Source organism: Ranitomeya variabilis, chromosome 5 (genome assembly GCF_051348905.1).
Source record: "Ranitomeya variabilis isolate aRanVar5 chromosome 5, aRanVar5.hap1, whole genome shotgun sequence".
Taxonomy (NCBI): domain Eukaryota; kingdom Metazoa; phylum Chordata; class Amphibia; order Anura; family Dendrobatidae; genus Ranitomeya; species Ranitomeya variabilis.
In genome coordinates, this window is record NC_135236.1 from 57,100,406 (window position 1) to 57,172,494 (window position 72,089).

The window sequence follows — 72,089 nt, forward strand, 5'->3', positions numbered from 1 at the left end:
CATACTGCTGAAAAAAAAGTGGAATAGAACGTGATAAAAAATCCGAATGTAAATAAAAATTGTATCGCTGAGAACTTTGTCTTCTGCCATACAGCTCAATTAGCGGAAAAATAAAAAAAGTCATAGCTCTCAGAATAAAGCGATGCAAAAATAATTATTTTTTTCTATAAAAGGTTTGTCTTTTTAGGCAAGCATAAAAGCGAGGTCTGCCATTGTTTTGTGCACCTCTGAAAAGAAGGGAACGACTGAACAGAGGTCAGACGGAGTCCAGAGTAACTCTGCTGCCTCATAATAGTAAATGGATCCCTCAGAGGTTCCATCTGAATCACGTCACTCGGAGATTTAGATGGAAATCCCGATGTAAGGGCTCAGCGCAGAGCGCAGCATAACTGTGATAAAAAAAGTTATATAAAAAAAAAGCAAGTCCCCACTCAGGTCCGTCATCTGTTAGTGCAAATATAGGGGGCTTCCACGTTACTGGTAGCACAAAGGCTCTGGAAAAGCTAAATGGCTCCTCGCCTCCGAAAAGGAATCTGAGCTCCCAAATCCAAATGCCCCCCTCCTTTCTGAGCCTCAGTGTGTCTAAACCACATTTAGCACCCACATGTTTGTCATTTCTGTAGTGATGAGAGCCCGCCTAATTTACAGGTGCGTGTCTCCAGAAATGTGAGCTGGACATAATGCACTGGTCACTACAACGTACTGGTCACTACAATGTCAGTTTGTAATTTTCACTCTGCACCATCCACTATTGCTTGTTTCTGGAAAACACCCACAGAGTCAAAATCATCACTATATCTGTAGATAAATTCTCAAAGAGGTATAATTTCCAAAATTGAATAACTTGAGAGGGGATTCTGCTTTTCTAGCACTTATGGGCTCTGAATATGGAGTTCTCAAACTATTCTAGGAAAATCTGCGCTCCAGGAGGCAAATAGCGCTCCGTCCCTCCCAAGTCTCAGTACTGTACTGCTGCATATGTCGTTTTCCACATTCTGCAGAAATTGTGAGACAAATTTTGGTGTCTTTTTACCAATTTCCACGTGTGAAAATGTAAAATCTGAGGCTAAAACAAAATTTTGGTGGTAAAACTGTAGTTATTTTTTCTTCACAGCCCAATGGTAAAAAAATCTGTGACACAACTGTGGTGCCAATATGATCACTGCATCCCTAGACTAATTCATTGGGGGGTGTAGTTTTGTAAAATGGGGTATCTTATGGAGGGATTCTTCTGTTCTGGCCCCTCAGGGGCTCTCCCAGTGGGTCATGGCACCAGCCAACCATAACAATAAAATCTGCACTGTAATATGGTGCTCCTATCCTTCTGAGCTTTTCACTGTGCCTGAATAGTATTTCCCGATTATATGCGGGATATTGGCGCACTCAGGAGAAATTGCACAACACACTGAGGTTCATTTTTTCTTAGTAGCCCTTTGAAACATTAAAAACTTTTAGTGGTAAATAAATGCAATTCTTTGTTCACCGCATCTACTATATAATTGTCTAAGGGTCACTTCCGTCTTTCTGTCTGTCACGGATATTTATTGTTCGCGGCCTCTGTCTGTCATGGAAATCCAAGTCACTGATTGGTCGCGGCAAAACAGCCACGACCAATCAGCGACGGGCACAGTCTGGCGGAAAATGGCCGCTCCTTCCTCCCCACAGTCAGTGCCCGCTCCATAATCCCCTCCAGTCAGCGCTCACACAGGGTTAATGGCAGCGGTAACGGACCGCGTTATGCCATGGGTAACGCACTCTGTCACCGCTGCTATAAACCCTGTGTGACCAACTTTTTACTATTGATGCTGCCTATGCGGCATCAATAGAAAAAAGATCTAATGTTTAAAATAATTAAAAAAAATAAAAAATTGTTATATACTCACCGTCCGTCAGCCCCTCGGATCCAGAACCGGCCTTTCCCACTCCTCACGACGCTCCGGTGACCGCTCCATGCATTGCGGTCTCACGAGATGATGACGTAGCGGTCTCGTGAGACCGCTACGTCATCATCTCGGGAGACCGCAATGCACTCTTGGGACCGGAGCGCACGAGGAGCGTCGGTAACTGCTTCGCCTGCATCCGGGGCCAACGGAAGGTTAGTATATAACTATTTTTTATTTTCATTCTTTTTTTTAACAGGGATATGATGCCCACATTGCTATATACTGTGTGGGCTGTGCAATATACTACGTGGGCTGTGCAATATAATATGTGGCTGTGCAATATACTACGTGGGCTGTGCAATATACTACGTGGCTGTGCAATATACTACGTGGGCTGTGATATATACTGTGTGGCTCTGCAATATACTACGTGGGCTGGGCAATATATTACGTGGCTGTGCAATATACTACGTGGGCTGTGCAATATACTACGTGGGCTGTGCAATATACTACGTGGCTGTGCAATATACTACGTGGGCTGTGCAATATACTGCGTGGGCTGTGCAATATACTACGTGGGCTGTGCAATGTACTACGTGGGCTGTGCAATATACTGCGTGGGCTGTGCAATATACTACGTGGGCTGTGCAATATACTACATGGGCTGTGCAATATACTGCATGGGCTGTGCAATATACTACGTGGGCTGTGCAATGTACTATGTGGGCTGTGCAATATACTGCGTGGGCTCTGAAATATACTACGTGGGCTGTGCAATATACTACGTGGGCTGTGCAATGTACTACGTGGGCTGTGCAATGTACTATGTGGGCTGTGCAATATACTGCATGGGCTGTGCAATATACTACGTGGGCTGTGCAATATACTACGTGGGCTGTGCAGTGTACTACATGGGCTGTGCAATGTACTACGTGGGCTGTGCAATACACTGCATAGGCTCTGCTATATACTACGTGGGCTGTGCAATATACTACATGGGCTGTGTTATACACTGCGTGGCCTGTGCTATACACTACGTGGCCTGTGTTATACACTACGTGGGCTGTGTTATACACTAAGTGGCCTGTGTTATACACTACATGGCCTGTGTTATACACTACATAGGCTGTGTTATAAACTACGTTGTCTGTGTTATACACTACGTGGCCTGTGTTATACACTACGTGGCCTGTGTTATACCCTACGTGGGCTGTGTTATACACTACGTGGCCTGCCTTATACACTACGTGAGCTGTGTTATATACTACGTGGCCTGTGTTATACACTACGTGGGCTCTGTTATACACTACGTGGGCTGTGTTATATACTGCGTACCTTGGCTGTTATATACTACGTGAGCTGTGTTATATGCTACGTGGGCTGTTATAAACTATGTGGCTGTGTTATATGCTATGCGGGCTGTTATACACTCCGTGGGCTGTGCTATATACTACGTGGCTGTGCTATATACTCCGTGGGCTGTGTTATAAACTACGTGGCTGTGCTATATACTCCGTGGGCTGTGCTATATACTCCGTGGACTGTTCTATATATTACGTGGCTGTGCTATATACTACGTGGCTGTGCTATATACTACGTGGCTGTGCAATATACTACGTGGCTGTGCTATTTACTACGTGGGCTCTTATATACTACGTGGCCGGCCGCGAACAATCAGCGACAGGCGCAGTCCGGCTGCGAATTGGCGCGTGATTTGAACCACGCTTCACTAATTGGTCGCGGCCAGCCGAATCCTGTGTATTCAATGTATTATTCTAAAATCTTCATAAATAAACTACATACATATTCTAGAATACCCGATGCATTAGAATCGGGCTACCATCTAGTAATGGTATAAAATTCTGTGAGGCACATGTGGTCTCAATATGCTAACTGTACCCCTAAAATAACTCGACTGTGTAGCTTGTGAACTGATGTCACTTATGAGGGTGTTTCTGCTGTTCTGGCACCTCAGGCGCTCTGCCAATGTGACATGACACCCTTAAACCATTCCAACCAAATCTGAACTCCAATATGATGCCTCTTCCCTTCTGAGCTTTGCACTGTGCTTCAAAAGTAGTTTTCAATCACATACAGTGGGGAAAAAAAGTATTTAGTCAGCCACCTATTGTGCAAGTTCTCCCACTTACAGAGATGAGAGAGGCCTGTAATTGACATCATAGGTAGACCACAACTATGAGAGTCAAAATGAGAAATCAAATCCAGAAAATCACCTTGTCTGATTTGGCAAGATTTATTTTGCAAATTATGGTGGAAAATAAGTATTTGGTCACCTAAAAACATGCAAGATTTCTGGCTGTCACAGACCTGTAACTTCTTCTTTAAGAGTCTCCTCTTTCCTCCACTCATTACCTGTAGTAATGGCACCTGTTTATTATTGGTATAAAAGACACCTGTCCTCAACCTCAAACAGTCACACTCCAAACTCCACCATGGTGAAAAACAAAGAGCTGTCGAAGGACATCAGAAACAAAGTTGTAGCCCTGCACCAGGCTGGGAAGACTGAATCTGCAATAGGCAAGCAGCTTGGTGTGATTAAATCAACTGTGGGAACAATAATAAGAAAATAGAAGACATACAAGACCACTGATAATCTCCCTCGATATGGGGCTCCATGCAAGATCTCACCCCGTGGGGTCAAAATGATCACAAGAACAGTGAGCAAAAATCCCAGAACCACACAGGGGGAGCTAGTGAATGACTTGCATAGAGTTGGGACCACTGAAACAAAGGGTACCATCAGTAACACACTACGCCGCCAGGGACTCAGATCCTGCAGTGCCAGATGTGCCCCCTGCTTAAGCCAGTAAATGTACAGGCCTGTCTGAAGTTTGCTAGAGAGAATTTGGATTTTCCAGAAGACTATTGGGAGAATGTCATATGGTCTGATGAAACCAAAGTAGAACTGTTAGGTAGAATCAAAACTTGTCGTGTTTGGAAGAGACAGATTTCTGAGTTGCATCTAAAGAACACCATACCTACTGTGAAGTATGGGGGTGGCAACATCATGCTTTGGGGCTGTTTCTCTGCAAAGGACCAGGACGAGTGATCGGTGTACATGAAAGAATTAATGGAGCCATGTATTGTGAGATTTTGAGCACAAACCTCCTTCCATCAGCAAGGGCATTGTCACCTACCCCTGGGGATGCAAGGTCCTCGGGGGGGGGGGGGGACTGGCCCACAGTCTGGAGATGAGGAAGGTAGAGTCAAAAAGCATGTTGCAATCGACACCTCTTTGTCATTACTGAGCGTGAAGAATTCCTCCCCTGAGGCGGAGGATAAGTAGGGGAGTGGGAAGAAGAAAGCTGTCTAACTCAATCGCTAATTATGGCGGTATCTCCTCTGTTGACTCTGGTGACCATTAATGTCATCACTATTATGTCAACTACAGCTAGATTTGTGGCCTTTGATTTTTTCAGCTGGGTTGAAGCTGACTTTTTTCCTTTTATAAGAGACCAGGATGCCAAACATGGCAGACGTGTTTAAAGCTAAGAGGGAGTGGAGACTCAGGCCCTCCTATTGGTCTATTGCGGCCAAGTCGTATAGCGGAGTGGCAGTCCTTTTTACCACACCAGTAGAATGATGTTGGGTTATTGGGTTAGAAATGGGGCAGTGCCTGATCTTAGATGTCTTCATGAAGGAAAAAGAGCGCCAGCTAATTAGCATCTATAGTCCCCAATCTAAGTGGGATCGGAAGTGTCTCTATGTGGATCGAGCTCTATCTTTTTACAAGTCGGCAGGTTGTCTTGGGAGGGGACATCAACACGGTCATGAGGCCCGAAGATATAGGCAGTTCCAGAGATAAGCTGACTTGTGATAGCATCACCCTTAATAGCATAGCTAGTGAGACTCGCCTGGTGGATGTCCACATTTGGCACACCCCAGGCCACGAGGGGTTAAGGTACCGTCACAATCAGCAACTTTGCAACGAGAACGACAACGATCCGTGACGTTGCAGCGTCCTGGATAGCGATCTCGTTGTGTTTGACACGCAGCAGCGATCTGGATCCCGCTGTGCCATCGCTGGTCGGAGCTAGAAGTCCAGAACTTTATTTCGTCGTCAGGTCGGCGTGTATCGTCATGTTTGACATCAAAAGCAACGGTGTCAGAAATGTTTTACATGGAGCTAACAACCAGCGAGAACGATAAGTGAGTTGCCGTCATGTCACTGGATCGCTCCTGCATCGTTCTGGAGCTGCTGTGTTTGACGTCTCTACAGCGACCTAAACAGCGACGCTCCAGCGATCGGCTCGTTGTCTATATCACTGCACCATCGCTGAGTGTGACGGTACCTTTACCTATCATAGAGGTAAATGTAAGTCCAGAATAGATAGGTTTTATTTAAAGGAGGAAGCCATCTCTTCAGCAATGCCTGTTGTCGAAGTGGAGTTCTCCAACCACTGTTTAATTTTGATTTGTCTGAATGTTACAGAGACCCCAAGATGGGAAGAAGCTTTTGAAAGTTCAATTTGTTTTTCTTGGAAGAAGCAGAGATAAGACAGTCCTTTGAAGATTTTCTTCAGAGCCAACTACCCTAACTTGATCTTTGTAGCAGTAAGTCAGAGTGGTGGGAGATGGTCAAGAAAAGGGTGGCGAGATTCTTCCGCCAGCTCTTGAGCATCAGGAGTCTGGACAGGTACCACCTGTATCAGGTCCTGAGGAGGAAACTCGAGCAACTTGTCTCAACTGGAGGAAGCCGCCAGGAGATCTCCAAAGTGAAATTTTTGCTTATGAAGTGTCAGTATGATAGACACAAATCTTTGGTTTTTGAAAGTTATTATGGGAACTACTTCTGGCCCGACCACTACAGAAACTTCAAGATGTCAGTGAATAGTAAACTTGTTACAGGACTGGTCTAAATTGCGGGGTCCTGAAACCATCCAGATCAGGAATCCTGGAGGTTGTAAGATCCTTCTTTTAGCACCTCTAGGGGAAGGGGGATCTTGATTCAAATGAGATGTCGGCCTTTCTGCTGAGGCCATTCCCGAAACAGAGGTAGACCCCCTCTTGAAGACTTGACAAAGATGATCAGGGAGAAGGAAATTAAGTTGGCGATTGAAGGGCTTGCCGTAAAATGATTGCCCGAACCAGATGGTTTAATATCTGAATTCTAGAAGACCTTTAAGGACGCTTTGGTTACCCTCTTGACTGAGGTATTCAATGTCTTTCCTCGTGCACTCTGCCAAAGTCAATGAGGAGGTCTCCCTTGATCATCTTGTCAAAGGGTTAGGACCCATCTTGCATTTAGAATTGGTGTCCCGTAGCGCTTCTTAATCCAGACAGAAAGGTTTTGTCAAAAGTGCTGTTTAATCAACTGGTGAAATTGGCTCGCTGCTTTTCGTATTTGTGATGGACCCACTGCTCAAGAGGGGGGAATGTGGACCGTTGGCTGTGGTTGGTATGGATCAGGCAGCACCCTTAGGGTGGTAGCATATGCCAATGATGTCATTATTTTTGTTTACTCTGTGGGTAGGCAGAGTTGCTGCTGTCAGAGGTAGATCGCTACCCTGAGGCATCGGGGTCCAAGATCAACTGGGATAAGTGTACGAATCTCTGCTAGGGAGGAGATCCTGGTTTTGATCTCCCGGACACCCATTCAGGACCCAAAGTCTCTGCAAATATCCTTATCATCGAATTCGGCCAGGGGGATTACCCAAAACAAAATTGAGACAGCAGGCTAGAGATCGCCACCTAGAGACGGTGAATCAATGGAAAGGTTTGTCTTTGACACTAAAGAAAAGGGTTAATTCATTCAAAACTTACCTGCTCCCTTTACTAATCTATCTGGGCAGTGTGTACATCTTGCCGGAGCCTCTCTGGACTCAGGTCTACAGTTTGTTCTTCCAACTGGGGGAATAGACTGGACCTGGTCAAGGGGAAGGTTACTTACCATACGAGGAGACTAGGAGGGTTGGGTATGGTCAACCCTGTGGTATTCCTTGTGACTACCTTTATTAAGATCAATATTGCAAAGATCCAGAAAGAGAGAGCTCCTCTTTGGGTATTCTCCTGTAGAGGATGGTTTTGGCCTTTGTTTCAGGAATCGGAGACAGGAGGGCAAGTGATGGATCTTCGCACACTGCATAGACATCTTCCGGCTTATGCTACCCTGGTTCGGAAAATAATTCGCAGATGGGATCTGGGAATGTGGGAGATTAGGGCTCTTTGAAGAGAAGTAATATAAACCAGCTCACCCGTGATGCATAAACTGAGTTTCGGGAGCACGGACCCGCTGTGTCCAGGCGTGTAGAATCCAAAAGAAAAAAATGTCCAGCTTCACCGAATCCGTGAAAAAAAGTTTTCTTTATTCACAAACTTAAACATGGAGGTTACAAACTTCAGCACAAACCATATGGGTAAGAATCTCAATGAGTTTCTGGAGACTAATCATGATGTCATGATTAAGGGAGCTTAGTCTCCAGAAACGCGTTGAGATTCGTACCCATATGGTTTGTGCTGAAGTTTGTATCCTCCATGTTTAAGTTTGTGAATAAAGAAAACTTTTTTTCACGGATTATGTGAAGCTGGACATTTTTTTCTTTTAGATTAGGACTCTGCCAAGGAAACTCCTTGACAATAGGGTTCTGTTGACCCATTTCCAGAGGCCTCTGGCGCTCCGGGATAGCCAAAGTTAAGATCTTGGGGTGGGTCTGCATCGTTTGAATTCTATCAGGATACTAACGAAGTTTTGGGACTTGGCTTGGCACAGCTTCCATGGGAAACTGTGTGTGAGGGACAATCTCAAGTGAAGGAGCTCTGAGGACAGGAACTGTCCTTGGGAGCAATGTGGTGCAATGCTGGAAAGCATGGACCATTTCTTGCTTCTTTGTCCCTTCAACACAGAGATGTACAACAGGGTGGGGGCCCCCATTGACTGGCGTCAGCTGGCTGGTCTCTCTTATGTGGAATAGGCCTATGGAGCATTCGGAGTCCTTGGTGTTTGGGGCCACTGCACCTTATTTCTAGCTAGCGCAGTAGTTAGGTATCAAAAGTGGAAGCAGGATGCTTAGCATCAAAGCAACAGAAAATCCTTCCAGTGGACAATGTGTTTAGGGCCATACTCGGTGACCTGGTGAAGGTGCGCTCTCTGGAGTATGGGAGACTGGGTACACGTAGGGCTGCTGTCCACTGGAGGGGCTTTTTTCTTTTCGAGTGCCCTAGTCTGGTCATCTGCTTTCCTGGTGGTGGGCTGCTGCTGACACCGTAGAGTTTTGTTTGCTAAGTATACAGTGATGTAGGGCTGCAGCCCTGACCTTGGGCTTTGCTGTTTGTGGCTATCGTGTTGTGTTTTGATATATTGTATAGTATATAGCTTGTATATAGGGATATAGATTTGGGTGTAGGTGTTAGGTTGGGTGGTGGGAAAAGGGGGGAGGTGGGGTCATCTTGTGGGACTTTGGGTAAGTGGGGTGTTAGGGCAAAACACTGGCACTGCCTGATCTGGCCTATGGATGTTGGACATGGACTGTGGCATGAGACTCCAGACCAGCTCTCAGGTCAGTGCGGGGGTTGGGAATGATGGGCTCAAGTGTGGGGTTGTTAGTGTTTACTCTATAGTTTAGTCTTGTACATATGTATATATTTAATTTTTATTTCGTTTATATAAAAAAAGATTGTATATATCTTCACCCGCTATTGTTTATCTTACATAATGTTTAGGGTTATTATTTTCTTTGGCAACTGAACCAGAAGTCGGAGTTAATTGTTATGATTCTGTACATATGAATATATTAGGGTTAGGTGTTGTGTTTTAGTATAATAATACTATGTGTGTGAGGACAGAGCGAGTGGCTGGACCATTTTTTTCATTAGATTGATTATTATTTTTCTGGTTGATATATTTGTTATGTTTCTGTTATTATTATTGCTATGTTTTTCACTCTTATTGTAAAAGAAATAGAGGATGTAACTCAGGATCAGTAATGTAATGTATGTACACAGTGACTGCACCTGCAGAATAGTGAGTGCAGCTCTGGAGTATAGTACAGGATGTAACTCAGGATCAGTAATGTAATGTATGTACACAGTGACTGCACCAGCAGAATAGTGAGTGCAGCTCTGGAGTATAATACAGGATGTAACTCAGGATCAGTAATGTAATGTATGTACACAGTGACTGCACCAGCAGTATAGTGAGTGCAGCTCTGGGGTATAATACAGGATGTAACTCAGGATCAGTAATGTAATGTATGTACACAGTGACTGCACCTGCAGAATAGTGAGTGCAGCTCTGGAGTATAATACAGGATGTAACTCAGGATCAGTAATGTAATGTATGTACACAGTGACTGCACCAGCAGAATAGTGAGTGCAGCTCTGGGGTATAATACAGGAGGTAACTCAGGATCAGTAATGTAATGTATGTACACAGTGACTGCACCAGCAGAATAGTGAGTGCAGCTCTGGAGTATAGTACAGGATGTAACTCAGGATCAGTAATGTAATGTATGTACACAGTGACTGCACCAGCAGAATAGTGAGTGCAGCTCTGGAGTATAATACAGGATGTAACTCAGGATCAGTAATGTAATGTATGTACACAGTGACTGCACCAGCAGAATAGTGAGTGCAGCTCTGGAGTACAATACAGGATGTAACTCAGGATCAGTAATGTAATGTATGTACACAGTGACTGCACCAGCAGAATAGTGAGTGCAGCTCTGGAGTATAGTACAGGATGTAACTCAGGATCAGTAATGTAATGTATGTACATAGTGACTGCACCAGCAGAATAGTGAGTGCAGCTCTGGAGTACAATACAGGATGTAACTCAGGATCAGTAATGTAATGTATGTACACAGTGACTGCACCAGCAGAATAGTGAGTGCAGCTCTGGGGTATAATACAGGATGTAACTCAGGATCAGTAATGTAATGTATGTACACAGTGACTGCACCAGCAGAATAGTGAGTGCAGCTCTGGAGGATAATACAGGATGTACAGTAAATTAATTAGTACAACAAAAGTAAGGTAATATGTTGCAAGTAGATTTACCCTTTTAAATATCCTGAGTAGTTATAGAAACATTGTTTAGCTTTTTTACAACCATGATACAAAACAATCACGTTACAAATTAACAAGATATATTAAAAACCAAATGTATCCGTGGATGTACCCGAGATGGGCATAGTAGACACATCAGAAGGAGTTTTTACTGCACATTTCTTACATAGATTTTCATCAAGTTAATATGAGACCTTTCCTTGTTTGCCCTTTAAATGGGATTTTCTATCCGCCTAGGGCTACGTTCACAAGTTGCATTTTTGCAGCATTTTTTGCAGTTTTTTTCTGCAAAAAAAGAAGTTGTGTTTTACAGTAGCAGGAAAAACGGAGACGCTTTGCCTCTCATGCACAGACGGTGCTTTTGTTCCTGGCTGAATTTGAGCAGTGCAGTATTTTTGATAATTTGCACCGTGTCAATTCTTTCAGTATTTTTGCAGGTTTTTTTACCTATTGAAAGAATTGAGAAACTGAAATAATGCAGCAAACATTGTGCGGCCTTTTGACAGCGTGTTTTGCAGCATTTTTGGTGAGTACTAACATACTGTAGAAAAATTACACGGTATCCGCACCAAAAAAACTGACAGTACATAAAAAGCACCAAAAAAAAAAAAAATGCAGCAAATAGTGAAAGATCTGACTGCAGATAAAAAGTAAAAATGCCGCGTGTGAGCACAGTCTAAGGCCGCGTTCAGACATTAGTGATATATCTCGTATGTATAACCAGGCTCCGAGTTCATCAGTGTTCGGTCACATTGTCAGTTTTTAACCTCTTGTGTTTCATCAGTGATTTTTCAGAAACTAAAAAAAAATTCCCAATCTTTTCCAGACCATTAAAATGTTAATCATATATCGCACACGGACTGAACACTGCCGCCATCCGTGTGCTGTCTGTGATTTTCACGAGCCTACATACGGGTAATTTTAATCTGTGATTCAGATAAAAAACGGACATGTGAACAGCCGCATAGACTATACTGGGCATGAGATCTATCTGTGAAAACGCAGAACATGTACGTGACTCGCGGACATCTGAATAAGGAAAGACTAAATGACGGCAATGGAGGTCATTAAATAAAGCGATTTTGTCCAGGAAGCTGCAATACGGCCGCCCCAGTCACTTGTACAGTGCGAGCTGCTGCTCAGGAGAAAACCCCATAGATTAGAGAGGGGCAGAGGTAAGACTCCTACAGGGCAGGATGCTATGGCATATGCTAGCGATACAGCATTCAATTACAACTGTTTTCTGAAAATACGTGGAAGATAAATAAAATATTTTCTATTTACATCTGTACAACTGTATACATATGTATATCTGGACACATCCATCTGTCCGTCTGTTTATCCACCCATTCGCTATCTATCCATGTATCTATCCATCCAATATCCATCCATCTGCTATCTATCCACGTATTCATCCATTATCCGCTATCCATCCATCCGCTGTCCATCAGATATCCATCCACCCATCTATCCATCTATCCATCCGCTATCCATCCATCCATCCACTATCCATCCGCTATCCATCCATCCACTATCCATCTATCCGCTATCCATCCATCCACTATCCATCCGCTATCCATCTATCCGCTATCCTTCCATCCACTATCCATCCGCTATCCATCTATTCGCTATCCATCCATCTGCTATCCATCTATCCATCCGCTATCCATCCACCCGCTATCCATCTATCCGCTATCCATCTATCCGCTATCCATCCATCCACTATCCATCCGCTATCCATCTATCTGCTATCCATCCATCCACTATCCATCCGCTATCCATCTATCTGCTATCTATCCATCCACTATCCATCCGCTATCCATCTATCTGCCATCTATCCATCCACTATCCATCCGCTATCCATCTATCTGCCATCTATCCATCCACTATCCATCCGCTATCCATCTATCCGCTATCCATCCATCCACTATCCATCCGCTATCCATCTATCTGCTATCCATCAGCTCGATATCCATCCATCCGCTATCCATCTATCTGTCCGCTATCAATCTATCCATCCGCGGTCCATCCATCCGCTATCCATTCACTATCCATCCGCTATCCATCTATCCGCTATCCATCTATCCGCTATCCATCCATCCACTATCCGTCCGCTATCCATCTATCTGCTATCCATCCATCCACTATCCATCCGCTATCCATCTATCTGCTATCCATCCATCCACTATCCATCCGCTATCCATCTATCTGCTATCCATCCATCCACTATCCATCCGCTATCCATCTATCTGCTATCTATCCATCCACTATCCATCCGCTATCCATCTATCTGCTATCTATCCATCCGCTATCCATCTATCCGTCCGCTATCAATCTATCCATCCGCGGTCCATCCATCCGCTATCCATCCACTATCCATCCGTTATCTCTCCATCTGTCTATCCGACCAATTATCTATCTATCCATCTTTTTTGACGTACATCTTGCTATCGTCCACCACCTTTATGTACCAAATACTTTTTTCCTTTCCATCTTTGGTAAATTCTAAAATTACTTGACAACAATCTTCAGGATGACCTATTAACATTGAACACAAAAAATTACAGTAAAGAAAACATAAAAAATACAAAAATATCTCTCTGAGAAGGTTAGGGAGAGAGGAGTCCATATACAGCCATGTGCGAAGTGGGAATAGTTCTGTTACCCCGGCAACAGAACCTTTCTGACATTCTATTTTAAACTGTCAGCAGGATTCTAGTTGCTGTGGATAACTCTGTCCTTATTCCTAGTGTCAGATAATAGCAGAAATCTGATTGGCTACAGCAGACAACACCTCGTTTTCCTATTGGCCAGCATTCCCCTCTGTGCTCAATATAAATTAAGATGACTGTGTTTTCCATGGTGGATGTCAGAAGTCGTCCTCACTGGCCGCAGTGTCCTCAATATGGCGGATCATGTTGTAGTCCATTTTCACATTGCTCAAGATCCTTGGGTTCCAATGGGAATTTCAGTCACTGTCTCAATGTTAGACACCCGTTGTTTTATTATTTGGGGAACCTGTTGGGATGTTATGATCTTGTCGGTGGCGCGGGTTCAGCAGTTGATAAAATCCCTTTCGTCCATTTTTCCAACAAGTATGCCATATTATGGCTGCAATGGCTAAAAGGACAACTATACCGACGACTACTCCCACAATCAATACAATACTGAGTTCAACTGTGAAAGAAAGAAAAAATACAGATCAGTTATTAAAAATGTTAATATTACTTCTATATGACTGATGTAAATATCTAGAATTAATCATTCTGAACTCATGGGTTCACAACTAGAATGCCAGAATGACAGTGAATACTGACAACTAAAAGGGTCCCAAAAATAACAAAGTCTATAACAAGATTTGCATTGCCCTGGTCTGGTGCCTAGCCTCATCCCTCATGGCAGCCAGTCATTACTTCCGTAACCTGTATTCTGGAAGCCTTTGGTGTTTACTAGGTCCCATGACGTATATCCTGATATTGGGAGCCAAGTAATCAACAGAGGAACCAATCATGCTGGCCAAAGGATGCCCGCTACACAGATGTGAAGACTATTCTAGTCTGGCTACCCTGGAGGACCGGATTGGAGGCCAGAACGGGGCAGCACAATAGTCTTTGCTCAACTCTAAAATATATATATATATATACATACTCAGTACAGACCAAAAGTTTGGACACACCTTCTCATTTAAAGATTTCTCTTTATTTTCATGACTATGAAAATTGTAAATTCACACTGAAGGCATCAAAACTATGAATTAACACATGTGGAATTATATACTTTACAAAAAAGTGTGAAACAACTGAAAATATGTCTTATATTCTAGGTTCTTCAAATTAGTCACCTTTTGCTTTGATGACTGCTTTGCACACTCTTGGCATTCTCTTGATGAGCTTCAAGAGGTAGTCACCGGAAATGGCTTTCACTTCAGAGGTGTGCCCTGTCAGGTTTAATAAGTGGGATTTCTTGCCTTATAAATGGGGTTGGGACCATCAGTTGTGTTGTGCAGAAGTCTGGTGGATACACAGCTGAGAGTCCTACTGAATAGACTGTTGGAATTTGTATTATGGCAAGAAAAAAGCAGCTAAGTAAAGAAAAATGAGTGGCCATCATTACTTTAAGAAATGAAAGTCAGTCAGTCCGAAAAATTGGGAAAACTTTGAAAGTGTCCCCAAGTGCAGTTGCAAAAACCATCAAGCGCTACAAAGAAACTGGCTCACATGAGGAGCGCCCCAGGAATGGAAGACCAAGAGTCACTTCTGCTTCTGAGGATAAGTTTATCCGAGTCACCAGCCTCAGAAATCACAGATTAACAGCAGCTCAGATTAGAGACCAGGTCAATGCCACACAGAGTTCTAGCAGCAGACACATCTCTACAACAACTGTTCAGAGGAGACTTTGTGCAGCAGGACTTCATGGTAAAATAGCTGCTAGGAAACCACTGCTAAGGACAGGCAACAAGCAGAAGAGACTTGTTTGGGATAAAGAACACAAGGAATGGACATTAGACCAGTGGAAATCTGTGCTTTGGTCTGATGAGTCCAAATTTGAGATCTTTGGTTCCAACCACTGTGTCTTTGTGCGACGCAGAAAAGGTGAACGGATGGACTCTACATGCCTGGTTCCCACCGTGAAGCATGGAGGAGGAGGTGTGATGGTGTGGGGGTGCTTTGCTGGTGACACTGTTGGGGATTTATTCAAAATTGAAGGCATAAAGAACCAGCATGGCTACCACAGCATCTTGCAGCGGCATGCTATTCCATCCATGTTTGCGTTTAGTTGGACCATCATTTATTTTTCAACTGGACAATGACCCCAAACACACCTCCAGGCTGTGTAAGGGCTATTTGACCAAGAAGGAGAATGATGGGGTGCTACGCCAGATGACCTGGCCTCCACAGTCACCAGACCTGAACCCAATCGAGATGGTTTGGGGTGAGCTGGACCTCAGAGTGAAGGCAAAAGGGCCAACAAGTGCTAAGCATCTCTGGGATCTCCTTCAAGATTATTGGAAGACTATTCCCAGTGACTACCTCTTGAAGCTCATCAAGAGAATGCCAAGAGTGTGCAAAGCAGTCATCAAAGCAAAAGGTGGCTACTTTGAAGAACCTAGAATATAAGACATATTTTCAGTTGTTTCACACTTTTTTGTTAAGTATATAATTCCACATGTGTTAATTCATAGTTTTGATGCCTTCAGTGTGAATGTACAATTTTCATAGTCATGAAAATACAGAAAAATCCTTAAATGAGAAGGCGTGTCCAAACTTTTGGTCTGTACTGTATATATATATATTGTGTGTGTATATATATATATATATATATATATATATATATATATATATATATATATATATATATATATATATATATATATATATATATATATATATATATATACATACATATGCACACTGCTCAAAAAAATAAAGGGAACATTTAAACAACAGAATATAACTCCAAGTAAATCAAACTTCTGTGAAATCAGACTGTCCACTTAAGGCCCCGTCACACTTAGCGACGCTGCAGCGATACAGACAACGATCCTAATCGCTGCAGCGTCGCTGTTTGATCGCTGGAGAGCTGTCACACAGACCGCTCTCCAGCGACCAACGATGCCAAGGTCCCCGGGTAACCAGGGTAAACATCGGGTTGCTAAGCGCAGGGCCGCGCTTAGTAACCCGATGTTTACCCTGGTTACCAGTGTAAAATGTAAAATAACAAACACTACATACTCACCTTCGCGTCCCCCGGCGTCCGCTTCCTGCACTGACTGAGCGCCGGCCCTAACAGCAGAGCAGTGACATCACCGCTGTGCTGTGGTTTCACTTTACGGCCGGCAGTCAGTCAGTGCGGGAAGCGGACGGCAAGGGACCTGACGGACACCGGAATGTGAGTATGTAGTGTTTTTTTTTTTTTTACAATTACGATGGTAACCAGGGTAAACATCGGGTTACTAAGCGCGGCCCTGCGCTTAGTAACCCAATGTTTACCCTGGTTACCAGTGAAGACTTCGCTGAATCCGTGTCACACATACCGATTCAGCGATGTCAGCGGGACCTCAACGACCAAAAAACGGTCCAGGCCATTCCGACACGACCAGCGATCTCACAGCAGGGGCCTGGTCGCTGGTACGTGTCACACATAGCGAGATCGCTACTGAGGTCGCTGTTGCGTCACAAAACTTGTGACTCAGCAGCGATCTCGCTAGCGATCTCGCTAAGTGTGACGGGGCCTTTAGGAAGCAACACTGTTTGACAATCAAGGCTGGAGATGCTACCAGGAGACATGGGGGGGGGGAAGGGGCTGTAGGAGGGCAACAACCCAGCAGCAGGACCGCTACCTCCGCCTTTGTGCAAGGAGGAACAGGATGAGCACTGCCGGAGCCCTGCAAAATGACCTCCAACAGGCCACAAATGTGCATGTGTCTGTACAAACGTTTAGAAACTGACTCCATGAGGATGGTCTGAGTGCCCGACGTCCACAGATGAGGGTTGTGCTCACAGCCCAACACCGTGCAGGACACTTGGCATTTGCCACAGAACACCAGGATTGGCAAATTCGCCACTGGCACCCTGTGCTCTTCACAGATGAAAGCAGGTTCACACTGAGCACATGTGACAGACGTGACAGAGTCTGGAGACACCATGGAGAGTGAACTGCTGCCTGCAACATCCTTCAGCATGACCGGTTTGGCAGTGGGTCAGTAATGGCGTGGGGTGACATTTCTTTGGAGGGCCGCACAGCCCTCCATGTGCTCACCAGAGGTAGCCTGACTGCCATCAGGTACCGAGATGAGATCCTCAGACCCCTTGTGAGACCATATGCTGGTGCGGTTGGCCCTGGGTTCCTCCTAATGCAGGACAATGCCAGACCTCATGTGGATGGCGTGTGTCAGCAGTTCCTGCAAGATGAAAGTGCAGCGCCCCAGAGTCCTGGTCGTTGCAGTACTGTGGCTCCGCCACTAAGGGGAGCCATGGTGCGTTCGATGGCACTGAAGGAGTTCCTCCAATCAGGTATCACAGACACCAATATGTTTCACAGCTGGGCCTCCGGGGGGAGCTAAGGGTGCTATTCATTAGGCCACTCCCCACCATAGTGGGTAAACTGGGGGTCAGGCAGGAAGTTAGGGAGAACGCTGACTGGATTGAACGAAGCAACACCTAGTGAGAGAGGGTGTTGTGGAGGAAGAGACAGTAGGGTCTCTGCCAGGGGTGGGACCCTGGCAGAGGCTTGGCATTGGAAAGAACGTAACGGGACCGTGCCTGCTCAGCATAGCGGCGGTGCCCAAGAAAGGACTAGAAGCGAGATAGATTGTGCTGAGTGAGAAACGAGATCAAGCAGACGGAGAATACCAGCAGGGGTTTTGTTGAAAGAGGCAGCACCTTGCTGAGGCGCATTACCGGTGGCCGGAACGCCGAGGGAGTGGAATAATATACAGCTTTAAGCCATACTCCAAACAGCGGCAGGACAGTCAGTCTCAGGCGGGCTGTCTACCACATATCACCTATGAAGTCTTGGGGGGCAATTGCGGGAGAGGGGCGTCACTAGGGTCCCGGAAGAACTCCAGGCCTACCTGACAAACGGGTGCCGTTCCAACCTGAATACCAGGGAGGGACGGAATAAGAGAGGAACATCTAATCGAGTTGTGAGGGAACTTAAGAAACAGACACAACAGTTGTGGGGTACTTTCCGTGAGCACAGCAGGGAAGGACTACAACACACAGCGCTAAGAAGGAAGGCACTGATTTCCACCTGTGAGGAGAACTCTGGAGGTGCCATTGGACCGGCCGGACTTGCGCAGCCTGGTGGTCCAGATTCCGGACTGAGGACCAAGAGATCTCCAGTAAAGAGGTAAAGAGACTGCAACCTGGTGTCCTCGTTATTTACCGCGACCTGCACCCCACAACTGCACCGCTACACCACCGTTAACAGCACCTACTTCACCGGACGTCCCCCCACTGACGGACAGGGCCACGGACCGGGTCTAGCCACCGTGACAACCCCAGGACTGAGACCTAGAGGCCCGGCTCCGGGTACCCCTCGGCCCTGCGGCGGTGTGGGGGGGGGCGCTCCAACTTGGCGTCACGAACAGGATCTACTTAAGCCTGAAGAATCAGGTCATGTGTGCCTAGAGACTGTGATTTACTGTACTTGAACCGTACTTTATTGAAAAGACTGTGTTGTGCCATTTGCCGCCAAAATCCGCCGCCATTGCAGCGCTGAGGAGAGCGCAGGAAGAGAAGAGGGGCGTGGAGTGGGCGTAGACAAGCTGGAGAGCGCGAACAGCAATGGCCGCCCAGTCTAAATATTTCTGCACGGTGAGGACGTGTCCGTCAGCAGCAGAGATCCGCCTCCTAATCCTTAATGGGAGGCAGAGAAAACGAAACCGCTCCCGAAGGAGAGAGCGGGAAAAGGACCAGGAAGTGACCCACGTGGAGGACGCTATGGCCAGCAGCTCCGAACCCGACAGTGGGGTTGAAGTGGAAGTCTCCCCCGACTACCCGGATGAGCCCAGCAGCCCGTCCTCCGTGGATAACACCAGATTCCTGAGAGCCGAGATGGAGGACTTATATAACCAGCTCCTCCAACTGAATGTGAGAGTCCAGGCTCCGCACCCGGTGGAGCCGGTAGAGGGTTCCCGGACGTCGGAGTCCTCACCGGAAGAACCAGCGGGACCTGCTGCGGAAAGTGAACTTGCACCAGTTGGTGAGTCCGCCGATCCTGCCCCGCCAGCCGAGGGTGTGTTAGTGGGTCCCGTAGCGGCACCACCTCTCCCGGGAACCCATAAACTCCAGCGCCTGCTACCATGGGAGGAAGCCACGGGCATGGAACACCGCATGCGAGCCCCGATCACCCCTACTCCCTTGTTGGGTGAGGTCCACGCGGAGCGCACGGTGTGCCGCTGGGTGAACCCCGGATCCAATCTTATGGGGTTCCCCGGGGTGGAGACCCAGAAGGGGGAGATGGTACAGGCCCTAAGCTGGGAAGAATACCGAATCCAGCTAGAGCACCGGTGGCGAGAGGAGGAGAAAATACATCAGGCTGGGCGGGAGGCCCATCATCAGAAAGATCTGGCGGTCAAGGACCGGGCCCGCAAGGACCCCACCACTCACCAGGCCCCGCGCAGGCAGGGCATCGTCACCATTTTTAAGCTCCGAGGAGGCTGGGGCTTTATTAAAGAACCGGGGCTATACGCGGAGGTCTTTGTTAACCGGCGGGATGTCGAGTCGCACCTCAGAGAGGGCCACCCCGACCGAGACCTCTACCCGGGAGACAGCGTCATCTATACCAGGCATCTTGGGGAGAAGGGGTGGTTCGCTCTGAACGTCTACAAGCAAGAGAAACCAGCCCCTGTAGCCAAAGTGCCACCGTGTGACCGATCTGTGACCACTTCGGTCGCCCCACCCTGTCTGATCACAGAACCTGCGATCTGCCGCCTGACCACCGTAGCGGCCAAGGAGGTGCCTCTTCGAGTGATTGATGTTCCTGATGTACCCGCGCAGAGAGAAGTGGGAACGCAGACCCTCATCACCGCGCACGATCTGGTTGTGCAACAGACCCGCACCCATGGGGTGTACCTGGCCGCGGGAGTGAACCTGGAACCTGAACTGCCTGTATTGCAGGGGTTCCCCCGCCAGGTGGCGCCTCGTGGGGGATTCTAAGATTTTATTGCTTTATGAAAATGTAAATAGTTACTGTTTGTTCTTTTGTTCCTGTTGCTGCTAAACCCGTCCAGGGTAAACTTTAAAAGGTGACCCCTTTGTTGACCCGGGGTCACTATTGTTGTTTTCCAGAAGTTTTGCGCAAAGTTACACAAACTGCAGTAATCATGGACTGTGCATGATTCAAACTTTCCTGTAAATAGTTTGCACCTTCTTAAAGGTGCTTCCTACTGGTTTTAGTTAAAGACACTTTGCGAAGATGCCATTCCGGAGCTCTGGTATGGACTGGTAGGCTGAGAAGAAGAGCTACCTCAGAGAGACTTGATCTCCTCTTAAAGGGGAGGTTAGAATTGAACTTGGAAAGTGATACTGTTTCCGAACAGTAATGTCATGATGATGCTTTGCAAGAAATGTAACCGTTTTACATGAAAAGTTATATGTGTTTAATATGTTTGAAATGTGAAGTTTGAATAATGTTCTTCAAAAGGAAAGATGCAGAAAGCCTGTTGAGGTGGACTAGAGTTCTGCATGGATAGAAACGTAAGAAAGTAATAATGAAGGTGAGGATAGAAGGTAAACCCTGCGTCCCCATAGAAAGTTAGTTCGTTACTAAGGACAGAAAGTAGACCCGTAGGGGTTAGTGAGTGAGTCCTTATAGGAGCCAGGCAGAGTGGGCTCCATGTTCTCAAACTGAAAGGAATGTTATGTCTATACTATGTATAGTAGAGAAAGGCAGTAGGCCCTGGCTGAACGGGGCGGTCCTGTAAAAGAAAGGAGAGGCAGTAGGTCTGGTGCCATAGGGACAGGCGGTCCTGCAGGTTCAAAAGTAGGAGAATGAAGAGTTACCTTGCCCTGTAATGTGATTATAGGAAGGCCTTTGATAAACTAAGAGTGTATGTTTCTTAAAGGCAATGTTAATTTATTGTTCCAGCATTTGCACTTAGTAGAATACCCGGTTGGGTAATGAGAGTAAATTGTAGCCTGTTGCTATGATATTTGATTATGTTTTGTAACGTTAAAGTGTCCTCACCTCCCATAAAGGGAAGCCTGTTCAAGTATGCTTATTGTTTTGCACTCAACAAATTTGTATGTCTTTTTGCTAACCTTTATTGTTGTTTTCTTCCCAGTCCCGGAGTACTGTGTTTAACCAGGGGGGAGTGCAGCGCCCCAGAGTCCTGGTCGTTGCAGTACTGTGGCTCCGCCACTAAGGGGAGCCATGGTGCGTTCGATGGCACTGAAGGAGTTCCTCCAATCAGGTATCACAGACACCAATATGTTTCACAGCTGGGCCTCCGGGGGGAGCTAAGGGTGCTATTCATTAGGCCACTCCCCACCATAGTGGGTAAACTGGGGGTCAGGCAGGAAGTTAGGGAGAACGCTGACTGGATTGAACGAAGCAACACCTAGTGAGAGAGGGTGTTGTGGAGGAAGAGACAGTAGGGTCTCTGCCAGGGGTGGGACCCTGGCAGAGGCTTGGCATTGGAAAGAACGTAACGGGACCGTGCCTGCTCAGCATAGCGGCGGTGCCCAAGAAAGGACTAGAAGCGAGATAGATTGTGCTGAGTGAGAAACGAGATCAAGCAGACGGAGAATACCAGCAGGGGTTTTGTTGAAAGAGGCAGCACCTTGCTGAGGCGCATTACCGGTGGCCGGAACGCCGAGGGAGTGGAATAATATACAGCTTTAAGCCATACTCCAAACAGCGGCAGGACAGTCAGTCTCAGGCGGGCTGTCTACCACATATCACCTATGAAGTCTTGGGGGGCAATTGCGGGAGAGGGGCGTCTCTAGGGTCCCGGAAGAACTCCAGGCCTACCTGACAAACGGGTGCCGTTCCAACCTGAATACCAGGGAGGGACGGAATAAGAGAGGAACATCTAATCGAGTTGTGAGGGAACTTAAGAAACAGACACAACAGTTGTGGGGTACTTTCCGTGAGCACAGCAGGGAAGGACTACAACACACAGCGCTAAGAAGGAAGGCACTGATTTCCACCTGTGAGGAGAACTCTGGAGGTGCCATTGGACCGGCCGGACTTGCGCAGCCTGGTGGGCCAGATTCCGGACTGAGGACCAAGAGATCTCCAGTAAAGAGGTAAAGAGACTGCAACCTGGTGTCCTCGTTATTTACCGCGACCTGCACCCCACAACTGCACCGCTACACCACCGTTAACAGCACCTACTTCACCGGATGTCCCCCCACTGACGGACAGGGCCACGGACCGGGTCTAGCCACCGTGACAACCCCAGGACTGAGACCTAGAGGCCCGGCTCCGGGTACCCCTCGGCCCTGCGGCGGTGTGGGGGGGGGGGCGCTCCAAAGGCATTGAAGCTATGGACTGGCCCACTCGTTCCCCAGATCTGAATCCGATTGAACACATCTGGAACATCATGTCTCGCTCCATCCACCAATGTCACGTTGCACCACAGACTGTCCAGGAGTTGGCGGATGCTTTAGTCCAAGTCTGGGAGGAGATCTCTCAGGAGACCATCCGCCGCCTCATCAGGAGCATGCCCAGGTGTTGTAGGGAGGTCATACAGGCACATGGAGGCCACACACACTACTGAGCATCATTTTCTTGCCTTGAGGCATTTCTACTGAAGTTGGATCAGCCTGTAACTTCATTTTCCACTTTGATTTTGAGCATCATTCCAACTCCAGACCTCCGTGAGATATTAGTTGTGATTTATGTTGATAATTGTTAGGTTTTATTGTTCTCAACACATTCCACTATGTAATGAATAAAGATTTACAACTGGAATATTTCATTCAGTGATATCTAGGGTGTGGGATTCTACTGTTCCCTTTATTCTTTTGAGCATTGTGTGTATATATATATAATAACTGTATGATTTTTAGAGGACCAGCTGATTAAACTCTCATGGAACCAAAAAGTGGGATATATGATTGGAGCTGTAGTGAGCACTCACTCATATAAACAGTGAATGAAGCAGTGGCCGCACATGCTCACTACCACTCCCCACCCTTGTGATTATGAATGGGGCTGGAATGGAACTGAACTGAAGCTCCAGAAATGATATATAAACAAAAGTAGTTTAAATATGATATTACTCTTTTAAAGAGGACCGGTCACTGGATTTTTCTTTATTTAAAACTTTGTACCTCTTGCTTCACGGATTCTGGAAGAGTTTTTCTTTTTCTTCGTTCCATAGTTATACCCCCTCCCCCAGTAATAATGGTGCTCAGGGGTGTTTGCTTTTTCTCCTCTGATGTTGGCCAATGAAACCACAGCCACGCCCACGAAGATCAGGGATAAGTCCAGTGAAAATTTGCACAATTATTTCCGAGGGCCATAACTTTGGAACTGAGGGGCACAGAATAAAAGGAACAACTGTTCCAGAATCAGTGGAACAGAAGCAATTAGAGGGAGGACTCCAGTGAAAGGTTTTCTTTGACTCCTTGACATTGTTACTCACCAGGTTTGATTGTCACCTCCTGTTGTGACTGGGCTTCCCCGTGTGTGTTTCTGGCCACGCAGGTGTATGTTCCATTATGGGTGAATGCTGCTGTGAGGATGATGATTGAGCTTCTTTCTGGGGAGTATGTGACCTCTGCATTTTCGGGGATCTGCCAGCTGTATGTCGGAGCCGGGAACCCATCCGCCTCGCATGTGATGTTTAGTGGATTTCCTGCTTGAATCGTTGCATTGGGTGAAACATACACAATTGGACCCGATGGTGCATCTGAATAAAGAAAAACATAATATTTCCAAAATTTTTATGAAAAATGCAGAAAATACATCCCCGGAGAACGAGGGAGAAAGTATTAGGAGAAGAAGACATAGAGCAGATATTATAACCCCAATAAGAGACATTGCCCGAGTTATAAATATGACAAGAATTTGTAGAAAACAAGAGTACTGTATAAATTAGGGAGACTATAGGCAATGCTTGCTGGGAAAAAAAATGCAAAACAGTTCTTCTCGACTCTACATCGCCACCTATGGGAAGGAGAAAGCTGTTTATCTGTGAATTTATAATTTTTTATATTTTTTTGGCTTTTATCCGCTATAGGTCAACCTGGGTAATAATGCTACTAAATGTATACCCAATTATCTATTAGGCAGAGTCGACAGCGGGCACAAAAACATGTCATAGCCTTGAGGACCCAGCGTACCCATGCATTATATTGCATCATGTAAAGCGTCATTTCCTATTTGGTGGCTGCAGAAAATAAACTTGTCAGTGATCAGATTACAGATATTTGTTGGCAGTCTCGGAATTAAGATGACCTTATTTTTGCGCGAGATAGCTGCACGTTTTTCCTACAGCTCCAACTAGTGGAGAAATGAGGTATTACATGGCATCCATTGAAAAGAAGCTTTTCAGAAGCTTCTCTCCGTCCTGCAGCTGATGACTCATGAAAAAGGTAATTACTGTACATATTGGTAACCTTGTATGTTCCAGCTGTCGTGAAACTACAAGTATCAGCACATTGTTCTATGCCCTATAGTCATGGTCATAGCAGCAGACTTACATTGCACTGTGACGTCGACAGCTTTCCACCTGTCTCCTTTGATGTTTGCTGCCTGACAGTTATAAAGCCCGGACATGTCTCTCGTCACCGTACCCGAGTCACTGATATTGTGTTCACCACTATAGCATTTTACTGTCGGCTCTGGGTTTCCGTCAGCCCGACATGAAAAAGGTCTGTTTCCTTCTACCAGAAGTAAAGTTGAGGGACATAATGTTTCAGTGAAATCTGGGGGGTCTAAAATGAAAAAGAAAGAAATATATAGCAAATTATTTATGGCCGACACACCATATGACCTTCTTAGTATGTCTGGAATCTTGTTGTTATGTCGTAATGTCAAACAATCACACATACTCATGAAATCTCCACAGACGAAAAATATCTATCTCCTATATCTATTGTAAGGGAAAACTCTTATTAGGGCTTCCATGGACAGATTTTGCTCAAGCCCTCTGTGCAGGGATCTGGACTTACAACAGGGTCCCCAAGGTTGCACCCAGGAGTGGCTGCCGGCTCCTGGGTTACATCCACAGAGTGGCTGCCGGCTCCTGGGTTACATCCACAGAGTGGCTGCTGGAGTGAGCTTGCAAAAGAGAGTTGACAAGTCTTGTTAAAACCAGAGATGGAAGATACCGAACAAAGTCAAGGACGAGATCAGGAGATAGCTGAGGTCAGAGCCGGAAGGACAGGGGCAGAAGCAGAATCATCAGAAAAATGGAAGGTTAAACTAGTGCAGGGTCAGCAATGGGTATCAGACAAGCCAGGCCGAGTAGCAGGGTATCACAATAAAACATATCGGAGTCAGTGCTAGAGATGAGCGAATATGTTTGGAAAACGATTGCCATTTGCCATAATCGTGCCATATTAGTACTATATGCAGGGACGTATTTATGGTTCATGATCGTTTCCGAACATATCCAATGGCGAATATTACAAATGCGGCGATGGTAATCCGAACCGAATATTGAAATATTCCCTCATCTCTAGTCAGTACCTATAACTGGCAAATCCTAGCAAACTGCTGGGAGTTTAAATAAGGTGTGGCTCTTCCCAAATCTCACAGCGGAAAGCCACTTATACCTGCCCTGTAGCAGCGCAAGTCCCAACCACACTAATATGTTTGGTGCCACCTAATGATCGATGCAAAGGTTGTAGGAGCAGGTTCAGATAAGGATGTAACATCGATCTACTATCAGGGGTCTACATTTACACCTTTAAAATGATTTCTATAAACTCCAGGATTTGGTAAAGTCTTCACGCTCGTCTTTTGTGGTTGAAACCTCAAATATGGCTACAAACCACTTACAGTGTACTTCTAGGCTCTGTGTAGAGGATTGGGATATGCTTGGATTTCCAGTAATATGTGCCATGCAGGTGATGGATACTCTCGGAGTCCTCCGACTTGCAGTGAAAGTGTAGATGACCGTAGAGTTCTCAACCGACAGCTCTTCTCTACCATCCACAATGATGGATAGAACATAACCCACTGGATATTCATTAGTTATATTACAGGAAGCAGTCACCTTCTGATCCAGGTCTACAATGTTGCTGGATAGATCAAAAATAATGGCAGGATACTCTGAAAGGAAGATTGAAAAAGTGTTACTATGAGTACAGGCAGCATCGGACACCTACTGCCATTCTAATGGCACCATAATTAGGCTAGAGTGTATCCAAAGAGGGCAAGTACTACTACCATTTTTCACCATGACACCATGGCCACATTGTAATATGGGGTTGGTTGGACACCAGTGTAATCCGTCTCACAATATTGTCAGTAGATTGTCTTTGCCTTATGGGCTTCTCCCATCCGGGACATTTATGGTGGATCGTTCAGATCTATCTATATATATAATTGTCTAAGAGTCTGTTTGTCTGTAACCGAAATCCCGTGTCACTGATTGGTCGCGCCCGGCCGGCCTCGACCAATCGGCGTTCATAAATAAACTACATACATATACTAGAACAAGAATAACATGGAGGACAGTGTGTGAGGGAGAGAATAACATGGAGAACAGTGTGCGAGGAAGAGAATAACATGGAAGTAAGTCTGTGAGGGAGAGAATAACATGGAGGTCAGTCTGTGAGGGATATAATAACATGGAGGTCAGTCTGTGAGGGAGAGAGTAACATGGAGGACAGTGGGTGAAGGAGAGAATAACATGGAGGACAGTGTGTGAGGGAGAGAATAACATGGAGGTCAGTCTGTGAGGGAGAGAATAACATGGAGGTCAGTCTGTGAGGGAGAGAGTAACATGGAGGACAGTGTGTGAAGGAGAGAATAACATGGAGGTCAGTCTGTGAGGGAGAGAATAACATGGAGGACAGTGTGTGAGGGAGAGAATAACATGAAAGACAGTGTGTGAGGGAGAGAATAACATGAAAGACAGTGTGTGGGGGAGAGAACAACATGGAGGACAGTGTGTGAGGGAGAGAACAACATGGAGGACAGTGTAAGGGAGAGAATAAAAATTTTCCCCGTTTTAAGTTTATCGTGGTAAAATAAATGGTGTCTTTGAAAACTATAAGTCATCCTGTAGAAAACAAGCTGTCATACAGCAATAGATGACTAAAAGTTTTGACTCTTAAAATAAAGACAGGAGAAATACAATGGCAGTGTGTCCAATGGGTTAAAACATCAATGTAAGCACCAATGTTTATATGAATACTAGATGGTGGCCCGATTCTAATACCGCATCGGGTATCTACTATATAATCCTCTAATTCTGTCTGTTTGTCCGAAACGGAAATCCCGCGACGCTGATTGGTCTCGCCAGCTGCCCGCGACCAATCAGCAACAGGTGCAGTCCAGCTGCGAATTGGCAAGGGATTTTAACCACGCTTCGCTGATCGGAAGAAGTGATATTGGCGCGGGATTTAAACACCGCTTCACTGATAATGTATATATTTTACCCAGAAAATCCTGTGTATTCATTGTATTATTCTTAAATCTTCATAAATAAACTACATACATATTCTAGAATACCCGATGCGTTAGAATCGGGCCACCATCTAGTAAGTAATAAATACTCCATAGGTGTGAGTACTACAAGTGGGGCCTACATCTATCTTGAGATCATGGGCCTCGTCAAGCATTGCCAGGAATGGATTGGTGGCAGCCCATGCGGCAAGAGGCCTCTGCAATTTTAAGAGTTCTGGTAGAAAGGAATTGAGGGAGCCACCTCTCCATTCTTAACACTGCACTATTTGGTCCAATTCTCGAGATACAGTCACAAATCAAAATTACTGAGCCCCCATTGTAAATCCGGTTCATTAGCAACATTTCTAAACTTTTTATTTTTTATAATACGTCAAGTAAACAAGAACTATTTAACTAACACAACTAATATTACAAGTGGTTTCTCTAAATTCAGCACAATTTTACAGACAATTGCAGTCTCAGAAAGATTCAACTCCCTCAATTGAGCACCTCATGAGGGTTGTCTCAAGAGCACCTGACTAATAATCAAGGATACATCAGCTGTTACTTCTTGAGATAAAACACAACAAATAATTTGGTAATAAATACTTGGACTGACTAGGGCTTTGGATAAAACATGTCAAATATCTGGACTGGCTAGGGTTTTGGATAAAACACATCAAATACCTGGACTGACTAGGGCTTTAGATAAAACACGTCAAATATCTGGACTGACTAGGGCTTTGGATAAAACACGTCAAATACTTGGACTGGCTAGGGCTTTGGATAAAACACATCCAATACCTGGACTGGCTAGGGCTTTGGCTAATACACATCATATACCTGGACTGGCTAGGGCTTTGGCTAATACACATCATATACCTGGACTGACTAGGGCTTTAGATAAAACACGTCAAATATCTGGACTGACTAGGGCTTTGGATAAAACACGTCAAATACTTGGACTGGCTAGGGCTTTGGATAAAACACATCCAATACCTGGACTGGCTAGGGCTTTGGCTAATACACATCATATACCTGGACTGGCTAGGGCTTTGAATAAAACACGTCAAATATCTGGACTGACTAGGGCATTGGATAAAACACGTCAAATACTTGGACTGGCTAGGGCTTTGGATAAAACACATCCAATACCTGGACTGGCTAGGGCTTTGGGTAAAACAAATCATATACCTGGAGTGACTAGGGCTTTGGGTAAAATGCATCAAGTACCTGGACTGGCTAGGGATTTGGATAAAACACATCACATACCTGGACTGGCTAGGGCTTTGGATAAAACACATCATATACCTGGACTGACTAGGACTTTGGATAAAACACATCACATACCTGGACTGACTAGGGCTTTGGGTTTAACACATCATATACCTGGACTGGCTAGGGCTTTGGATAAAACACATCAAATACCTGGACTGACTAGGGCTTTGGATAAAACACATCACATACCTGGACTGGCTAGGGCTTTGGATAAAACACATCACATACCTGGACTGGCTAGGGCTTTGGGTAAAACACATCACATACCAGGACTGACTAGGGCTTTGGGTAAAACACATCATATACCTGGACTGGCTAGGGCTTTGGCCTATACACATCATATACCTGGACTGGCTAGGGCTTTGGATAAAGCACATCACATACCTGGACTGGCTAGGGCTTTGGGTAAAATACATCAAATACCTGGACTGGCTAGGGCTTTGGGTAAAACACATCATATACCTGGACTGGCTAGGGCTTTGGCTAATACACATCATATACCTGGACTGGCTAGGGCTTTGGCTAATACACATCATATACCTGGACTGGCTTTGAGTCTTCTATATGGCTGGACTTACCATAAATATTAACTTCCACTGTTGAGTCCCGTATCAATGTAAATAAGTTAGATTCACATCTGATGGTCTTCAGTCCCAGACTTGAATCAGTGGTATTCAGCTCAGCCGTGCCATTTATGCTTCCTTTATTGGTCTGGGCAATGACGACATCAAGTTGGGTGTCATCAAAGAGCATCTTCAAGTTCACGTTTTCAGGGGGAAATGCATTGGCAATCTGACACTCCACCGAAGGCAAGGTCCCTCTCTTTATCCATTTCTGCACAGATATAACAGGGCTTTCTGGCAATGCTGATATTATAATAAAAAGATATATTAATTCAAGGTAGATGACTCAAAAATATCAAACACCTTGCTGCTGTATATATAGTGAGATTACACGTAATAAGATTTTTTATAAAATTTTAGGATCTTTTATTTAATTAAATAAAAATCCAAATTCTCTCTTCTTCACCAATCTATATGGTAACATGATAAAATTGTACCTGCAGCTTCCACCGGGGGGAGCTCACAGCATAGGGATTTTTACATATCTGATTGTCACAACAAGACCTTCATATGCAATGGACACCACCCCTAGTGGTAGCAAGTAGAATTACATGCTTTACTAGATTTATTTTTTCCTAAACCACGCCAGGTGCAAGGAACTCACCAAGGGCGCCCCTTGTGTGGAGTGGACCAGGTAGGCCAAAAATATGCAAAACTCATCAAAGAGATGCATTATGAGAGCCCAGACCAATTTGAAACCTCAGAAGGCTGCGGTTCACTTATTGCACACGTGTAATATAACATACCGTAGGTCTGTACAGTGAGCTCCGGGGACTTGACTCTTTTGGTTTCTGACCCGAGTTGTAGGACGGCCTCACAGGTGAAGTTCTCACGGTTGTCTCTGCGGCTAGCCTGGAATGTGTAGACGTGACTCACTGTCCGTTTGTCCACCACATGCGGTCCATTATACGACATACTGTCGATGACCTCCTCTCCCCTGAAGACGTTTATGGTAAGATACTCCAAAGGAGCAACTTCATGGACTGTACAGTTGATCGTATATTCTTCTCCTTCTTCTACTTCACTCACCATCTCTATAGTGACATTGGACGGCAAAGCTGCAACGACATTAATTTTTTTTAATATATTTTTTTAGTTGGTAAAAAGCGACGAGAAAACCCAAAGGGGCTCCCAAAAAAAAGGAATAATTTTTCCAATTTATTATGCCTGCCATTTTATACGCTATCTTTACATAATCAAGGATGCAAGGATGGGATAAACGTGTTAATATGAAGCACCAGTCTCAATAAACTGACACCATAGTGTTTTCCTAAACTCCTCAGTGGGGGGAACTTTCCACATAGAGACTTTTATGGCTGCCATTGAATTTAAATGGGGTTCACCGACCCAATAATATATATAAAACAGGCTCAAAATTTAGTAAAAAAAAATGCTACTCAATACACTGATTTCCACCACTCACTTTACAAAGATTTCTGGGTCCCCTGCTGGATCCAGCTTCCTTTTCACATTGGAAATCATTTGTTTGGCGCTAGGTCCTGCCTATATTAAGACCCCAAAATGATGATGATCTCCTCTAGAGATAAGTTCTTAAATCAAGACCCCCCATTATTAGCCAGAGAGAAGATCAGCTACAGAAAAAGCTTTTATTCTTGGAGGACCCAACATGCGTAATGCTTCATTTATCCTGCGGTGGTGCTGCAGGGAAATTGAGCACTTACTTTCTAGGTTTTATTGCAGGAGATCCTTATAGGGGGATATACTTCTTTTAGCAAAAATGGATAATCCCTTTAACACCCTGATTTTGGCCTCTGATACGTAACATGCTACTTACCGTACGCCAATACTGAGGTGGCACTTGTTGATTCTTTTCCATCACCAATGTAAAGGCAAAATAATGTTGAGTTCTCCCAGTCATCTACAATAACTTCTGCTGCCACCCAGTTGGCCCCTCGTGCGATATCGATCCTCCTTAATCTGGTTTCGTAGAATGTTTTGTTGGGAGCGGAAGTCGAGCAGTTTAGCCAAACGGATTCATTAAATGGGACGAACAGCTGAGAGCTGTGGGCTTTGACCTCCACCAAGTCCTCAGATCTCACTGCAAAAGAAATCACAAGGTATAAAGGACTAATATGACCATCTTCACATACCTTCCATTATAAGAATTATCATTAAAATTATCTGCCCCCCCTGGGTGACATGTGTATTTCTAACATACGATATATTCATAGATGTTTGAAGGCCTCAGGTTTATATTAGTAAGAGGGGTACATGGGAAGGACAACTTTGGGCGGTCTTTTTCAGGGTCCTCCTTAGGCATTGGTATGGAGGAGCTGTCCCAGTCGCCCGTATTTTGTTGTTGACTCGTTTCATAATAAAAACAAAGCACAAGTTATATTTGTGACGGGTCGTGTGACGGCGAGGCAGAGACTCAAATAACCTTTATTGGGAGAATATGCCACCAAATATTGATACGATTCCCCAACATGGTCACAACAAAAGGAACAAATCTCGGGACACCACCCGGTAATCTGAAACCAAGGAGATTAAAAAAACAATAGACCTTAAAATAGCTCCCCAAATCCAGCAGGGTAACCAAAGTAGGTGACGACAGAATACCAAGTGGAGGAGGATCCCCAGTCTCTAATAGTCCAAGGATCTGGCCAACCTTCCATGACACAGCACCAACTACAACCCCCAAATGTGTGTTTTTCTATTTCTACCTGCCTCTTGGGATCAACCCCCTGGTTGGGCAGAGGTACTCACACCCCAGCCCCTTAACCATTGGGTACTTTTAATTCAAAGAATGCTTAGTAGGTCCTTCAAGTCCAGTCTGCAGGGTTGTGTATCAGGGAAGCCCCCTGCAGAGAAGAATGAAGACAGACATGCTCTCCACCAGATGCAGGACAGGGAACACTAATGGAGGCCTCATCACAATATGGTCCAAGGAGGTTGACTGGGGGTGACGCACTGATATAATATTTAGGGGTCATCGTATAAATCCTTCTGACTTTTGATCAGTACACCAACCCATGTTATTCAATAGTGTACTACAGATTTGTCTCGGTCCGAAGATCCATGAGATAAGAAATTGCGGCATGCACTACTTTCTTACGAATCTCGGATGAGACTCATCCATTCAAGTCTGTGAGTGTGTTAAAAAAAATAATCAGATTTCGCGTATTTGATCACATACAGTTTTAACATAGATGTATGAAAACGGATTGTACACGGACGACAAAAACCAGACACATGGATGACACACGGATAAAAAGCTGAAGAAAATCGTCCGAGTTTTGTGGCTGAAGCATGGATGATCTTTCATACGCTCGTCTGCTACCGGACTAAAAGTAAGAGGTAAAGGTATTGAAGGAAAGTTCTATCTATTCTAAAGTCACAGCAGGCGGTAACCAGGGTTGCCAAAATTACTTTTTATTTTTTCTGAACAGCTTATCAAAAAGGCCTGGACAGACAATGTTTTTTATGGACATGTTGGAAAACCATAATAAATCATAAAAATTATAAGTGATCCATGTCTACAGCCCATAATTCCGATATGAAGACATCAGCTGCATTCAGAAGAAGTGTCCGATTTTTATGGAGTGTCCTGGAATTTCTGGTTCAGTTGGCAACCCTGGCAGTTATTCCATGATGGCATGTGTTTTTTGGTCCAAGTGGTGTCCCATGTCACTGATCAGTGCTGTGGACGACACTCACCCAAAAAAGTGTCCTTCTGGTATTTATTAAGTGGGTTTAGATGAGTGGTAAAAAAGTGATTGCAAAAACGGAAATCTTGTCATGTGCAACACCAAGAAGCAAAGGTTGTGGAATTAGAGAAATCTCAGGATATATAGACATTCTACTGATAAGCGAACAAAATTTTTTAAATATCAGGATTTATTCAGGATGGAGTATGAGCACCACTCACAGAAATACCGGCACTTATGGCCTTGGCTGCTATCAGTGAGGTTATTAATGGTTATCTGAGGAAGGTTCTGCTGCGCTGAATGCACTTGGGAAATCATCAAGATCCGCTGTTGGCAGCTCCTGTGCAATCATTGACCAATGACGTCCCAGATGTGCTCGATGGGAGCCAAGTCCGGAGGACATGGTGACATAATCTGGCCACACAGGCTGCTCACAGTAGCTCCAGCAACTTGTGGTCTGATGTCGTTGTGTTCAAAGTCGGATTCTGGGACACTTTAGAGCAGAGGTCCCCAACCTTTTTTGCACCAGGGACCGGCTTGAAGCAAGACCAGTTTTCCATGGCCCGGTGGGGGTGGGGCAGGGGCGGGGCTTTGGTCATATGGGGGTGGGGTTATGGAGGGATGGAGCTTAGTGCATACTTATCATATAATTATGACATTTATAATGAGAATGTGATTCAACTTACCATAGGTTCAGAATGAGTGGGAGCACCATGCTTGTTTCCCTGGTGCTTTGCACCATTATTGCCCCATAGCTGTGCCATATAGTGCTCTGCACCATTATTTCCCCATAGCTGTGCCATACAGTGCTCTGCACCGTTTATTATTGCCCCATAGCTGTGCCATACAGTGCTCTGCACTGTTTATTATTGCCCCATAGCTGTGCCATATAGTGCTCTGCACCATTATTTCCCCATAGCTGTGCCATACAGTGCTCTGCACCGTTTATTATTGCCCCATAGCTGTGCCATACAGTGCTCTGCACCGTTTATTATTGCCCCATAGCTGTGCCATACAGTGCTCTGCACTGTTCATAATTGCCCCATAGCTGTGCCATATAGTGCTCTGCACCGTTCATAATTGCCCCATAGCTGTGCCATACAGTGCTCTGCACCATTATTGCCCCATAGCTGTGCCGTATAGTGCTCTGCACCATTATTGCCCCATAGCTGTGCTATACAGTGCTCTGCACCGTTCATTATTGCCCCATAGCTGTGCCATGTAGTGCTCTGCACCATTCATTATTGCCCCATAGCTCTGCCGTATAGTGCTCTGCACCATTATTGCCCCATAGCTGTGCCATACAGTGCTCTGCACCATTATTGCCCCATAGCTGTGCCATATAGTGCTCTGCACCATTATTGCCCCATAGCTGTGCCATACAGTGCTCTGCACCATTATTGCCCCATAGCTGTGCCATATAGTGCTCTGCACCATTGCCCCATAGCTGTGCCATATAGTGCTCTGCACCATTATTGCCCCATAGCTGTGCCATACAGTGCTCTGCACCATTATTGCCCCATAGCTGTGCCATATAGTGCTCTGCACCATTATTGCCCCATAGCTGTGCCATACAGTGCTCTGCACCATTATTGCCCCATAGCTGTGCCATATAGTGCTCTGCACCATTATTGCCCCATAGCTGTGCCATATAGTGCTCTGCACCGTCCATTATTGCCCCATAGCTGTGCCATATAGTGCTCTGCACCGTTGCCCCATAGCTGTGCCATATAGTGCTCTGCACCGTCCATTATTGCCCCATAGCTGTGCTGCTGCTGCAATAAAAATAATAAAACACATACTCACCTGTCTTGCTTGCAGCTCCTCACGTCCCGTCCCGGCGTCTCTCCGCACTGACTGATCAGGCAGAGGGCGGCGCGCACACTATATGCGTCATCGCGCCCTCTGCCTGCAGTCAGTGCGGAGAGACGCCGGGAAGATGGAGACAGCGCCCGGCGTGTGGAACGAGGATAGGTGAATATGTCATACTTACCTGCTCCCGGCGTCCCGCTCCTTCCCCCGGACAGCGGGTCTTCGGTGCCGCAGCCTCTTCCTCTGTCAGCGGTCACCGGCACCGCTGATTAGAGAAATGAATTATGCGGCTCCGCCCCTATGGGAGGTGGAGCAGCCTATTCATTTCTCTAATGAGCGGTCCCACGTGACCGCTGAACAGGGGCGCCGCGGACCGGCTGAAAAACCCCAACGGCCCGGTCCTGGTCCGCGGACCGGCGGTTGGGGACCTCTGCTTTAGAGAAATGGCTGTACCACTGGTTTCCCAAACAAATCAATGTAATGCAAGCAAATGTACAGAGAAAAGAAAAAGTTACAGCACTCACCCATAAATCTTCATTTCTTTATTGAAAAAAACAATCCATAATAGGATGTGGCACAGACACGGCTAGGGCTTGTGAGGGGAGCAGGGTTGTGCAGGAACGAGACAGACGACGGCCGTTTCGCACACTTGCGCTTCTACGGGTCCATGGTCCGTCGTCTGTCTCGTTCCTGCACAACCCTGCTCCCCTCACAAGCCCTAGCCGTCTCTGTGCCACATCCTATTATGGATTGTTTTTTTCAATAAAGAAATGAAGATTTATGGGTGAGTGCTGTAACTTTTTCTTTTCTCTGTACACTTGCTTGGATTGCCGCTAGTTTGTGCACAGCACCGCCCTGTTCTTCTATGAGTTGCTATATCCCCATAGCCGAAGAAAGATCTTCTTACTGAGACATCACATAAGTTTATTGCCCCTTCAGTGCCAGTGTATTTTTCTCCACTTTACGTCTTAAACCAATGTAATGCCGAGATGTTGATGTACCTGGAATGAAGACTAAAAGGGTTTGGCTACTGTATATTTTGCCAACCCTAACCATAATCCCAAGAGTAGGACCTATATGACGTTTCCTCATGAAGGCCTCTTCATGGCACGGCCCAAATGGTCTCTACAGTAATCTCTGGCTATCATTGTATACAAGACAAATGTGACACTCATCAGTGAAGAGGAAAGACCTCTATTCCAGCCTTCATTACCATCTTCGTACCGTGAGAGCCTTTGACAGTGGTGGCCTGAGGTCAGTGGAGCACCTGCAGCCGGAGGTCTGGCTCGTAGCTCAATGTTGTGCACAAGACCAGGACACTGTATTTTGGGGCCCTAGGCAGATTAGTCAGACAGCACCCCTTACCACAGACGTGTTTGCTCTCATGGCTTATGCAGCTGTGAGGGATGGCCAGGGCAGGAGTCGTGGCTCCCGTCACATGAATATAATGTCCCCTCTGCAGCATACCTTCTGTTTCACCCTCTGCACCGTCAGGGTCCCATCGGGCTGACTGAGGTTCGGCTGCCGGCGTTGTTGCATATAAAGAGACAGAGTCCATTTCAAACTTATAACATAAAACTTTACTTTCTTTGGTTCGCAGCACATCCTTTTCAGATACAGCATCAGCATCTAGTTCCATACAGTCCACATTCTCTACTTTCCCTGCACTTCTTTCTACGTCCTTCAGTACGTGCCTGGGCTGTACCAAATCTTGCGGTAACGCAGCATCCTCCCTGTCCAGACCCACTACGCTTGGGAGTTCCCTCGTCCGTTTCACACCAGATCTGAGGGCATCAGCCCATGCGGTGATCGGCCATGATGAGCGACCTGTGTTCCCGTACTGTTTAGGACCTCTTCTCTCGCTTCTGCTCCACACTGCTGTCACACGGCTGCTTCAGCTGAGCTTCTGTCCATCCGGACTCTGGATGGCTGGGTGCTTTGCTTCAACGTTGCAAAGCTATCCACCCTACATGGGCACCTGGGCCCCTTCTTCCTCACAACAGGAACACTTCTTTTCTTAACCATGACTAGCGCCTCCTAAATAACTATGTGCACTAATGTGCCCCATCTATTGTCCGATTTGGGGTACTGCACTCACCCTATCTTTACTTACATAACACATAGCAGAATCACATATATACACAGCAGTAAAACATTATACTCTACTTCAAGGGGGTAGGGACATGGAACAGTTTCTGTACCCTCTTGCACAGTCATCTCCATCAATTACAGTAGCAGAAATCAAAGTGAAGACCAGACCCCAGACTGACTGACTGCAGAGCTCATGAGTCCTGGCAGACCTGGTGCCGATATTGCTGGATGGGAGGTTGCAGCGCCCGAGTCCTGGTCGTTGCAGTACTGTCGCTCCGCCACTAAGGGGAGTGATGGTACGTCTGATGGCACTAAAAGAGTTCACCTTGCAGGTATCACAGACACACATTACACTTCACACTCCGGCCACCAGGGGGAGCAAAAGGTCCTATCTACTAGGCCACTCCTCACGCTTGGGTAAAACTGGGGGTTGGATAGGAAGTTAGGGAGAAAGTAGCTGGGAAGAGCTCGAGAGAGGACCTGTCAGGGGTGGGATCCTGACAGCGGCCTAACACAGACAGATCGTTACGGAGCCTTGCCTGTGCCTTATAGCGGCAGACTCCTAAGAAAGGACACGAAGCGAAGCATATTGTGGAGACGTGAGAAAAGGGATCACAGCACAAAGGAGATAGAACCAGAAGGAGTCGTGCCTCAAGATCAGCAACATCCTTCTGAGGCGCGTAGCCGGCGGCCGGAACGCCGAGGAAGTAAGAGACTCTACGCATTACTTTGAACTACGGCAGGGCAGTTAACTTTAGGTTGGCTGTCTCACCTAAATCACCTAACGAAGACAACGGAGGCAATTGTGGGAGAGGGGCGTCTCTAGGGTCCCTATAAAATAACTCCAGGCCTACCCCGTCATACGGGTGCGTCCTATCCATATCATCTGGGGGACGGAGAGAAAGAACAGAAACATACACGACAGTTGTGAGAACTATCCCGTGGTGCTCAGCAGAGAAGTACTACAACACCCAGGCGCTAGTAGGAAGGCTACGGATTTCCACCTGCAAAGGGAACTCTGGAGGTGCCTTCGGACCGGCCGGTCTCAGCCAGCCCTGTTAGCAGTGCTCTGGATTGCGGATGCCGAAGCCTTCAGTAAAGAGGTAAAGAGACTGCAACCCTGTGTCCTCGTTATTTACTGCGATCCACACCGTCACCTACACCTTTTATTGGGCGCCCCTTAGCAGGGCCACGGACCGGGTCGAGCCACCGTGACATCCTCAGAACCGAGAGACCCGGATACGAGTATCCCGCTGCCCTGCGTTTGGGGGCCGCCCCAACGTGAGCATATGTATATATTTTACTTTGCAAAGGGAAACCTTAATTTAACGGGTTATCCAGGTAGTGGAAAACATCTTTAAGGGTATGTATATATGACACCCTCTTTCACTGGCTGACTCACTAAATTTTTCTAGGTGAAATTGCTTCAAGAAATCGTCAGTGGTCTTTTTCCTAAAACGGCTCAGCTGTCATTTTTGGTGACTTCTCTGCTGCCGACATCTTTTCTCACTCTTTTACACCATAGTGGAGATGGAAACCTCCTGCAGAAAGAACATGCTAAACCCCCGAAGCGGTTAAAAGAAGTAAAGGTGCGCACAGCAACGCCGTTCTGACATTGGGGTGCATTATGTTCGTTTTTGCAACATTATTTTCATGCGGGTTCCAAACGGAATTCACATGAAAAAGATGTTGTGTGTACGTAGCTTTAAGAGGATCTTCCATAGAATTAAACAGAGCCCGTTCTTCGGGTACCGCTGCGCCACTGATTCTGGAACAGTTTTTCTTTGTCTTCTGTGCCCCTCAGTTCCAAAGTTATCCCCCCTGTTAATAATGATGCATAGTTTCCCTTCATCTAACTGGGCGTGTACCACAGAACTTTACGCTACAGTCATGTTTTGATTGGCCGGCGCCAGACGAGAAAAAGTAAATGCCCCCAAAGAACCTCTCGGAATGGAAGAGAACCAGACCTTAATCATCTCGCCTGGAAAACCCCTTTAAAGAAAACTCTATGTTATGTTGGTGAAATTTTTTTGTCCGTGCTCAAATATAGCATAAAAAATATTAAATGGAATTTGTCATCAGGATTTACCCCCAAGAAGGTCTATAGCTGGGTGGAGAATGAGTCACCTGAGGCTCCATCAGTGAGCTCGCTGTGACGGTCTGACAGGCTGTTTGTAAGCTTTATCTGTACTTTTCTGACAGGAATCTCAGCTGATTTATCACCACAGATATCATCAGAGCGTAAATGTACAGGGAAATAAAGATCCTGTAAATGTCAAACGGTGAAAATTGTGTAATGTAGTTCAATTCCCAAAATGAGCTTTGTACCCAAATACATGCCTTTAACAAAAAAAAAAAGCCCCCTTATAAGTAACTTGGTCAGCAGGTGACCGCATGAAATAATATGACACTTTGGCTGATATCTTGGGGGCGAGAGGGCAGGGGGAACAGCTATCCGCCAAGTCATGGCCTGCGTAAAAATGGCGCATTAGGGTCAGCGACTGTAATAAAGACCACTGTAAGTAAGTAAGGGGCTGCATCTGATCTGAAGACCCCATAGTGTGATACGTGGGCCACCGCTGAGGGCAGCGTCACAGGAAATGGTGGTGTCTGAGAACGACGATATCGGTGACAGAGATTATACGGAGAACTAACAGATGTTCCACGACGCTGGGGTCTGTAGTGTAACCAAGGAGGCTCACAGACGTTGTATACGCTTCATTAGGGGATTTAAAGGGAATGTGTCATCAGAAAATGACCTATTTTACATTCATATTTCCTGTTCTTTCAGGACGAGTTTTCAGCAGACTCATTATCAGCAGAGGCAGGAGTACAACGACAGGTAACACCTTCATCAGAGGAAAACGTGTCATTGATAAGGGGACCACTGCCACTTCCAAAACAGGTGGCATTGTGCATTATGATGGACTATTGGATCTTAACCCCTTCATGACCCAGCCTATTTTGGCCTTAATGACCTTGCCATTTTTTGCAATTCTGACCAGTGTCCCTTTATGAGGTAATAACTCAGGAACGCTTCAACGGATCCTTGCGGTTCTGAGACTGTTTTTTCGTGACATATTGGGCTTCATGTTAGTGGTAAATTTAGGTCGATAATTTCTGAGTTTATTTGTGAAAAAAACGGAAATTTGGTGAAAATTTTGAAAATTTTGCAATTTTCACATTTTGAATTTTTATTCTGTTAAACCAGAGAGTTATGTGACACAAAATAGTTAATAAATAACATTTCCCACATGTCTACTTTACATCAGCACAATTTTGGAAACAAATTTTTTTTTTGCTAGGAAGTTATAAGGGTTAAAATTTGACCAGTGATTTCTCATTTTTACAACAAAATTTACAAAACCATTTTTTTTAGGGACCACCTCACATTTGAAGTCAGTTTGAGGGGTCTATATGGCTGAAAATACCCAAAAGTGACACCATTCTAAAAACTGCACCCCTCAAGGTGCTCAAAACCACATTCAAGAAGTTTATTAACCCTTCAGGTGTTTCAGAGCAGCAGAAGCAACAAATAGGGGAAAAATTAACATTTAACTTTTTAGTCACAAAAATGATCTTTTCGCAACAATTTTTTTATTTTCCCAAGGGTAAAAGGAGAAACTGGACCACGGATGTTGTTGTCCAATTTGTCCTGAGTACGCTGATGCCTCATATGTGGGGGTAAACCACTGTTTGGGCGCACGGCAGGGCTCGGAAGGGAAGGAGCGCCATTTGACTTTTTGAATTAAAAATTGGCTCCAATCTTTAGCGGACACCATGTCGCGTTTGGAGAGCCCCCGTGTGCCTAAACATTGGAGCTCCCCCACAAGTGACCCCATTTTGGAAACTAGACCCCCCAAGGAACGTATCTAGAAGCATAGTGAGCACTTTAAACCCCCAGGTGCTTCACAAATTAATCCGTAAAAATGAAAAAGTACTTTTTTTTCACACAAATTTTCTTTTAGCCTCAATTTTTTCATTTTCACATGGGAAACAGAATAAAATGGATCCTAAAATTTGTTGGGCAATTTCTCCTGAGTACGCCAATACCTCATATGTGGGGGTAAACTACTGTTTGGGCACATGGTAAGGCTCGGAAGGGAAGGAGCGCCATTTGACTTTTTGAATGAAAAATTATCTCCATCGTTAGCGGACACCATGTCAGGTTTGGAGAGCCCCTGTGTGCCTAAACATTGGAGCTCCCCCACAAGTGACCCCATTTTGGAAACTAGACCCCCCAAGGAACTTATCTAGATGCATAGTGAGCACTTTAAACCCTCAGGTGCTTCACAAATTGATCCGTAAAAATGAAAAAGTACTTTTTTTTCACACAAAATTTTTTTTAGCCTCATTTTTTTCATTTTCACATGGGCAACAGGATAAAATGGATCCTAAAATTTGTTGGGCAATTTCTCCTGAGTACGCCGATACCTCATATGTGGGGGTAAACCACTGTTTGGGTGCACGGCAAGGCTTGGAAGGGAAGGCGCGCCATTTGACTTTTTCAATGGAAAATTAGCTCCAATCGTTAGTGGACACCATGTTGCGTTTGGAGAGCCCCTGTGTGCCTAAACATTGGAGCTCCCCTACAAGTGACCCCATTTTGGAAACTAGACCCCCCAAGGAACTAATCTAGATGTATAGTGAGCACTTAAAACCCCCAGGTGCTTCACAGAAGTTTATAACGCAGAGCCATGAAAATAAAAAAATATTTTTCTTTCCTCAAAAATGATTTTTAGCCCGGAGTTTTTTATTTTCCCAAGGATAATAGGAGAAATTGGACCCCAAATGTTGTTGTCCAGTTTGTCCTGACTACGATGATACCCCATATGTGGGGGTAAACCACTGTTTGGGCGCACGGCAGGGCTCGGAAGGGAAGGCACGCCATTTGGCTTTTTGAATGGAAAATTAGCTTCAATCATTAGCGGACACCATGGTGCGTTTGGAGAGCCCCTGTGTGCCTAAACATTGGAGCTCCCCCACAAGTGACCCCATATTGGAAACTAGACCTCCCAAGGAACTAATCTAGATGTGTGGTGAGCACTTTGATCCCTCAAGTGCTTCACAGAAGTTTATAACGCAGAGCCATGAAAATAAAAAAATATTTTTCTTTCCTCAAAAATGATTTTTTAACCCACAATTTTTTATTTTCCCAAGGGTAACAGGAGAAATTGGACCCCAAAAGTTGTTGTGCAGTTTCTCCTGAGTACGCTGATACCCCATATGTGGGGGTAAACCACTGTTTTGGCACACGTCGGGGAGCGGAAGGGAAGTAGTGACGTTTTGAAATGCAGACTTTAATGGAATGCTCTGCGGGCGTCACGTTGCATTTGCAGAGCCCCTGATGTGCCTAAACAGTAGGAACTCCCCACAATTGACCCCACTTTGGAAACTAGACCCACAAGGGAACTAATCTAGATGTGTGGTGAGCACTTTGATCCCTCAAGTGCTTCACAGAAGTTTATAACGCAGAGCCGTGAAAATAAAAAATGTGTTTTCTTTCCTCAAAAATATTTTTTTAGCCCAGAATTTTTTAATTTTTTCAAGGGTAACAGGAAAAATTTGATCCCAAAAGTTGTTGTCCAGTTTCTCCTGAGTACGCTGATACCCCATATGTGGGGGTAAACCACTGTTTGGGCATATGGCGGGGCTCGGAATGGAAGTAGTGATGATTTGGAATGCAGATTTTGATGGAATGGTCTGCGGGAATCATGTTACGTTTGCAGAGCCCCTGATGTGCCTAAACAGTAGAAACCCCCCACAAGTGACCCCATTTTGGAAACTAGACCCCCCAAGGAACTTATCTAGATGTGTGGTGAGCACGTTCAACCCCCAAGTGCTTCACAGAAGTTTACAACGCAGAGCCGTGAAAATAAAAAATAATTTTTCTTTCCTCAAAAAAGATGTTTTAGCAAGCAATTGTTTATTTTCACAAGGGTAACAGGAGAAATTGGACCCCAATATTTGTTGCTCAGTTTGTTGTGAGTACGCTGATACCTCATATGTGGGGGTAAACCACTGTTTGGGCGCACGTCAGGGATCGGAAGGGAAGTAGTGACATTTGAAATGCAGACTTTGATGGAATGGTCTGCGGGCGTCACGTCGCATTTGCAGAGCCCCTGATGTGCCTAAACAGTAGAAACCCCCCCACAAGTGACCCCATTTTGGAAACTAGACCCCAAAAGGATCTTATCTAGATGTGTGGTGAGCACTTTCAACCCCCAAGTGTTTCACATAAGTTTATAACGTAGAGCCGTGAAAATAAAAAATAATTGTTCTTTCCTCAAAATTATGTTTTAGCAAGTAATTTTTTTTTTTTGCAAGGGTAACAGGAGAAATTGGACCCCAATAGTTGTTGCCCAGTTTGTCCTGAGTACGCTGGTATCCCATATGTGGGGGTAAACCACTGTTTGGGCGCACGTCGGGGCTTGGAAGGGAGGGCGCACCATTTGACTTTTTGAACGCAAGATTGGCTGGAATCAATGGTGGCGCCATGTTGCATTTGGAGACCCCTGATGTGCCTAAACAGTGGAAACCCTTCAATTCTAACTTCAACACTAACCCCAACACACCCCTAACCCTAATCCCAACTGTAGCCATAACCATAATCACAACCCTAACCCCAACACACCCCTAACCACAACCCTAACCCCAACACACCCGTAACCCTAAATCCAACCCTAATCCTAACCCTAATCCCAACCCTACCCACAACTGTAACCCCAACACAACCCTAACCCTATCCTTAACCCTAACCACAAGCCTAATCTTAACCCTATTTCCAACCCTAGCCCTAATTCCAACCCTAAGGGTACCGTCTCACATAACGATTTACCAAAGATCACTACCAGCGATACGACCTGGCCGTGATCGTTGGAAAGTCATTGTGTGGTCGCTGGGGAGCTGTCACACAGACCGCTCTCCAGCGACCAACGATGCCAAGGTCCCAGGTAACCAGGGTAAACATCGGGTTACTAAGCACAGGGCCGCGCTTAGTAACCCGATGTTTACCGTGGTTACCAGCGTAAAAGTAAAAAAAAAAAAACGTACATACTCACATTTCGGTGTCCTTCAGGTCCCTTGCCGTCTGCTTCCCGCTCTGACTGAGTGCCGCCATACAGTGAGAGCAGAGCGCAGCGGTGACGTCACTGCTGTGCTGTGCTCTCACTTTCCGGCCGGCAGACAGTCAGAGCGGGAAGCAGACGGCAAGGGACCTGAAGGACACCGAAATGTGAGTATGTACGGTTTTTGTTTTTTTTTTACTTTTACGCTGGTAACCACGGTAAACATCAGGTTACTAAGCGCGGCCCTGCGCTTAGTAACCCGATGTTTACCCTGGTTACAAGTGAACGCATCGCTGGATCGCTGTCACACACACCGATCCAGCGATGACAGCGGGAGATCCAGCGACGAAAGAAAGTTCCAAACGATCTGCTACGACGTACGATTCTCAGCAGGGTCCCTGATCGCTGCTGCGTGTCAGACACAACGTCATGGATCGTACCGTCGTAGCGACCAAAGTGCCACTGTGAGACGGTACCCTAACTCTAATTCCAACCCTAACCCTAAGGCTATGTGCCCACTTTGCGGATTCGTGTGAGATTTTTCCGCACGATTTTTGAAAAATCCGCAGGTAAAAGGCACTGCGTTTTACCTACGGATTTACAGCGGATTTCCAGTGTTTTTTTGTGCGGATTTCACCTGCGGATTCCTATTGAGGAACAGGTGTAAAACGCTGCGGAATCCGCACAAAGAATTGACATGCTGCGGAAAATACAACGCAGCGTTTCTGCATGGAATTTTCCGCACCATGGGCACAGCGGATTTGGTTTTCCTTAGGTGTACATGGTACTGTAAACCTGATGGAAAACTGCTTCGAATTCGCAGCGGCCAATCCGCTGCGGATCCGCGGCCAATCCGCTGCGAATCCGCGGCCAATCCGCTGCGTATCCGCTGCGTATCCGCTGCGTATCCGCGGCGTATCCGCTGCGGATCCGCTGCCGATCCGCTGCCGATCCGCTGCCGATCCGCTGCCGATCCGCTGCCGATCCGCGGCGTATCCGCTGCCGATCCGCTGCGTATCCGCGGCCGATCCGCTGCGGATCCGCTGCGGATCCGCTGCGGATCCGCGGCCGATCCGCTGCCGATCCGCTGCGGATCCGCGGCCGATCCGCTGCGTATCCGCGGCCGATCCGCTGCGGATCCGCTGCCGATCCGCTGCGGATCCGCTGCCGATCCGCGGCCGATCCGCTGCGTATCCGCTGCCGATCCGCTGCGGATCTGCGGCCGATCCGCTGCGTATCCGCGGCCGATCCGCTGCGTATCCGCTGCGGATCCGCTGCGGATCCGCTGCGGATCCGCGGCCGATCCGCTCTGTGTGCACATGCCATAACCCTACCTCTAACCCTACCCGTAACCCTAACCCTACCCCTAACCCTACCCCTAGTTCTAACCCTAGTTCTAACCCTAACCCTAGTGGAAAAAGAAAAAAAAAAAATTCTTTATTTTATTATTGTCCCTATGGGGGTGATAAAGGGGGGGGGTTATTTATTATTTTTTTATTTTGATCGCTGTGATAGAACCTACCACAGCGATCAAAATGTACCTGTAAGGAATCTGCCGACTGGCAGATTCGGCGGGCGCACTGAGCATGCGCCGGCCATTTTCCAAGATGGCGGCGCCCAGCGAGGAGACGGCCGGACACCGGGAGGATCGGTAAGTATGAAGGGGTGGTGGGGGGGGGTGTCGGAGCACAGGGGGGGTGATCGGACCACAGGGGGGCTTTATTCACACAAGGAGGGAGCGGACAGGAGGACGGGGGAGCCGGCAGGCGGACGGAGGGGACCGGAGGACTAACGGAGGACTGGGGGGGCGATCGGTGGGGTGGGGGGGGTCCACTTAAGTATTTCCAGCCATGGCCGATGATATTGCAGCATCGGCCATGGCTGGATTGTAATATTTCACCAGTTTTTTAGGTGAAATATTACAAATCGCTCTGAATGGCAGTTTCACTTTCAACAGCCAATCAGAGTGATCGTAGCCACGGGGGGGGTGAAGCCACCCCCCCTGGGCTGAAGCACCACTCCCCCTGTCTCTGCAGATCGGGTAAAATCGGAGTTAACCCCTTCACCCGATCTGCAGGGACGCGATCATTCCATGACGCATACGCTGCGTCATAGGTCGGGAAGGCACAGACTTTCATGACGCAGCGTATGCGTCAAAGGTCGGGAAGGGGTTAAGGTCTCATATACTGTTCATGCACAGGACCCCTTTCTGTCTATGTCTGCCCCTGACCTTTATACACAGCTGATAACACAGGATCCACCAATCACAGCTGATAACACAGGATCCACCAATCACAATAGACAATATCACATCTTCACCTGCTCTCCTTCCCTTCAGGATGACATTTGCACACGCTCATTAGATGCTTCAAAACAAAACAAAGAATCTGAGCCAGACTATTGCTGCTAATGTACATGTGCATTTCCTGAAACATCGGGAAATTAGAGTGTAAAAAAGCCCCAATGGTCAGTGTGAAAAATAATTATAGATTTTTTTTAATGGATCGCAATATATAAAAAAAAACGGCGAGTAATTAAAAAAAAAAAAATTCATTGAACACAAAACCCTGATGTAAACAATAAGTCATTTTCTGATGACAGATTCCTTTTAAAGGGGCGAGTTATTACCTATCCACAAAGTTATAAGTAGCTGATCGCTGGGGATTAGTGATGAGGTGAGGTGTTATCTCAGCATGCTCCGGTGCTAACCGAATGTCTTCGGCATGCTCGAAAAATATGTTTGAGTCCCCTGTTCGACAGCCTAATAAACAGGATCTGGGGGCTCCTGGGATTAGAAAAACAAGTTTTATAATAAATTTATGTACAGGAACTTGAAAATTATCCAACGGCGAGGTCCATGGTAGACCGACCGGCGGAGCAGCTGGCCTCACTAGTGTTTAGTCCTGATCGAAACTCCCATGAGATGCTTGTCATACCGCACATACTCCGGATGCCCTCTCCCATGGAGCGCAGCATCCCAAATCTCACTCCCAATAATAGGACCGCTCTGGATTAACCCCTTACTGCCACAACCAATTTTTGGCCTCTATTTTTTTTCTTTTTGGCCTTTATTATTATATGTTTTTGTTTTTTTTCTAACGGACCCTATTTTGTGGTTATATATAATGAATTGAATATATTTTAATACTTTGAATAGACGGGGGCCTGGGGATATAATAATATTATCTTTTTTACGAAGTGGTGGTATCAATGAAATATTAACTTTATACTTTATACTGCAATTCCAAATTATTTCGTTTTCTTAGATTTTACTACTTTTACGCAACAGAAACCATTTTTAAGTCTTTCGTGTCGCTTTATTCTAAAAGTCGCACCTTAATCCTTTTTCTATCAGTTGCTGTGTGACGGATAGTTGGTTTTTAGGAGGAGGTCATGTTTTCATTGGTGTATAGGTGACTTTTTAATACATTTTATTATAAGTTGGATGAGTAAGTAACCTGATAATTTTATATTTCAAGGCGACACTGACAGTAATTCCAGTTATTTATACTATTTTTTTTTATTTTTTTTTTAATTTTTAGTAGCGCTAAGGAACTTGACCACATGGTCATCACAGAAATAATATACCACAATATTTTGACCCTATTGGATGTCTAAAGATGGCAGATCTTGAGCCCTTGGAGAGAGGGATTAGGAGACAGATATAGTCCGGGATCTATGGGGTTAAAACCTCCCGGATCAGAGTCGTCTCAGATCTCCGGCTTGCAGTCGAGTATCAGGTGGAATATACCGGCGATGCCGATAGCAGGGATTTCAGCTTTGAAGGCGTTGTCTACTACTTGGACAACCCCTTCTCCTTCCTTATGTTTGATAACACTTATGCTCACCTGATGCTCAGGGACTGGAGTAGCATTTCTGGAGCCCAAAATGGCTGCACACCTTCATTAATTCATGTGGGCGAGGGCGTTCCCCATCCAGACTCCTCAAACTGCTGTGAAAACGCTAACATTTGCGGCTTTTCGAAGCTTTACAATGCTTTTCTGGCCTAAAAGCTGTGATAAATTGGTCCCTATGTGTCGCCATGGTAACAGACTACAGAGCTGTGTGTAGTCAGATCCTGCAGTCACATTTTACTCCATTCCTTTCAGCTTCTCTTTTTGATAATGTACAAATGGTAGATGGTGGGTGGTGTAGCGAGGCGGTGGAAGTAACACGAGACTGTAGGACTATAGATAGGGTTTGTTTGTTGTCCGTACTATGGAGATTTGTGCTATTTCCCTCCGTAAAGTTGTGCCATGAAAGAGTCATGGATCTTTTTCTGGAGTGTGAAATGCTATGGAAAATCCAATGTAATTGTAAGCAGGAAGGACTTTGGACCCTGGCGCTATTCGCGAGGGACCCTCCGCTGGTATTGTTAAAGGGATGTTTCAGTGAGTGAAATGGACATGGACATTAAAGAGAGGGGGTGAATCCCTTTGTCTAAGACCCCCACAATAAAAGAGTATAGATTCCTCTGAATGTCCACCAGGTGAGGCATCATGCACACAGCCGTATTACAGGGACCATAGAAATGCATGGGGTCTTACTTTACCTACTTATACATTCATCCGAATTCTCCCTATGGTAAGATTTTGCTGGAATTTGACTTGTTCGATGCCATGTTATGGAGGCATTGCTCTCAGGGGGCATTCCTCCCACATACAACCCCTATAGATCAAGGTGTGGTGCTGTACATGTGGCCCATACAGTCCCCTGCCCCCGACAAACTGGGGGAATGATCAGTATCGTGACAATCCGGCTCTTCCCTTCCTCATTGTTTCCAAAGCCCAGGCCCAGAGAGGAAGATGAGATGATTACATGGGAGTAGAAGCCATTTGTCTCGGTATTACACAGTGCTCAGCTGAGATAATATAGTGGTGGATGTGATTTTTTTTATTATTATTTGTAGTCAAAAAATTCCTTTGGCGGGAAATAATATTTAAAGGGGTATTTCAAATTCCAAGATCCTATACCAATATGTAGTAGGTGTAATAGTAATAATAATAATATCAGAAAATATCTCTAATTAGAAATGTAGTATATTTCTTCTGATTAGCTATGTCGCTTACACTCATGTGCAGGGCATTGCAGCAGCTTACGTATCCATGGTTATGGCCACTCATATAGTAACAGTTAGTTGTTAGTGGGTGTAACCATGGATATCTAAGCTACTGCAATGCCGTGCACATGGAGTAAGCGACATAGCGAGTCAGAAGAACTATCCTACATTTCTAATTGGAGGTATTTGCTGACATTATTACTATTAAACCTACTACATATTGAGATAGGATCTTGGAGATGGGAATACACCTTTAAATCAAATATTATACCGCAACAGAGTACGCCTATCTAGTAGGCATAACAGTAAAAGCCCTCCATCATACACATTGCACCACCATGAGCCCCATGTTAGAGATGGCAGACTGGCCTTTGTTAAGGCCCCCCATGCACGTTAGATAAAAATGAGATGAACTAACTATTGTGATTGATGGGCCCCAAACATTATCACAGACTACATTGGCCAAAATTGGATTTTTTGGCTGATGATGTAGCCTGAAGAAGAAATATGGATGTTCATTCGTTGATCACTGATCGAAAATTAACGATCTTTCGTTTCACTGAACCAACCGATGATCGTTCAGTATGGTCGAAGTCGACCATTCTTTTAAATTTTTATCTTAAATGTATGTGGTCCCTTACTGCTATTCCTCTACCCCTCGCCCTAAAGGAGTATTCCCATCTCAGCATTTTAGACATTTAAGGCATATTTACAGGATATAAAAGTCTGGTAGATGTGGGTCTGACCTCAAAGACCAATCGCTAGGTGGGAGCGGAAGCGTGTCTCTATCCATTCACTTCTAGGGGAGTTACAAAAATGGCTGAGTAAACTGGTCCCATTCGCAAGATGGTCGCTGGTCTCTCAAGGATTTGTGGCATATAACCTCTGAGGTGGGGATATCCATTAGGTCATGTCTGGCCTTAAACTGTTTCTGCTCTCTTCAGTGCCACTTTACAGTCACGGGCCTGATATGCCTATAGGTACATAAGACCCTGAGGAAATATTTCTCCAGTCCCACAGATCACTAGGACGAAACGACACATTTTGAGTAAGCAGATATTGTCTGAAGTGACACCATTTCTTGCAGAGCAGCTGGAACACATGGCACATTGTCTTTAGAGGTTATTATGTATGGTTTTTCATATATACTGTGTGGTTTCCTGTAACCTATTAATAAACATAGACATGCAGTTCTAGAATAAAGCTGCATCATCTCCAACCTTAAAGAGGACCCATCACCAGATCAAACCAACAGTTTTTGCTCTTATTTTATTCCCGCTGCTCTCCTGACTCCACAGCTTTTTGTATTTGTCTAATCCACCGTACGGTTCCAGAGATATGGGCTTTTTTTTTTATTAAGTGCTACTTTTTATGGTCTTTACAAAGGGGGCATGGCTCACAAGACACGCCCCTGAGGATCCTGTGAGCCACGCCTCCTTGATAAAGAACCATATGGTGGATTAGACAATACAAAAACCTCAAAACTCAGGGGAGCAGCAAGAATAAAAGATAAGCAAAAAAAATCGTCACTTTTCACCTGGTGACAGGTCCTTTTTCAAAAATTTTTCCATTGTAGCATACGGTAATTCCTTTGGAATTTCCAGAGTGTGGTAAATCCAGAGTGGTAAAAAATACTACTGTTGATACTGAGGGCTTCAAATCCACAAGTCGGGTCAATATCCACAGTGGGGTTTCTTCTACAACGTCAGAATAGGATGAAGTTAACTTTGATTCACAACACTGACACGATAATAGGCAGAGCTTATTGGTCACATTTCAGAGAGGTGGCCCTGTATGTTCGGAACCATCTCCAATTAAGTATTTAAGAGTTCCAGGGATGTCTCAGCAGGAGACTCCCCTACACTTGTAAATAGGGAGACAAAAATGTGTATGGCCACCATACTAACTCTTATCTGGATCCCCTCACGGAACAACCATGAGGAAGGACCCGAATGGAAAGCATGTTCCATGTGCCGTTACATTAATCCGACCCTGCATGTAACCCTATATTCTAAAATATTTGAAGTCTATGACCGCTATAAAGGAGGGTTCAAGTGGTTTTGCAGGACTCTACTGTTGATGAGCCATTTAGGACTGGCCATTGATGTTTGATGTGGAGGGAATGAGGAGTTGACTGATGCTGGTGCACACGTTGTTTAGAAACTTGTTATTGAAGTCTACAGAAAGGTGATTGGGGGAATTAGAGAATTAAATGAGCTTTCATTGATTGCAATATTGATGGTCTATACTTAGAAAAAAAACAATAAAGTGGTCTTCAGAGTCCGCGACTCTACTGGTCTTAGGGCTGTAATTGTTGATGTTCCGAAAAGCATTCACTTAATCCATCAGGTGACTAATGGATGGATCTTCATCACTTTCAGTCAACTGACCGATGAAGTCAATCATTTGCTTCGACGGTCTCATGCAACACATGCACACATACATGTTACAGTGATTGACTGCAGAGGTCAGATGAATAGTGCTCAAAAGGTCATCACTGTTCTTTGCAGAGATTGCTAAAGTACAAAGAATTGGATCCATAAGTAACAATTATTTATTTTGTGACCATTCCTATACTCTGTCAAAGTCCCTGAAAATCCCTAGAAACTCATGCTTAGTCTTTACACAGATACAGAACCTTATGAAAACTCCTTTATTCCAAGCCCTTTTGGACTTATTTATTGACCTTTATAGGAAAAATTTCAAAAAGTTTGCCACCAGAAGCAAATATATGACTTGAAAGACTACCCCGTACAGAAATGATGGACTATCCAATGGAATCCTTCTGCTATATCGGCCCAATGGAATCCATCTGCTATATCGGCACAATGGAATCCATCTGCTATATCGGCACAATGGAATCCTTCTGCTATATCGGCACAATGGAAAACCTTTTTCAAATCTGTAAAATTAAAATCCCTCCCAAAAAAGTAGCTGTAACCTCTCTAGAGATCAGTATTCAGAGAGGTGCCTGATTTCTGACCGGGTGCTTTGGATCTCCAAGAGAGCTCCACTTCGAAATAAGATGCCATCTAAATGATGGTGGTAGCGTTGGACCTTGTGGTAGAGCAGGAGGCCATAACGTCACTGCATTGTGCCACCTTTACCCGCGTTCTATGTCCAGGCACAAGAGGACTGTTTGGATTAGGTGAGTTTACATTTTTTCTCTGTGGAGGGTGGAACAAAGGTAACATTATTTTTGGTGAGTACTTAAGGGGCATCAAGGGTTTGTACTGGGTTGAGCAATACTGGTATTGCCAAAGGCACAGGTGATTCACACTTCACCAGTAGACTGGTCATATGATGATTATTTTATGGAAACTTCCTCATGTTCTGTCAAGATTTGGAAATACATACTTACGATACCACTACAGTGAATCACTGGGACTAAGGAGAACTTAAATCATCCAAGAGTGGTCATCTCAGGACCCACCATATGAGCGTGATTCATAACTCATCTCCTCCTCACATATCCCAGGCAAATAGGGAAGATTTCATATCCATCCCCAATGGTGGTTGCAATGGCCGTCCAATGTTTGCCTCCATGTTTGGCCCTATATGTAAGCCAGTCAGCTTTCTACAAGTCTGATCCTAGCATATGTCTTAGATGGAGAACCAAGACTACAAGTCCCATTGGGATCTGGTGGAATATACATGCATATGTTCTATAATACAGTGTGTCGGCACAATACATAACACAAAGATCTTCCAGGTGGATAAATATCCCTGGGTCTCAGAATTGGCCCAATAAGGGTCAAAGGACAAAGGAGCTATCTGGTACTTCAGGCCATCAGTATCTGATCAGTGGTGGTTGATCCTCGAAAATTAAACCTGCACAGAAAGCGCTGCCTGCCGAAAAATAAAGGAGACAGCGAAGGCAGACCCCCTACAGTTCTCACATTAATGGCCTTTTCTAAAGTAAGGTCATTGGCTTTGTTGTCCTGATGAGCTCCTTTTTATTTTTCTGCAATGAAACTGCTTGGTGCAAACCAGACCCTAGACCCTAAAATATTAGTGGAAACTTCTGTCTACCTATCTCTTAAAGAAACAAAAATACTGTTTATTCCATCTTGCTGGATTCTTGTTTCCTCTGGACGCTCCCTGGTTAATAGACTATAATAGCAAACTAGCACGAAAGGTAGAATGTAGAAGCAGAATGGTAAGGATGACATAGACATTTTTGTAAATGATCTCTGCCCTCACATTCTGGCCATGGTCCAAAAAACTCAGTGCCCCATGAATAGCACCTCTAAAAATAGGTGGGTCAAGTTGAGGATTTGGTAGGGCCCAGGATCCAGAGTTGGGGTATAAGGACTCTACCAACTTTAATCTACCTCTAGACAGGGAAATTATTTGGGTGGTCAAGGCTGAGGTCCGTACACAAATTAACGGAGTCTGGTCTGAGAACTGTATAAAGGGGGATCAGAGCTCTGGTCTGTACTAGGGTGCTACATGTCTCATGTCTACTGTCTAGAAGTCTCTATTATGGATTTCTTGTTTCTGGTATGTATTAAGGGGAACTTCATTTTGCTTCTCTTTTAAGGAGGTTAAACTCTTGACATCTGTACAAAGGTGATTCTTGTTTCTGGTCCCTATTTAGTTGGTCATTGTATAGGAGTCTGTAAGGGGGTTCTGGTTTGGAGTCCATAGTAAGAGTTATTTGCTCTGGTGATTTGTAAAAGGTTGGCCTTTTTAAACAGGGGATCTTGTCTGGACTCCTAATTGGGGTGGTTTGTAATCTGTATTAAAGGGATTTTGGTCAGCGATCTTCATTATGGTTTGATATGGTCTTCATGAAAGGGTACCACGATTGGAAGTTATCCCCTATCCATAGGATATGTCAAAAGTACTTGATTGCTGGGGTCCGACTGCTGGGATTTCTACCAATCCTGAGAATAGTTCTCTGAAGGCCCCATGTCAGAATGGATCAGAGGTTGAGATTTTGTACCACCACTCCATTCATTCCGAATGGGACTGCATAACACTTGACTATCTCCCAAGGACAATTGAGAGAAGGTTCACATGCTCAACCTTCCACTCCATTCAGACAGGGCTTTGACCAGGTCTCAGGATCAGTAAATGTCCCAGTGGTTGGACCCCCAGCAATCAGGAAGTTATCTCCTACCCCAAGGATAGGGAATGGTTTCCAATCTTGGTGAAAACCCTTAAAAGTGGATGTTATTTGAGGACTCTATAATGCCCGATTTGGTCGGAGGTCTGTATTAAGAGGGTTCTGGTTTGGAGCCTTCAATATTCTAGTCTGGGGTCTGTATTTTGTTAGGGTGGTCTGGTTAAGGATCAAAATTAATTTCAAACACCAAAGGTTGGCGGGTTACAATATAGATGAAAACAAATAATTTTCCCAGTGTCACCAACATGCCTTATTCTACACTCTTCTCAAAAGTCCCTCTATACAGTTGTCTAGTATATAAGAGAGATGAGTAAATATGAGACAGATGAATGTTAAGTGGAAATACCTTTAAAAGGGGATCTCTCGGACGGAAGACCCCTGTTTTTAAAATTGCAGTCCCCATGAAGAAAAGCTGAACTTTCCAAGGACTGTCATAGGGACTTCATAACTGTTTGCCACTCCACACACTTACTGAGGGGGCATCATCCATGGATCTTGGATGGGTCATCAAACCATTATAGGATTTGGATCTACATCTCCGACATTAATAAATCTTTATGAAATCTGCTTAGATCTTCTAATGCGGGATCTATATTACTCTCTGGTGATCAACTCAAAAAGAATAATCTAAAATATATATCAGTGAGATCTTGTAATTCATCTTGGGGATTACCGTCTGATCCATCAGTAGATACACAAAGATCAGTGGGAAGGATTGGGAGGGAAATATGCTCTCTCCAATCATATCACGATAGCTCGGTCTACGCTCACAATGAGGTGAGTTGGGTTAAGACAAGTTTGGTTGGTTAAAAGTTTAAAATCAATGGGAGCATTCATTGTGTGTGAATGAAAGGCGGCAATCAGAGACCTCATGCTTACTACCTCCCCCCACCATGCCCAATTTTTTTTTTTTTTTTTTTGGTCCTACCTTGGTAAATCAGTGAAGCAGAAACCAGTGCAAACAGAATTTGGCAAGTCTTCATAGCGAGATGGGCTGCAGAGGGTTAACTCCAAATGGTGAATATGGAGACGGCGAGGACTTTGGTGTAGGATGCCGAAAAGAAGGCAGAAATGTAATGTCCCCTGGATGTCCCTCTTGTGATCTCCTCTGTTAGGGGGACCCTCTTATCTACTCCAGGCTTAAATCCAGTTCTCTCTGTATGAGTGTATGACTCTGCAGTCTGTCCCAGTGCCAGCCCCCAATAGTGAGCTCAGTTGCAGGGGGTGGTATGGGGGAGGGCAGAGAATTATAGGAAATCACAAGGGTACTTTGTACAAGAAGTAACTTCCTGCGCCCTATTGTGATCTCTTAGTATCTCTGCCCTATATGTCTCCAGCTCTGTCCTATGTCTCTCATCCTATATCCCGATATCTCTCATCTTATATCCCGATCTCTCTCCCTAAATCTGTCTCTCAGACCCTTCTTCTCCTTTGTATGTCTCGCTCACATGCAGTTTTGCTTTCTCACAGAAGGGAGGTAGAGGAGTGATTGCAGGTGGGGGGATTTCCAGGTCAGAATAATTGGAATTCCCCAAATAATGCAAGCTCGTCATAGATTATTAATATACAGTCCTATATGGCCTAAGTGATTGTTACGGAGGTTGATGTCAGTGGTTTCTTTTCACTTTTACCTTCTCCCCTGTCTAACTTACAGCACATGACACTTCTAATCAGACCCGAAGGTGAATACAGACCCTAAACAAGTACAGATCCTAAACAAGTACAGACCCTAAACAAGTAAAGACCCTAAACAAGTACAGACCCTAAACAAGTACAGACCTCAACCCTCTAAAATGAATACAAACTCAAAACACCTGAAAAAAAAAACATACTGGAGAACTCCAAAAGTAATTATAGACCCCAGATTACAGACCACCTGAACTAAAGCAGATTTCAGAAGTGACCCTCCTAAATAAATGCAGACATCAGAATCCCAAAAGTAATGCAGACACCAGGCCATCTAAAAATAGTAAATACAGACCCCAGAACAGAGCCCCTAAATATATACAGACCAGAGAACAGAGCCCCTAAATATATACAGACCCCAGAGCAGAGCCCCTAAATATATGCAAACCCCGAAACAGAGTCCCTACATATACAGACCCCAGAACAGAGATCCTAAATATATATCTACCCCAGAAGAACCCATAAATATATGCAGACTACAGAATAGAGTCCCTAAATATATACAGACTCCAGAACAGAGCATCTATATATATATATATATATATATATACAGTATATATATATATATATATATATATATATATATATATATACACAGACCCCAGAATAGCCCCTAAATATATATAGATCCCAGAGAAGAGCCCCTAAATATGTACAAACCTCAGAACAGTAACCCTAAATATTTACACACCCCTGAACAGAGACCCTAAATATATACATACCCCTGAACAGAGGCCCTAAATATATACAGACCCCAGAACAGAGACACTAAATATATACAGACCCCAGAAGAACCCCTAAATATATGCAGGCTCCGGAATAGAGTTCCTAAATATATACAGACCCCAGAACAAAGCCCCTAAATATATACAGACCCCAGAACAGAGCCCCTAAATATACATAGACCGCAGAACAGAGACCCTAAGTCAGGGATGCACAACATTTATTTTTCAGTTTAAGGGCCACATTGTCATAATGAACCAATCCCAAATGCACAAAAAATGTAAAGGGGTACTTACATGAATACATCACCAGAACAACCATCAGTACATTAATACATCACCAGAACCAAGTTTTGCGCATTTGAGGAGGATTTGGAGAGTTTCTGCTCAGTTTCTGCAACAAAAACTCGGTGTAAACATATCTTAAGTTGTACTGAGTTTTTGGAGCAGAAAATGAGCAGAAGCTCTAAGTTTTGAGGATTTTTCAGCTTTAATATAGCCATGAAGCACGTTATGGATTGCTACATGTATACAAGACCGGAACCTGTCAGTACATGAATGCAGAGCCAGAACCACTGTTGGTACATAAATGCAGCTCCAGAACTACTGTAGTTACATCAATCTAGCACCAGAACCACCCTCGGAACATGAAAACAGTGCCAGAACCAGCGTCGGTACATAATGCAGCACTAGAACCGCCATCAGTACACAAATGCAGCTCCAGAACCACTGACGATACATGTATTCATTGATAGAACCACCGTCGATACACGAATACAGAGCCAAAACCACTGTCAGTAGATGAATGCAGCACCAGAACCACCGTTGGTCCACGAATGCCATGCCAGAACCACTGTTTGTACATGAATGCAGTACCAAGCTTAGTACAGTGATCAAGTGCAGTGTTACGCAGTCAAAGTAAAAATTATGCAAGATAGTCGCATATCTCTAAGGGACAATGTTCCCATATACCGTAAGTCTCTGCTGCCTTATCTCATGCTACATTGACACAGGATCTTTAGGCTATATTTTGTATATCTGATGAAGATACTGTAGGTGAGACCAAAATGTCACTTACAACTCAATTGTATGCAGTTCACTGATTGAATAAATTGCATAATTTTCAGGTTGAGTGCTGATTCTTTGTTGAAAATATTTAAAGGGGTGGGACCATATCTGTGCCCCTGAAAACCTTGGGAGTGGCGTACTTCCTTCTGTAATGACACGGGGACAGTGTCACCGGGGTTAAGCCTGGGGGTGCTAACAGGGGACCCACGCCAGAACACTGGGTGTGCGGAGACCAAGGAGCGCAGTGAGCATAGGACCTGAGCTTAGTCAGTCACATGATCACAGGGGGCGGAGCCACACCACGCGAGGACGGGGAGCTGGCCGAGGGCACAGAATACAAGCCGAGGGCATAGAATACAAAGGACAAAACATAACGTAGTCAGGGAGCAAAGCCAAGGGTCAGAAGCCAGATGGTAACGAGATAACCAGGGGCAAGATAGACGAGTAAACAGAGACAAGCCAAGGGGTCTGAAAACCAGGAGGGATGAACCAGTACCGAGCAGAAAGACAGAGAGAACAGTCAAGGGACAAACCGGGTCATACACAGCAAAGCTCACACACGCAGAGGAACAGCGATTACGGATTAGTAACCTGGGTCAGCGACCTCTAACAGAGTAGACGGAGGTATCAGCGACACTGAAACCAGGAACTATCAGCGTTAAATAGCCGCCCCAGAACCAAAGAGAGGCGGACAGACTTAACCTTGACCTGACCAGGACAGAGTCAGAGCCACCCCGTCCTGAGTCATGAGTCATGACACCTTCATTTAACAATTGCAGGGTCAGGTCAGCCCCATATACACTTGTATCACATGAATCTACAATTCCATGTATGTCCTTAACAATGGTAAGGAGCTTCTTGGAGTTGTTACCAGTCATCATCAGACTGCGGACCATACAGGAACCTCACTATTGATGAGACGTAGTCAGTAGGGTTGAGCGAAACGGATCAGACAAATTTAAAAAAATCGCCGACTTTCGGCAAAGTCGGGTTTCATGAAACCCGACCCGATCCTAGTGTGGGATCGGCCATGAGGTCGCCGATCTGTGCGCAAAAGTCACGTTTCATATGATGCTTTCAGTGCCATTTTTCAGCCAAGGAAGGAGGATGCAGAGTGTGGGCAGCGTGATGACATAGGTCTCGGTCCCCACCATCTTAGAGAAGGGCATGGCAGTGATTGGCTTGCTTTCTGCGGCGTCACAGGGGTTATAAAGGGGCGTGCACGCCGACCGCCATCTTACTTCTGCCGATCTCAGCATAGGGAGAGGTTGCTGCAGCTTCGTCAGAAGAAGGGATATAGTTAGGGAGGGAAGATTAACCCCCAAACCGCTTGTGCTGTAGCGATTTCCACTGTCCAACACCACCTTTGTTTTGCAGGGACAGTGGAGGCTATATCTTTGTGCATCAGCTCTGTAGCTTATTAGGCTGCCTTATAAGGCTCCCTGATAGCTGCATTGCTGTTTGCACCGCTGCTGTGCAAACCAACTGCTTTTTTAAAAGCAAAAATCCTGTTGCTCCTTTCTGCACAGTTCTATTGTTTATTTGTCCACACTTTTGTGTGCAGCAGTCCTTTTTAATGCTGCCATACTTGTCCTGAGATCATTGTAGGGAGATTGAAATTGTACTACAGTCCTTGTATTTTTTCATATATCTTCCAGCCACTTGCTGCCACTTACATTGTGTTGTTTTATACACTGTGCCTGAGTTTGGGTTCAGTCTCCCCCCCAAAAAAAGTGAGATTCAAATTCTCACAAAGTGGATATACCTCAGTCCTCTTAGTTTGTCGTATATCAGCCAGCCACTTGCTGCCACTCACATCGCGTTGTAAAATACACTGGGCCTGAGTTTGGGTTCAGTCTCCCCAAAATAAAAAGGGAGATTTAAATTCTCAACAAGTTTATATACACCTTCTACCTTGTTTTACAGTACCATATAACAGTTATTTTGGTTACATTTTCCCAAAAATGAGGAAGTCTGGTGGAAGAGGCAGTGGACGGTCGTTGCCAGCTGGTACTGATGGTGGTGGTGGAGCATCTGGTGGTAGTGGGAAAAGCAAAATAGCACCTAAGGCTGGAGGTGTTGAGCCAGCGTCATCGTCTGGCTACACAAGGCATCGAAGGCTCCCTTATCTGGGAGTAGGAAAACAGCGTTTAAAGCCGGAGCAGCAGGAAAAAGTTTTGGCTTTCATTGCTGACTCAGCCTCTAGCTCTTTCGCCTCCTCTTCAGAAAGTTCCAAATATAAAAGCAGCGAGTCGTCAGTGGATGCTCCCGGTCAGGAACAAGACGTTTCCTTGTGTCCTTCACCCAAACCAAAAGTGAAGGATGCGTCAGGCGACACTACAGGTTACTCCATGGAGCTCTTTACAAATACCGTGCCTGGGTTAGAAAGGGAAATTGTTAACTGCCCATTACAAGATGAATCGGACATGGAGTGCACAGATGCACAGCCACAGCTAGATTATTATGCTGTTCCATTGACTCAGATCACTACATTGCCCTCGCAGTGTACTGAGCCAGAATCTGACCCTGATGAGACTATGGTGCCCTGTCCCGAACGCTTTAGCACCTTACACTGTGACACAGAGGAAGGTGCACAGGACATTGAAGAGGAGGTGATAGATGACCCAGTTGTTGACCCAGATTGGCAGCCATTGGGGGAAGAGGGTGCCTCTGCCAGTAGCTCAGAAGCGGAGGATGATCCGCAGCAGCAATCTACATCGCAACAGCTGTCATCTGGCAGGCCCGTATCAGCCCAAAAAACGTGTGTCAAAACCAAAAACAGTTTTAGGACAGCATGGCCATCCGGTGAAAGTAGCACAGCATGCAATGCCTGAAAAGGTATTCGATAGTAGGAAGAGAGCAGTGTGGCAATTTTTTAACCAAGATGCGAATGATCAGTGCAAAGTTATCTGTAAGAAATGCTCAAAGACCTTTAGCAGAGGGAAAAATCTTCAAAATTTAAATAGAACGTGCATGCGTAGACATTTAACCAGCATGCACTTGCAAGCCTGGACTAACTACCAAACGTCACGTACCGTTGGTGCACCTGCTCAGAATGAAGGTAGTCAGCAACGCTACATTGCTTCCCTCACTGTAAGTGCAGCGCCCCCACTGCCGCAGGGCCAAGGGGTACCCGGTACCGGGCCTCTGGGTCTCTGCTCTGGGGTTGTCACGGTGGCTAGACCCGGTCCGTGACCCTGCTGAGGGGCCCCCAATGAAAGGTGTGGATGGTGGTGGTAGTGCGGTGCAGTGCTGGTCACAGTAAATAACGAGGACACCAGGTTGCAGTCTCTTTACCTCTTTACTGAAGGCTTCAGGATCCTCAGTCCGGAATACGGTTAACCAGGCTGCGCAAGTCCGGCCGGTCCGATGGCACCTCCAGAGTTCCCTTTGCAGGTGGAAATCTGTGCCTACCTTCTAGCGCTTGTGTGTTGCGGTCCTCCCCTGCTGTGCTCACGGGATAGTCCCCACAACTGTTGTGTCTGTTTCTCGTGTTCCCTCACAACTCGATTCTGATGTTCTTCTTCGTCCCCCAGATGATATGGCTAGGACGCACCCGTATGACGGGTAGGCTCGGAGCTCTTCCTGGACCCTAGTGTCACCCTTCTCCTATTGTTGCCCCCTGTGTCTTCGTAGGTGATTTGTGTGAGACAGCCTGCCTATAGCTGACTGTCCTGCCGTAGGTTTGAAGTATTGCTTGGAGCCTAGTACTTCCTCGGCGTTCCGGCCACCGGCTACGCGCCTCAGTAGGATGTTGCCTCGTCTTACAGCACGACTCCTACTGGTATTTCTCCTTGTTGTGTTGATCTCGTTTCTCACTCAGCACAATATACCTCGCTTCTTGTCCTTTCTTAGGGCACCGCCGCTATCTAGTGCAGGCGCGGTCCCGTAACGTTCTCTCTGTTCGCTAGGTCTCTGCCAGGATCCCACCCCTGACAAGGACCCCCCTGAGCCTCTCCCCGCAACACCCTCTGCCACAGGGTGTTGCCTATTCGATTCCCAGTCAGCTTCTAACTAACTTCCTATCCAACCCCCAGTTTTACCAGATTGTGAGGAGTGGCCTAATACATAGTACCCTTAGCTCCCCCTGGAGGCCAGACTGTGAAGTGTATTGGTGTCTGTGATACCTGGTCAGGTGAATTCCTTCAGTGCCATCAGACGTACCATAGCCCCCCTTAGCGGCGGAGCATCAGTACTGCAACGACCAGGACTCTGGGGCGCTGCATAAGCCCACCAGTTAGGACACCAACAGCAGCAAATGTGGAGGTATCGTCGCAAGGCCAAAGCAGTCAGGGAATCACAAGGTTATTGGTAGTATGTACTGTATGTAGGCCAACATCAAGAATACCATCACCAACCCTCTCTCAATCCGCCATGTCCACCACCACCACCACCGCTAGTTCCACCATATGCAGCTCTCCAGTCCAGCTCACCCTACAAGAGACTCTCGTTAGGAAAAGAAAGTACTCATCCTCTCATCCGTGTACACAGGGTTTGAAGGCCCACATTGCTAGACTAATCTTGTTAGAGATGATGCCCTACCAGTTGGTTGAAAGCGAAGCTTTCAAAGCCCTGATGGCCTACGCAGTACCACGCTATGACCTACCCAGTCGGCATTTCTTTGCGAGAAAAGCCATCCCAGCCCTCCACCAGCATGTCAAAGACCGCATTGTCCATGCACTGAGGCAATCAGTCAGTGGAAAGGTGCACCTCACAACAGATGCATGGACCAGTAGGCATGGCCAGGGACGTTACGTGTCCATCACGGCACACTGGGTTAATGTGGTGGATGCAGGGTCCATAGTGGACAGCCATAGTGGGACAGTTCTGCCTAGCCCACGGTCTAGGAAACAGTTGGCTGTAGGCGTTCACCACCCCTCCTCCTCCTCTAGAAGTGAAAGCTCGTCCACAGAGCGCAGTCGCACGACCACTCCATCCGCAGCTGCCAGTGTTGCACACGAGGTGTCCCATTATCGAACAGCTAGTGGTAAGCGTCAGCAGGCTGTTACAAATGAAGTGTTTGGGCGACAACAGACACACCGCGCAAGTACTGGCCGAGTACTTGCAGCAAGAAACTCAGTCATGATTGGGCAGTGTACATCTTGAGGCAGGCAAGGTAATCAGTGATAACGGAAGGAATTTTATGGCTGCCATAGCCCTTTCAGGACTGAAACACATACCTTGCCTGGCTCACACCTTGAACCTGGTGGTGCAGTGCTTCCTGAAAAATTATCCGGGGTTACCAGCCCTGCTCCTGAAGGTGCGAAGACTTTGCTCGCACATCCGCCGGTCGCCCGTACACTCCAGCCGTATGCTGAACCATCAGCGATCGCTGAATCTTCCCCAGCACCGCCTAATAATCGACGTTGCAACAAGGTGGAACTCCACACTGCACATACTTCAGAGTCTGTGCGAACAGAGGCGTGCTGTAATTTATTTGTGGGAGGATACACATACACGGGCCGGCACTTGGATGGCAGACATGGAGTTGACTGGTGTGCAGTGGTCGCAGCTACAAGACCTCTGTCAAGTCCTTCAGTGTTTTGAGGAATGCACACGGCTGGCAAGTGCAGACGACGCCATCATAAGCATGAGCATCCCACTAATGCGTCTGCTGATGCAAAGTTTGATGCACATTAAGGAGCAGGCATCTGCAGCCGAAGAGGAGGGAAGCCTTGATGACAGTCAGCCATTGTCAGCTGGCAATAGTGATCACGGCACTCAGGGCTTCTTGGAGGTGCACAAGTTAGGAATCCAACCCGTAAAGTATAACTAAGAAATACTTGGCACTCTGGAGATGTTTGTTGCAAAATTCAGAAATAAATTTTATTCGGTGCATCCAGCTCAACATAAACGTTTTCGGTCTATACAAACAAGACCTTCATCAGATACAGTTGTGAGTGCTGGAGATCAAGGAGAGAGTGTGCAAACCAACACACTAGGAAAAACGTCAGCCAAGATACGGGAGCGCTAAGCGCCTTGCTGCATGTGGTGATGTATATATAGCGTGCTATAGAGAGGCGAAGTGCTCGCAGGGTGGAAAGCGCTGGGAATCACCGACGATGCAAGCGCCGTACTGTAGGGAAGAAGGCGCTCCCGGGGCTGCCAGTCAGCCATTGTCAGCTCAGGGAATTCTCCTGGACGGAGGATGATGGGGATGAATATTTATGGGAGGAGGATGCTTCTCAGGGGGCAATAGAAACTGGTGGCAATGCAAGGTCATGTACAGGGTTTTTGCGGGACACAAGTGATGTTAATTTGCAAGAAAGTGCTCCTCAACCCAGCACAAGCAGTGAATTGACACCTGGAACATTGGCCCACATGGCGGAGTATGCCTTGCGTATCCTAAAAAGGGACCCCCGCATTATCAAAATGATGACCGATGACGATTACTGGTTGGCCTGTCTCCTGGATCCACGATATAAAGGAAAATTACAAAATATCATGCCACATGAGAACCTTGAGCAAATATTGGCTACCAAACAAGCAACTCTTGTAGACCGTTTGGTTCAGGCATTCCCAGCACACAGCGGCGGTGATGGTTCTCACACGAGCCATAGTGGGCAACATGGCAGAGGTGTTAGAGGTGCACAAATCCAAAGTGGCGTTGGACAGAGGGGTTTTATGACCAGGTTGTGGAGTGATTTAGCAACAACCGCTGACACGACAGGTACTGCTGCATCGATTCAAAGTGACAGGAGACAACAATTGTCCAGTATGGTTACGAACGACTTTTCCGCCCTTATCGATGTTCTCCCTCACAGGTCATTCCCCTTTGATTACTGGGCATCTAAAATAGACACCTGGCCTGAATTGGCAGAATATGCATTACAGGAGCTCGCATGCCCTGCTGCTAGTGTGCTATCAGAAAGAGTATTCAGTGCTGCTGGTTCAATACTGACCAAAAAAAGGACACGTCTGGCTACCCGAAATGTTGATGATCTAATGAACCAATCATGGATTTCAAATTACGGTACTTGGCCCCACTTTCCCCTGCTGACACCTAGCTTGCCTGAAAATTGTCTTGCTTTTGGCCTCCTCTTACTGACTTCTCCAATTCCTCCATTTGCAGCTGCTGAATGTCCACCATAGGCCATTTATATACCTCCCTAAATGGGCTGACTCCCCCCACAGGGCCGTTGTCACCACCTGGCGCAAGCACCCGTGCGAGTACCGTTTGCCTGGACAGGTGGGTGTGCCCACTGTTGGGCGATGGCACTGGCACAGGGTCCCTCATAGTACAATGAAGTGTCTCTGATGGTGGTGGTGCACAACCAACGTCAGCCACACCGTCGTAATATGAGGGGCCCTGTGCCAGTACCGCAGCCCATGAGAGAGTGTTCCCCCCAGCTCGAACAGTGCTCTACCACTTGCAATACTTACCTCTCCCTACTCCACCACTGTGTAGTCTGTGCTGTTAAATCCTTCAATGGCACTGCCAATACAAATTTGTTGAAATGATAAATGATAGTTAAAATATACAGGCGCCCTGGCCTCCATTTAGACCAGTTAATACGTTGCGCCTACTACCACTGTCTGCTACTCAGCAGAGGGGTTCACTCCTGTACCTAGCTATGCCACCTGTTTATTTATGAACATTTTTTTGGCAGACATTTAGCCAACTTTATTATTTGGGCCTACTAACTGTGTCTGCCACTCATTACAGTTGTCCTCCGCTGAACAAAGCAATGCCGCCTGTTTAGTCCTGTTACCAATTTTGAACTGCATTTAGCCTACTTACTTATTTTGGCCTACTCACTGTGTCAGCCACTGCTTACAATTGTCCTCCGCTGAACCAAGCAATGCGGCCTGGTTATTCCTGTAACCAATTTTGAACTGCATTTAGCCCACTTACTTATTTGGGCCTACTCATTGTGTCAGCCACTCATTACAGTTGTCCTCCGCTGAACAAAGCAATGCCGCCTGGTTATCCCTGTTACCAATTTTGAACTGCATTTAGCCTACTTACTTATTTGGGCCTACTCACTGTGTCAGCCACTCCTTACAATTGTCCTCCGCTGAACAAAGCAATGCCGCCTGGTTATTCCTGTTACCAATTTTGAACTGCATTTAGCCTACTTACTTATTTTGGCCTACTCACTGTGTCAGCCTCTCATTACAGTTGTCCTTGCTGAACAAAGCAATGCCGCCTGGTTAGTCCTGTTGCCAATTTTGAACTGCATTTAGCCCACTTTATTATTTGGGCCTATATCTGTGTTTCCTCCTCATCCTGCCCATTGCTGTTATGATCCTTAGTGGTTGAGGATCACAAAATACTCCAGCTAAGTAACAAAACATAGGACAAGCTCTAGGGAGGTGGTAAACTGGACTGACCGCAAATCTGAACCTATCCAACACACTAGAGGTAGCCCGTGAACGTGACTAAAATCCTAGACGTCTCGAGCCAGCCTGAGGAACTAACTACCCCTAGAGAGAAAGAAAGACCTCACTTGCCTCCAGAGAAATAATCCCCAAAGATATAGCAGCCCCCAACAAATAATAACGGTGAGGTAAGAGGAAGGCACATACACAGGGGTGAAAGCAGATTCAGCAAATGAGGCCCACTAATACTAGATAGCAGAAAATAGAAAAGGGGTCTGTGCGGTCAGTAAAAAACCCTTACAAAATATCCACACTGAGATTTCAAGAACCCCCGCACCAACTAACGGTGTGGGGGGAGAAACTCAGTCCCCTAGAGCAACCAGCAAGCGAGGAAATCACATTTTAGCAAGCTGGACAAGAAACATGATAAATGCTGATAATCAAAAAATAAACAAACAAAAACTTAGCTCGTCTTGGAGAGACTGGGAGCAAGGTAGTCACAAGGAATCTGAAGAGCACTGAATACATTGAGAGCAGGCAAGGAACTGAGTATCCAGGTGAGCTAAATAGGAAACCAACCAAGGATAACGAACCAGCTGATGCTGCCAACCTGCAGAAAGACAACACTACACAGTACCGCTTGTGACCACTAGAGGGAGCCCAAAAATAGAGTTCACAACAGTACCCCCCCCCTTGAGGAGGGGTCACCGAACCCTCATCAAGACCCCCAGGGCGATCAGGATGAGCCGCGTGGAAGGCACGAACCAAATCGGCCACATGAACATCAGAGGCGACAACCCAGGAATTATCCTCCTGACCATAGCCCTTCCACTTAACCAAATACTGAAGCCTCCGTCTAGAGATACGAGAATCCAAAATCTTCTCCACCACGTACTCCAATTCGCCCTCGACCAGCACCGGAGCAGGAGGCTCAACAGAAGGAACCACAGGTACCACATACCTCCGCAACAAAGACCTATGGAACACATTATGAATGGCAAACGATGCTGGGAGATCCAAACGAAAAGACACCGGGTTAAGGATTTCCAAGATCTTATAAGGACCGATGAAGCGAGGCTTGAATTTAGGAGAGGAGACCTTCATAGGAACATACCGAGAAGACAGCCACACCAAATCCCCAACATGAAGTCGGGGACCCACACCGCGGCGGCGGTTGGCAAAGCGCTGAGCCTTCTCCTGTGACAACCTCAAATTGTCCACCACATGGTTCCAAATCTGCTGCAACCTATCCACCACAGAATCCACCCCAGGACAGTCAGAAAGCTCAACCTGACCCGAGGAAAAACGAGGATGGAAACCAGAATTGCAGAAAAAAGGCGAAACCAAAGTAGCAGAACTAGCCTGATTATTAAGGGCAAACTCGGCCAATGGCAAAAAAGTCACCCAATCATCCTGATCAGCAGAAACAAAACATCTCAAATAAGTTTCCAACGTCTGATTAGTTCGCTCGGTTTGGCCATTAGTCTGAGGATGGAAGGCCGACGAAAAAGACAAATCAATGCCCATCTTAGCACAAAAAGTCCGCCAAAACCTGGACACAAACTGGGATCCTCTATCAGACACAATATTTTCAGGAATGCCGTGCAAGCGAACCACATTCTGAAAAAATAGAGGAACCAAATCGGAGGAAGAAGGCAACTTAGGCAAGGGCACCAAATGGACCATCTTGGAAAAACGATCACACACCACCCAGATGACAGACATTTTCTGAGATACTGGAAGATCCGAAATAAAATCCATGGAAATGTGCGTCCAAGGCCTTTTCGGAATAGGCAAAGGCAAAAGCAAACCGCTGGCACGAGAACAGCAAGGCTTAGCCCGAGCACAAATCCCACAAGACTGCACAAAGGAACGCACATCCCGCGACAAGGAAGGCCACCAGAAGGACCTAGCCACCAAATCTCTGGTACCAAAAATCCCAGGATGACCCGCCAACACCGAAGAATGAACCTCGGAAATAACTCTGCTGGTCCATCTATCCGGGACAAACAGTCTCTCTGGTGGACAACGGTCAGGTCTATCCGCCTGAAATTTCTGCAGCACTTGTCGCAAATCTGGGGAAATGGCAGACAAAATCACTCCCTCTCTGAGAATACCAGCCGGCTCAGAAACTCCCGGAGAGTCAGGCACAAAACTCCTAGAAAGTGCATCAGCTTTCACGTTCTTCGAACCAGGCAGGTATGAGACCACGAAGTTGAAACGGGAGAAAAACAACGACCAACGAGCCTGTCTAGGATTCAGGCGCTTGGCAGATTCAAGGTAAATCAGATTTTTGTGATCAGTCAAGACCACCACACGATGTTTAGCTCCTTCGAGCCAATGTCGCCACTCCTCAAATGCCCACTTCATAGCCAACAACTCCCGATTACCAACATCATAATTCCGCTCGGCAGGCGAAAACTTTCTTGAAAAGAAAGCACATGGCTTCATCACAGAGCCATCAGAGCTTCTCTGCGACAAAACAGTCCCTGCTCCAATCTCAGAAGCATCAACCTCGACCTGGAAGGGGAGAGAGACATCTGGCTGACATAAGACTGGAGCTGAAGAAAACCGGTGCTTCAGCTCCCGAAAGGCCTCCACGGCCGCAGGAGACCAATTAGTCACATCAGAACCCTTCTTGGTCAAATCCGTCAAAGGTTTAACCACGCTAGAAAAATTAGCGATGAAACGACGGTAAAAATTAGCAAAACCCAAGAACTTCTGAAGACTCTTAACAGACGTGGGCTGAGTCCAGTCATGAATAGCCTGGACCTTGACTGGGTCCATCTCCACAGTAGAAGGAGAAAAAATAAAACCCAAAAAGGAGACCTTCTGTACTCCGAAGAGGCATTTTGAGCCCTTCACAAATAAAGCATTAGCACGCAGGACCTGAAACACCATCCTGACCTGCTTCCCATGGGACTCCCAATCATCAGAAAAGACCAAAATGTCATCCAGATAAACAATCATAAATTTATCCAGATATTCTCGGAAGATGTCATGCATGAAGGACTGAAACACAGAAGGAGCATTAGAGAGTCCAAAAGGCATCACCAAGTACTCAAAATGGCTTTCAGGCGTATTAAATGCTGTTTTCCATTCATCTCCCTGCTTAATGCGCACAAGGTTATACGCACCACGGAGATCTATCTTGGTGAACCAACTGGCACCCTTAATCCGAGCAAACAAATCAGACAATAGTGGTAAAGGATACTGAAATTTGACTGTGATTTTATTCAGAAGACGATAATCTATACAAGGTCTCAAAGAACCGTCCTTCTTGGCCACAAAAAAAAATCCTGCACCAAGAGGGGAAGAGGATGGGCGAATATGTCCCTTCTCCAAAGAGTCCTTTATATAACTCCGCATTGCGGCATGCTCTGGTATAGACAGATTAAAAAGTCGTCCCTTATGGAATTTACTACCAGGAATTAAATTTATAGCACAGTCACAATCCCTATGAGGGGGCAGGGCACTGGACCTGGGCTCATCAAATACATCCTGGTAGTCAGACAAAAACTCAGGGACCTCAGAAGGAGTGGAAGAAGCAATAGACACCAACGGAGCATCGCCATGAATTCCCTGACAACCCCAACTTGACACAGACATAGCTTTCCAATCTAAAACTGGATTATGAGCCTGCAGCCATGGCAGACCCAAAACGACAACATCATGCAAATTATGCAGAACAAGAAAGCGAATCACCTCCTGATGTACGGGAGTCATGCACATGGTCATTTGCGTCCAATACTGAGGCTTATTCTCAGCTAATGGCGTAGCATCAATTCCCCTCAGAGGAATAGGAAATTCCAATGGCTCCAGGACAAAACCACAGCGCCTGGCAAACGACAAATCCATCAGATTCAGGGCAGCACCCGAATCCACAAAAGCCATAACCGGGTAGGACGACAAAGAACAAATCAAAGTAACAGACAAAATAAATTTAGGCTGCATAGTACCAATGGTGACAGGTTTAGCGATTTTTTTTAAGCGTTTAGAGCATGCTGAGATAACATGAGTAGAATCACCACAGTAAAAGCACAACCCATTTTGACGTCTATGACTTTGTCGCTCAATTCTGGTCAGAGTTCGGTCACATTGCATAGACTCAGGTCTCTGTTCAGAAAATACCGCCAAAGGATGAGCAGATTTGCGCTCCCGCAAACGCCGATCAACCTGAATGGCTAAAGCCATAGAATCACTCAGACTTGTAGGGGTGGGAAACCCCACCATAACATTCTTAACGGCCTCAGAAAGACCTTCTCTGAAATTTGCAGCCAGGGCACACTCATTCCATTGAGTAAGCACCGACCATTTCCGAAATTTTTGACAATACACATCTGCTTCATCCTGACCTTGAGAGATAGCCAGCAACACTTTTTCTGCCTGATTCTCAAGATTAGGCTCCTCATAAAGCAGTCCAAGAGCCAGAAAAAATGCATCTACATTAAGCAATGCAGGATCTCCTGGCGCCAGAGAGAAAGCCCAATCTTGAGGGTCGCCACGCAACAAGGAGATAACAATTTTAACTTGCTGAGCGGAATCACCAGAGGAACGAGGTCTTAGAGATAGAAATAACTTACAATTATTCTTAAAATTTAGAAACCTAGATCTATCTCCAGAAAACAACTCAGGAATGGGTATCTTTGGTTCTGACATAGGGCTATGAATAACAAAATCCTGAATACTTTGCACCCGTGCAGCAAGATGATCCACACTAGAAGCCAGAGTCTGAACATTCATGTCTGCAGCTGAGCTCAAAACCACCCAGAGTTCAAGGGGATGAAAGAAGCTAAACAGACTGCAGCAAAGGAAAAGCGGGAGGAAAAAAAAAAATGTACTCAAGTCTTCTTTTTATCCCACTTCTGCGATGCATTAAACACTTTTTGGCCTGCTCTACTGTTATGATCCTTAGTGGTTGAGGATCACAAAATACTCCAGCTAAGTAACAAAACATAGGACAAGCTCTAGGGAGGTGGTAAACTGGACTGACCGCAAATCTGAACCTATCCAACACACTAGAGGTAGCCGGTGAACGTGACTAAAATCCTAGATGTCTCGAGCCAGCCTGAGGAACTAACTACCCCTAGAGAGAAAGAAAGACCTCACTTGCCTCCAGAGAAATAATCCCCAAAGATATAGAAGCCCCCAACAAATAATAACGGTGAGGTAAGAGGAAGGCACATACACAGGGGTGAAAGCAGATTCAGCAAATGAGGCCCACTAATACTAGATAGCAGAAAATAGAAAAGGGGTCTGTGCGGTCAGTAAAAAACCCTTACAAAATATCCACACTGAGATTTCAAGAACCCCCGCACCAACTAACGGTGTGGGGGGAGAAACTCAGTCCCCTAGAGCAACCAGCAAGCGAGGAAATCACATTTTAGCAAGCTGGACAAGAAACATGATAAATGCTGATAATCAAAAAATAAACAAACAAAAACTTAGCTTGTCTTGGAGAGACTGGGAGCAAGGTAGTCACAAGGAATCTGAAGAGCACTGAATACATTGAGAGCAGGCAAGGAACTGAGTATCCAGGTGAGCTAAATTGGAAACCAACCAAGGATAACGAACCAGCT

General features: G+C 45.7%; 1 protein-coding gene across 1 annotated transcript; it reads right to left on the minus strand.

The window, feature by feature from the left end:
* Positions 1 to 13,432: 13,432 nt before the first annotated feature.
* Positions 13,433 to 55,848, minus strand: LOC143774449 (intercellular adhesion molecule 5-like). The gene is made up of 8 exons (XM_077262057.1): positions 55,641 to 55,848; positions 31,680 to 31,943; positions 30,631 to 30,942; positions 29,840 to 30,127; positions 26,370 to 26,642; positions 25,067 to 25,300; positions 24,007 to 24,273; positions 13,433 to 14,084 (listed from the first exon to the last, which is right to left on the minus strand). Exons 1-8 carry the CDS (start codon positions 55,693 to 55,695, stop codon positions 13,894 to 13,896), a joined length of 1,884 nt encoding a protein of 627 aa, XP_077118172.1. The 5' UTR covers positions 55,696 to 55,848; the 3' UTR covers positions 13,433 to 13,893.
* Positions 55,849 to 72,089: the final 16,241 nt, after the last annotated feature.

Bases quoted from the DNA above. Each gene is read 5' to 3' on its own strand.
- LOC143774449 (XM_077262057.1), bottom strand. From the start codon at position 55,695: ATGAAGACTTGCCAAATTCTGTTTGCACTGGTTTCTGCTTCACTGATT. The intron at 25,301-26,369 runs GTAAGTGGTTTG...TTTTCATTTTAG, and splicing joins ACAGAGCCTAGAAGTACACT to ACCCCCCAGATTTCACTGAA. The intron at 14,085-24,006 runs GTGAGTAACAAT...TTTCTTTCACAG, and splicing joins GGAGGTGACAATCAAACCTG to TTGAACTCAGTATTGTATTG.